The sequence below is a fragment of the Tamandua tetradactyla genome (assembly GCF_023851605.1).
Source record: "Tamandua tetradactyla isolate mTamTet1 chromosome 25 unlocalized genomic scaffold, mTamTet1.pri SUPER_25_unloc_3, whole genome shotgun sequence".
In the NCBI taxonomy this organism is placed as follows: domain Eukaryota; kingdom Metazoa; phylum Chordata; class Mammalia; order Pilosa; family Myrmecophagidae; genus Tamandua; species Tamandua tetradactyla.
In genome coordinates this window covers 126,536-198,624 of record NW_027518258.1, presented here as the reverse complement: position 1 = coordinate 198,624, position 72,089 = coordinate 126,536, and the positions used below count along the sequence as shown (strand labels likewise).

Genomic DNA, 72,089 nt, shown 5'->3' with positions numbered 1-72,089 from the left:
ACCTCTACACAGAAAACTACAAAACAATTCTAAAAGAAATCAAGGAAGACCTAAATAAATGGAAGGACATACTGTGTCCATAGATTAGAAGACCAAATATAGTTAAGATGTCAAGTCCACCCAAACTGATTTATAGATTCAATGCAATACCAATTAAAATCTTAACTAACTTTGCAAAAATAGAAAAAACAGTAATCAAATAAACCAAATTTATTTCAAAAGGCAGGATGTCCAAATTACTAAAAATATTTTCAGAAAGAAAAATATGGGAAGTCTCCAATTACTTGACTTTGAAGCATATTACAAAGCAACATTGGACAAAACAGCATGGTACTGGCATAAAGATAGATGTACTGACCAGTGGAATTGAATAGTGATTGCAGAAGTGGATCCTCTCATCTATAGCCAACTGATCTTTGATAAGGCTGTCAAGCCAGCTCAACTGGGACAGAGCAGCCACTTGAACAAATGATGCTTGGAGAACTCCATATTCAAGAAAATGAAAGAGGACTCCTCCCTCATATCTTATACAAATATTAACTCAAAATGAATGAAAGACATAAACATTAGTGCTAAGACCATAAAGCATTTAGAAGAAAATGTAGGGAGATATCTTAAAGCTCTTGCAATAGGAGGTGGTTTCCTAAGTATCCAAAGTACAAGCAATGAAAAAAGAAATAGATAAATGGACTTTCCTCAAATATAAACTTTTTTTGCATCAAAGGACTTCTATGAAAGTAAAAAGGTAGCCTAAGCAATGGGAGACAATATTTGGAAACCACATATCAGATAAGGTTTAATATCCAGAATATATAAAGGCATCCTACTTCTCAACAGCAACAACAACAAAAAAAAATGACCCAATTAAAAAATAGGCAAAGACATGGGCAACACTTTACCAAAAAAAGAAATACAAATGGCTCAAAAATATATTAAAAGATACTTGCAATTAGGGAAATGCAAATCAAAACTACAATGAAATTTCACTTCACACATACTAGAATGGCCATTATCAAAAAATGGAAAAAAACCCCAGAAAACTACAAGTGCTGGAGCAAAAGTAGAGAAATATGTACATTCATTCACTGCTGGTGTGAATGTAGAATGGTGCCACTATTCTGGAAGACAGTTTTGCAGTTCCTCAGGAAGCTAAACATAGAATTGCTGTATAATCTAGCAATCTCATTACTAGGTACATAATCTGATGACCTGAAAGCAGGGACACAAAAAGACATTTGCACACCAATATTTGTAGTGGCATCATTCATGACTTCCAAAAGATGGAAACAGCCTAAATGTCCATCAAAGGGAGTGGATAAACAAACTGTGATGTACTCATATGAAGGAATATTATACAGCAGTAAGACAAAATAAAGCCATGAAGTATGCAACAACGTGAATGAACCTTGAGGATATTATGCTGAGTGAAATAAGGCCAAAACAAAAGGATAAATACTATACGGTCTCCCTAATATCAACCAACTAATGAACACATTCTAAGAGCTAAAGTTGAGATCACAGGTTATCAGGAGATAGAAAGAGGGTAGAGTTTGGGGACTTGATGCTGAAGGAGTAGAGAACATTCAACAGGGTTGACTGTAAAGATCCAAAATGAATAGCACAATACTATGCAATGGGTGCACAATATTGCAAGTAGAGCACGACTATGGTTGGAAAAGGAAGACTAGAGGCATGAATGACATCAGAAAAAAAAATAGAGGACAAATACTAAGACTTCATAACATAGCAAAGCTTAGAGTGGACAATGATGGTGATTACATATACAAATAAAAGACAGTTTTTATTTTAGGGAGAACAACTGAAGGTCACCATTGTTAGGTGTTAAAAGGGGGATGGTATATGGAAAAAAATACAATTGATGCAAAATAGGGTGTATGGTTAATAGCAACATTGTAATGTTCTTTCATTAACTGTAACAAAGGCAATCTACCAAAGCTAAACATCAGTGGATATAATGGAAGAATATGGGATTCTTGTTGCTTCTCATTGTTCTTCTTTTACTTTTCTCCTCTTCTCTCTTTGTGGAAGAAATGGAAATAGTTTCATAAAGATCATGTTGGCAAGTGCACACCAATGTGATTATACTTTAGGGATAACTATCTAATTATACCATAGGGCAGTAAATGGTTCAGCCTCTCTGGAGGGAAGTGTGATGGTTCCATAGGAGACTAAATATAGCATTGACACATGATCCTGCAACCCCCATAGAAGACAAAGATTTGGAAGAACTGAAAGCAAGGAAATGAATAGACATTTGCATACTGGTGTTTATGGCAACATTCTTCATGATTTTCAAGGGATGGAGTGGCCTAATGGGTACACTGACTAATGAATGTAAGGGAACATGGTGATATATACATATGTAGAACAATGAGTAGCTGCAGGAAGGAATGAGGTTCGGTGACTTGCAACTAGGAGAATGAACTTTGACAAATAATGTATAGTCTCACTAATAAACTAACTATAATGTGCAAACCCTGCGAATTGAATTCGAGTGCATAAATTATCAGGGGATAGAAAGTGGGTAAAGATTGGCCAATCGATACAAGGAGTACAGAATGTTCAAATAAGGCTCATTGTAAAGGTTCCCAGATCAGAAGCTCTTACAGCAGTCACATCTATTCCTGAGTTTTAAGTGTTATTTCTAAACTCTGAGGTGCTGAACTCTTTGTATATAACCTGGTAATTCCTTGGAACATTGTGTATCTGTGGGACACCTGAGACTCATTGTCAGAGTTCTGCAGCTCTGAAAGTCAGCATTACTCCCTCCATATGGCAACTACTGTAGAAATTAAAAAAGAGTGCATACTCTAGTTAGAGATACGTATTGAATGGGTCTGGTTAGGACTAAGGTAAATCAGTACACAGGATAAAGGTTGATATTTGTCTGTATTTTAAGAGTTCAACCTCTGTGGGAAACCAAATGAAGAGACACTTAATTGGTCAAAAATTTAAATTTTCTGTAGCACACTATCTAAAATAACCTGTCTGGTTAGTTTATTTAAACAACCTAATTACATAGAATCTAGAATAGGGAATGAGATCTTATTATTCTGTACAGGTTAACATAATATTTGGATACATTCCAGAGTACTGGGGGCAGAAAAATAGAAAGTATTTGCAAAGTCCCCATGAGGGATGAGGGGAAAACATGGAACTTTTAAATTTCCCACCTGGGGAAATTTTCTTATTCTCTCAGGCATTAAGAACTTCCAATTTAATAAGCCAAGTCCTCGATGTTAAGGCTTGCCCTTATGAAACTTATTCCTGTAATGGTGAAGTTAGGCCTGCATGCCATTACACCTAAGAGTAACCCCCAGAGCCTCTTTTGTCACTCTGATGTGGTCTCTCTCTTTAAACCAACTCTGGAAATAAACTCACTACCCTCCCTCCTATATGTGACAGGACTTGTGGGGATTTAAATCTCCCTGGTAACATGGGGCATGACTCCCAGGGATGAGTCTGATCCTGGCATTATGGGACTGAGAATGACCAAAAGGGGGAAAAGAAATGGATTAAAATACAAACTCAGAGGGCTTCTGGGAAGATGGTCGACTAGAATAGCTTGAGATTAGCCCTACTCCATGGAAAAGTTAGAGAAGGGACTGGAGGGCAACTGAGGTGGCAATTCAGCAGTGCGGCTGACCTGGAAGAGCCTTCTACACCCATGCAGCAGCCCTGGTTGCAGAGGCTGAGGAACAGAGAGACAGAAAGCTGGAGCCTGGGCAGAGCCGCAGAGCTGGTGGGACTGCATGGATGGTAGCACGGGACTAGGAAGTAGGCTAGGCCATGTTTCTTGGGTGCACTACCCTCACCAGCACAGCCCCATGACCGGTGACTCACCCTACAACCCTTGCACCTGAACCCTATCACCTGGTCCCATTCCCCACACTCCAGGTGCCCCCACCCCACCAGAGCCCAGTACACGTACCTGCCGCACATCCCCACCCCAAGTGCAGCCCAATGCACCACTCCTGCACTAAGCTTCCAAGCACTAACTCCCCTTCCTTGATCCCTGCAGGCTGTTACCAGTGCATAATGGTTGTAGGCACTAACTTCCATACTTGGGCTACCCCCACCCCCACCCATAGTGTCACACAGCCTCACCCTGCCCTCCCTGATCTCAGTGCATCTCTTTACAGCACTCCCAGGCTCATGCATGTACACAGGACCCCAATCGGGTCATTCAGCTCTGAGAATGGCACTTTACAGCAGTCCTAGAACCATGCATACACACAGCCCTCACCCTTACTTCCCAACTCTGAGAAAGTGCTGACATGAACAGTCGGGTCACATCTGCCCCCAATCCATGAAGGCATAATGCCAACCTGCTGCCACAGCTCTACACATGTGCACAAAGGGCCCCATGTCTTAGTCCAGCACAGGCTGGGCATGTTATGCCCCCCAGGCTGGTACATCTGCACAGCTACATCCTCCCTGGCCACTGGGCAGCCATGTTCACAAGCATCAATGTAACATCCCTAACCTATGCCCACACCTGCCATGACAAATCACTGTACTGAGTTCTCCACCCCATGCCCTGCTCCCTCCTGTACAACCATCCCACAAACACAAGGCCTTAGATTACTGAAAGAAATCAACTCCCAAAGTAAATCAATCAAGATATTTACATGCAACAAAGACATCAGAAGATTACTAAGCGTATCCCAATGCAGACAGATATAGCCCTGCCTAATGACCAAATAAAAGTACCAGAGGAGACACAGACATTGGAACAGTTAATCAAAGATGTTCACACAACTCTACTTACTAAAATAAGTGGGATAGTAAATGACATAAAGGAGATTAAGAAGAAGTAGAAGAGCACAAAGAGGAATTTGAAAGAATAAACAGAAAAATTGTGGCAATCTCAGAGATTAAAAACTCCGTTGACCAAATGAAAACCATATTAGAGGCACACAACACCATATTTGAAGAGATGGAAGAAAGAATAAGTGATATAGAAAACAGGATAATTGACTTTGAAGACTCAAAACAGCAAATGGAAAAAAAGATAGAAAAAATTGAATGGGAACTCAGGAAAATGATATATAAAACAAAGCACACAAATATAAGAATCATGGGTGTCCCAGAAGATGAAGAGGAGTAAAGGGCTAGGAAGAGTAGTTGAAGATATAATCAGAGAAAACTTCCCAACCCTCGTAAAGGACATAAATATATAAGTCAAAGAAGCCAAAAAAACTCCAAACAGAATACATCCAAATAGGACTTCCTCCAGGCACATACTCATCAGTCTGAGAAATGTTGAAGAGAAGCAGAAACTCCTGAAAGCAGGAAGAGAAAAACAATCTACAGCATAGAAGGGAAATCAAATAAGACTGAGTTCAGACTATTCAACTAGCACCCTGAAGGCAAGAAGGCAGTGGTATGATATATTCAAGATGCTGAAAGAGAAAGACTTCCAACCAAGAATTCTGTGCCCTGCCAAATTATCCTTCAAAATTGAGGGAGAGATTAAAGTTTTCACAGACAAGGAAGTCCTGAAAGAATTTGTCAACAAGAGACCGCCCATACAAGAAATACTAAAAGGAGTTCTGCCAGTTGAAAAAAAAAAAAAGACAGGAGAGGGAGTTCTGGAGGAATGCACAGAATTGAAGAGTACCACTAAGGGTAACTTAAACAGTACTAAGAGAAAGAGGGAAAAGAATACATTGATCTGATAAATAAAATAAAAAAGATAAGATGGTGGAATCAAGAAATGCCTTTCAGTAATAACTTTGAATGTTAACAGACTAAACTTGTCAATTAAAAGATACAGATTGGCAGAATGGGTTAAAAAACATAATCCAGCTATATGCTGCTCTCAAGAGACTCATCTTAGACATAAGGATACAAATAGATTGAAGGTGAAAAGATGGAAAAAGATTTTCCATGCAAGTTGTAACCAAAAGAAAGCAGGAGTAGCTATACAAATATTGGACTTTAAATGTAGACCTCTTTAAAAAATAGACTTTAAATGTAAAGGCATCATAAGAGACAAAGAAGGACACTATATATTAATTAAAGGGTCAATTCATCAAGAAGATATAACAATCATAAATTTTTATGCTCCCAATCAAGGAGCTCTGAAATATATGAGACAGACATTGGCAAAGCTGAAGGGAGAGATAGATGTTTCAACAATAACAGCAGGACACTTCAATACACCACTTTCCTCTATAGATAAAAAAAACAGACAGAAGATCAACTTGGTAAATGAATTAGACCTAACAGATGAATGTGGGTCCAAGCACCCCAAAGGACATTCTTCTCTAGTACTCATGGAACATTCTTCAGGGTAGATCGTATACTGGGGCACAAAATAGGTCTTTATAAATTTGAAAATATTGAAATTATTCAAAGCACTTTGGTCACAATGGGATGAATCTGGATCTCAGTAACCACCACAAAAACAAGAACATTCACAAATATATGGAGATTAAATAACACACTCCTAAATAACCAGTGGGTCAAAGAAGAAATTGTGAAAAAAATCGGTAGCTATCTGGAGATGAATGAAAATGAGAATACAGCTTATCAGAACTTATGGGATGTGGCAAAGGCTGTGCTAAGAGAGAAATTTATTGCCCTAAATGCCTATATTAAAAAAAAGAAAGAGCAAAAATCGAGGACTTAACAGCAAACCTGGAGGAGCTTGAGAAAGAACAGCAAACTAACCCCAAAGCAAATAAAAGAAGAGAAATAACAGAGAGAGAACAAAGGAATAGAAAGAATCAATAAAACCAAAAGTTTTTTTTTGAGAAAATCAATAAAATTGATAGGTCACTAGCAAGACTGACAAATTAAAAAAAAAAGAGGATGCAAATAAACAAAATCAGAAATGAGATGGGTGCATTACCATAGAGCCTGAAGAAATAAAAGAAATCATATGAGGATACTATGAACAACTATATGCCAACAAACTAAACAACTTAGATGAAAAGGACAAATCCTTGGAGACACACAAACAAGCTACACTGACTCAGGAAGAAATAGAAAATCTCAACAAACCAATCACAAGTAAAGAGATTCAATCAGTCATAAAAAATCTTCCTACAAAGAAAAACCCAGGGCTGGATGGCTTCACAGGGGAATTTTACCAAACATTCCAGAAAGAACTAACACCAATCCTGCTCAAATTTTTCAAAAAAAATGAGGAAAAAGGAATTCTACCTAACTCATTTTATGAAGCTAACATCATTTTAATACCAAAACCAGGTAAAGATGCTACAAGAAAGAAAAACTATAGTCCGATCTCACTAAGGAACACAGATGCAAAAATTCTCAATAAAAATATTAGCAAATTGAATTCAACAGCACATTGAAAGAATTATACACTATGACCAGCACATGAAAGAATTATACATCATGACTGGTTTATACCAGGAACTCAAGGATGGTTCAACACAAGAAAATCAATTAATATAATGCAGCACATTAACAAATCAAAAGGGAAAAATTATATGATCATCTCGATTGATGCTGAAAAAGCATTCAACAAAATTTAGCATCCTTTTCTGATAAAAACACTCCAAAAGATAGGAATCAAAGGTAACTACCTCAATATGATAAAGGGAATATATGAAAAACCAATTGCCAGAGATTTCCTATTTGGCAAGGGTGTGTTTATTGGTTTTCTGTTTCTTGGGAATAATGAAATTATCTAAAATTGAGAATGCTGATGGACTGTGGACTTTGGGCCCTCTACAAGACTTATGCAGGTGGCTGAAGGATACACCAGCAGAGAAGTAGACTGGCAAACAATGGTGTATACTTATGGATGAAGGTTGTGCTGCTGTAAGAAGGAAAAATGTCATGAGGCATCCAATGATGTGAATGAACACGTGGGACATTTGGTAAGACAAAATAAGCCAGAAACAAAAAAGCAACAATGGTATGGTCACCTTTAGAAAATGCTTATAAGCAAAAAGGGGCCTAAATTGTAAGCTTTTAGAGCAAACACATTAAGTCCAGAGGGGTGATTATTATTTCTGGATTGTGAGAGGCTGTTTTAAATATATATATATATAACCTGATATTTAGAGATAAGAATGAAACCGAACAGGTTGGGGTTAAAGAACCCCATAGAACATAGGGGTAAGGAAGACAGTGTCTATATTTTAGAACCACACATACTCTTTGAGACCAATGGAATAAAAGTTTATTTGATCTGGAACTGAAGTTTTCTGTAGTGCATAATCTAATTCAACCTATCTGCATAGCTCATTGAAACACAGGAAACACAGAATAAGAGGGAGGTCCTTTGATGTGTTATAGATTATTGTAATGCCTGTAAACATCCTAGAGTATATCAAGCAGATAATCAAAAAGTATTTTCAAAGTCCCCCGAGGGAGGGAAGAAAGAATATGGAACTATTAAACTTTACCATTGGGAACCTCCTGATACTGTGTCAAACTTTAGGGATACCCAAATCAATAGGCCATGCCCTTGATCATGGTAGTTACTCTTGTAATACTTATGCAGGCAGGGAAGAAGCATAGACTACCTATAGGTATGCCTAAGAGTTACTTCTGGAGGACCTCCATTGTTGCTCAGAAGTGACCATCTCTTTCTAAGCCCAACTCAGCAAGTGAAATCATTGCCCTCCCCCACTACATGGGACCTGACATCCAGGGTGAAAGTCTCCCTGACAATGTGGGAGATGACTCCCAGGAATGAATCCAGACCTGGCACTGGGGGATCAACAATTGCGTCCTGACCAAAGGGGGAAAGGAAGTGTAATTAAAAGAAGAATCAGTGGCAGAGAGAGTTTCAAATACAGTCGAGAGGCTACTCTGGAGGTTGCTCTTAAACAAGCATCAGGTAGAACTTGCTACCTATCATAACCTGCTAACCCCCAACCAGGACCATTCCAGCCAATCCTGAAGAACACTTAGGGCAATATATAAGATTCTACAAAGGTTCCAGGCACTAGAGTAACTTCCCAGAAACTTACAATCTCCAGATGTGTCCCTGGTTCAAATAAGTCCTGAAACCTAGCCCAGCCTCTCCAGAAAACCAGATAGTTCCATCTCCCTACTCCACATTAGTGACAGACCCTTAGAATATAAAAAATTTTAAATTTCCATAGACCAAACAACCCCAAGAGAGGTATGGAAAGATCAAAGGTGATGGTGGAATCGTATATAGAAAATAGGACTTAAGAAATGAATATGAATGCTGAATCATTAAATTAATATCTCTTTTAGTCTCCAGTATTATAGAGCAGTGAGAAGTAAGAACCTAAAATTGTGAAATTGTAACCCACATCAAAGTCTGAAATATGTTCTACAACTAATTGTGGTGCTGTGCTTTGAAATTTATAGTTTTTTTTGTATATATGTTATTTCCACAAAAAAAGAAGGAAAAAAATAAATTGTATTGATAAAAAAGTATTTAAGCCCTCTACTATATTCTGGAGCAGCTTGAAGGAAAAATGTGAGAGGATCATGTGGTAGCCTATGACAAATTCTGGGATATGTCATGTACCCACTTGTTGAAGAGTGCTTTGAAAACTATTGCTTTTTTATTTCTTTGCTTTGTATATGTCATACTATACAATAAAAAAAAGTTGGAAAAAAATACAAACTCAGTGGCTAAGTGATTTAAAACAGAGTTGAGAGGTCATTCTGGAGGTTACTCTTCTGCAAGTTTTAGCCAGATATTTCAACACAGTATGCATGTCCCAACCAACAATATTCCTGAAAATCCTAGGAAGTGCCCAGGGCTCTATCTAAGTGTATATAAAGAATTTTTATTAGTTTTATTTTCTCAGAAACTTAAGGCCTTCAGATTCATCATAGGCCAGATAAGTCCTGTAACCCAGAGGTTCTAGTCCTCCCAAGAACAACTACCAGGTTCATTCCTCCATCCCAGAAGGTCAAAACCCATTGCCAGCACAAAGAAGTTAAAATGGTCATATCCCTGAATATTGAAAGTTCAAATGAAAGGAAGGAGGTATAATTGAGAAATTAGGAATTAATAAATGACTGTGACTATAGAGTCATTACATAGCTATTTCTTTTTAGAGTTTAGTGTTTTAGAATAGCCAGAAGAAAAATACCAGAATTTATTCAAGTGTAATCCAGTAGCCTTAATCTTTGATGTCTATAAAACTATATTGCAGAAAGAAAAAAATAATAGTCAGTTGCCCATATTTGTATGCATATACATACATATGTCTGTCAATACTACTCTGTCTTAGTTGACTTACCTCTTGTAAGTCTTAAAATTGGGTAGATAGCAATATTAGTGGGTGGGGAGTATGGGATGTTTGGGGTTTCCTTTTTATTTTTAATTTTGTTTTCTGTAGTGGTGCAAATGTTCTAGAGGTAGTTGTGATAAATGCACATCTCTGTGGTGAAATTGTGAACTGATCGTATACTATGGATTGATTGTATGGTGTGTGAAGATATCTTAATAAAAAGAAAAAAATTGCATCTACATGTACCTAAAGATTTTAACCCATATAGATTTGAAGTGTCTGATCCACACACCTAGAAAGTGTGTGGGTCTCATAAGGATTCACAGAAATGCTTTGTACACTGTTTTGATTTATTTAGTCACAGAACCACAAAGCACTGGACAGGTTCCTTTGACCTTTTCAGAATAGTCTTTTGCATTCTGTGACCAGGAAAATACCCAAGAAGCCCATTTCTAAAGGACATGTGGGAAAGAGTACACAGATTCAAATACCTTTTGGGGCCAAAAGGGTAGTTCAAATAAATGAACCTGCCTAGAGGTAAGACCAGAGGGAGAGGTCGGAACTGTGACCAGCTGAAGGCTGTGTCCTTTGTTAAAAAGAGTCAGTTGCAACTCAGCTTCAACCAGTTGTTGTTGGAGGCTGGGTTGTCAATAACTTTTCACTTTATAGGAAAAGCTGCATTTTTAATATAAAATGTCTACACTTTTAATCCAATTAAAAAAATTTTTCAAGCTAAACTAAACACAAATATGTTTTAAAATAATGTTAAAAACAAACAATATTTGGAGTACGCCAGCCCTTAGACCTCCAGTTTGCAAAGTCCTACTCCACTACCACTCAAAAGGGGTCCCAGATCCAAGACCTATATGTTAATTCAACAGTGAGATGAAAAGTCAAATAATAAATATAAATTTCAAAAAATGGATGAAATTCATAAGAATTATGTTGAGCAAAATAAAACCAAAAGACTGCATATTGTTTTATATATAAAGTTTATATTTACATAAATATTAAAAAGGCAGAAAACATATGTATGGTGTTTTAAAAATCAAGATCATGGTTCCCACTGAGCAGGCAGGAAAGAGGTAGGCTGGGTGCTTCTATAGAGCTCATAAGGATTGTTTCGCTTTTGTCATTCTGGGTAGATATTACATCAGCATATGTTTGCAGCATTAAATTCATTAAGCTGTACATTTCTTAGTTGTGCAATTTTCTGTATGGATGCTACATTTGAAAAATAAAATAATGTTAAAAACAAACAATATTCAGAGTATGCCCTGGTAAATAAGAAATATCTGTGAGCTGCCCTTTAAAAATATCAGCTAGTCACAAATAAGGTCATGATGTAATGCCTTGCCCAAGATTCACATTCTACCAACCTCAAAATTGAAACTTTCTCAGTAGTGTAGCCACATTCCACAGGAGGCTGAGAAATGAACACAGGTTCAGGAGCCCATACCAACAATTTAAACAATTAACACCATGTAGAAAAAAGTATTAGAGAAACCTATATAGAGTTAGCCTGTTGAATACTAATTTAGAATACCTGTGGCAGGCCACAATGAGACAATATAGAGAAAGTAATCTAATTGCAATGCTTTGCTTTGCAATGTAGCCAGTAGCTTGTATAAACATAGCAAAGTGCTTCCTTCTTATGAACTTTTGGAATGTTTTGCAAAGCAAAATGGCTGCATGTTTCTATTAATGGAAAAGTTCTTCCTGAATGAAAATGCATAATTTGGGTTTAATAAGACTTTTCAACATAAGCTGTTCATACAAATATGTATTTTTTCCTTTCATTGTGTTTACAGCATGAGATAAGCTGTAGACCAATTTTATATTGCTATTTTATATGCAAATAAGAGGTTATTTTTACATGTTTTCAGTTTTATAAGAGACAGGCAAGAGAATTTCAAATAAGGCACTTTTCCACTCTACTCAGAGAATTGACTTTGCTATTTAGCTCATTCAGCTTTCTGTGGGCATCTTTATCTCTTGACAGCTGATGAAAAATATTTAAGCATTAAGGGCTTGAGAAATCAATACAATTTATTAGCAATCTTATTATTCCAAAGTGAAATGTGCTCATTTTAGCTTTGTGAGCACAAGTTGAGAAGGTCAGTTCAACTTCATCCTCCATTAGATACAAGAAGCATCTTCCGTATAGATAATTCCCAGGCTCCCCACATGGACAGATACAAAAATGCTCCTATGATAATGAAAAGTCAGGACCATGATAGGACCCACTTCCATCCTCATGGGGTAGGGATGAAGAGTTTATGTACTGCTGGCATTAATGATCACAAAAGGGGTTGAGAAGATTCTCACATGAATAGACTGAGACCAGAGGCAGAACTTTGTTTTTGGCAAGGTGGGAAGATATGGAAGGGCCATAGGCCTGGCAGAGCTAATATAAGGAGAAGGCTATAGATCCAACAATGCCCCAGCAAGGACAAAATCTGTACTCAATGGTGACACACTGAAGGCTTTAGGCAGAGCCTTAAGTAAGCAGGTAAATTCTGTCAATGGCTGACCTACAATTGAGCAAAGCAGAGCACAGGGTAGAGGAGAAGGCAATAGGTTCACAAGAGGTAGAGGTTCAGGCAGGCAGTTTACAGGGACATGACATGGCAGCAGGTAGCTGAGATGATTGAACAAAAGGCAGTACCCAAAAATAGAGGCAATAAAGTTCTAAGCAGAAGCTTGTTCACCAAGGTTGGGTAAAAATCCCCTTACTAGAACTGTACTACTTACTAGAGCAATACCACTGTCAAATCTTAGCAAGCACTTCATACTCAGGGCTCTTCCAATCCTCTCTACTGATGATCAGGTCTGCTGAAGGACAGATAGACAAGGGGATTGCTGAAGGAACCCACCTGTGAGTTCTGTGGGATGATGAAGCAGGAAGCCAGGCATGATGCTTAGAGGAAGGAAGGATGGTAGAATAGAAAAGAACAGGTACTGTTAAACCTCAATAACTTTATCTGGAAAACAAAAGAATACCAACTCCTAGCATTTTAAAAAGATTGAAAATAAAGTGGCTGCCACATAGTTAGAACTCCACAGACAAATGCAAGTCATCCCTTTCAGTTACTCATGGAAACATGCAATGACTGAGAACATTCTCTAAACTTGGGTTTTTACAACAGGTTATGAATATTCACTGAGCACTTATTGTGGGCCAATCATTTTCATATATTCTTTTCATATATTATCCCATTTAAGCCTCTTAATCTAATGAGGTAGGTAGCAGTATTTAATTCATTTTACAGTTATGAAAACCAGGAACAGAAAACTTTGGTGAATTGCCCAAGGTTATACATAGTGTAAGTGACAGGATTTGAACACATACTAACAATTTAAACAATTAACACCATGTAGAAAAAAGTATTAGAGAAACCAATATAAAAGCAAGAGTTAGCCTGTTGAATACTAATTTAGAATACCTGTGGTAGGCCACAATAAGACAATATAGAGAAAATAATCAAATGGCAGCAGCCTATTTTTGATACATTTCTTTTGGCAATAAATTGTTTACCTGGCTGTGCTCCTGGCTTGGGAATTTTGTAGTCAAAACTTTTTATTAACTGGTGTAAACAATGGTAGTGTATGTCAGCTTCATTTCTGGGTTGTATCCTCCCTGATGCACAAATACAAGCAGCAGAGTCATCAATTTCACCTTTCTGTAAGATCCCAGATGGCTAGTCCATTGGGTTGTCTGTGATGAGCTATTATATTGTCCCATCTGTTGGCCTAGTCTGAGAATAAAGCCTATTCACAGAAATTTCAAAGATCAACTTATGCCCTCACGAATGTGGAAAGTTTAATATGGTTTCCAGAGGCATCCACTTGATAGGAATTTTGATGGTAATTCACCAAAAATAAAATGAAAATATGAATGTGAGCTTCCTATCAACTAAAAGGCAGTGTAACATGTTCCAGGGTGCGATTCCCCCATCAAAATCTATAAACAACTAGCAAAAACTGGCAAAGCCATATTCCTCAGAACTCTGGAAAATAGTTAAAGGGTTCCAATAACTGGATGTGAAATTTAACCCCCATGGTAACCACAAATATGTGAAAAATATATTCAGAAAGAAATGAGAAGGGAATCAAAGTGTCGCAATATGAATGTTAGAAAAACACAAACTACCTGCACAGACTCAAGAAGAAACAGAAGACCTCAACAGACTACTAGCAACTAAAAAGATTGATTCAGTAATCAAAAACCTCCTGACAATAAGAAGACCAGGAACAAATGGTTTCACTTGTGAATTTTATCAAATATTCCAAAAAGAATTAAAACCAATCCTATTCAAAGTGTTCCAAAACATCGAAGAGCAGGGAACATTTGCTAACTTGTTCTGAGGCCAAACTCACTCTAATAACAAAGCCACATAAAGATACCACAAGAAAAAATAACTATAGACATAATATGCCTCATGAATATAGATTGAAAAGTCCTCAACAAGGCAAGCAAACTAAATTCAACAGATCATTTAAAAAATAGCATGCCACAATCAACTGAGATCTATCCAAGGAATACAAAGATGGCTCAACATAAGAAAATCAACCAATGTAATATGCACCACTTTAATTGAATGCAGGGGGAAAAAAACATGATCATCCCAATAACACAGAAAAGGCATCTGAAAAAATCCAGTTACCTTTCATGATAAAAACACTTAAAAATCCAGGAATAGATGGATACTTCCTGAACATGGAATCTAACATCATACTCAGTGGTGAAAGACTACCCTAAGATTAGGAGTATGACAAGAATGCCATTTTCACCACTCTTATTCCAAGCTGTACTAGAAGTTTTAGCCAGAAAAATTAGGCAGGAAAATTAATAAAAATCATCCAAATTGGAAAGGAAGAAGCAAAACTTTCCCTATTTACAGATGTCATGATCCTTTATCTAGAAAATCCTGAAAAATCCACAACAAAGTTACAAGATCTAATAAATCCTGAAAAGTGGCAGGGTGTAAGATCAACGTACAAAATCAGTAGTGATTCTATATACCAATAATGAAAAATCTGTAGAGTAAATCAAGAAAAAATTCCATTTACAGTAGCTACTAAAAGAATCAAATACCTAGGAATAAATTGAGCCAAGGATGTTAAAAACTTATACTTGGAAAACTATAAAATATTGCTAAAATTAATCAAACAAGGTCAAAATAAATGGAAGGATATTCCATACTATGAATTTGAACAGTAACCTTTTAAAAAGCTTAATTCTACCCATAGCAATTCACAAATTAACACAATTCCAATTAAAATTCCATCAGCCTTCTTTGCAGAAAATGGAAAAACCAATCATCAAATTTATATGGAAGTGTGAGAGGCCCTAAATAGCCAAAACCATCGTGAGTAAGAACAAAGTTGGAGGACACAAATTTCCTATTTTAAACCTTATTACAAAGTGACAGCAATCAAAACAGAATGGTACTGACACAAGAACAGACACATAGACAAACAGAATCAAACTGAGAGTTCAGAAAACTCTCACATCTATAGCTGTGCCAATTTGAAAGGATTATGTACCCTAGAAATGCCATGTTTTAATCCTGATCCATCTTGTGGGGACACCCATTTCTTTCAATCGTTATTCAGTATAGTAGGTTTGAAACTTGGTTAGATTATTTCCATGGAGATACGATGCACCCAATTGTGGGTATTAGCCTTTGATTAGAGGGAGCTGTGACTCTACCCATTCCAGGTGGGTCTTGATTAGTTTACTGGAATCCTTTAAAAGAAGAAATATTTTGGAGAAAGCTACAGAGCCACAAGAACCATGAGAGCCCACACAGCCAGAGACCTTTAGAGATGAAGAAGGAAAACATCCCTGGAGGAGTGTCATGAAACAAGAAACCTGGAGAGAAAGCTAGCAGACATCACTATGTTTGCTACATGCCTTTCCAGTTGAGAGAGAAACCCTGAACCTCATCAGCAATCTTAAGCCAAGGTATCTTTCCCTGGATGCCTTAGATTGGACATTTCTATAGTCTTGTTTTAATTTTTTGGACATTTTTACAGCCTTAGAACTGTAAGCGTGCAACTTATTAAATTCCTCTTTTTAAAAGTTGTTCCATTTCTGGCATATCACATTCTGGAAGCTAGCAAACTAAAATAATGGCCAATTTATTTCTGACAAGGGTGCCAAGTCCACTCAATGGAGAAAGAATTGTCTCTTCAACAAATAATTCTAGGAAAACTGCATATTCAAATGCAAAAGAAAATGAAGGTAGGCCTCTATCTCACACCACATACAAAAACCAACTCAAAATGGATCAGAGATCTGAATATAAGAACTAAAACTATACAATGACTGGAAGAAAACACGGAGCAGCAATTTCAGGACCCTGTGTCAGGCAGTGGCTTCTTAGACTTTTTACCAAATATATGAGCACAAAGGAAAGAACTAGAAAAACAGGACTTTCTCAAATTAAAAACTTTGTGCATCAAAGTACCTTATCAAGGAAAAAGATAACCAGTGGAATTGGAGAAAAATATTTGGAAACCAAATACCCAATAAGGATTTAATATCTGGAATACTTAAAGAAATCCTACAACTCAAAAAACAAAAAGACAAACAAACCAAAAGACATGAATAGACATTTCTCTAAAGATGAAATATACAAGTGGCAAAAAACCACATGAAAAGATGTTCAATATCACTGGCCATTAGACAAATGCAAATCAAAACCATTTCGTACCACTAGAATGGCAATTATTTAAAAAAAATGGAAATAGTAAGTGTTGGACAGGATATGGTAAAATAAGATCACTTGCACATTGCTGTGGGAATGTAAAATGATGCAGCCACTGTGGAAAATAGTTTGGCAGTTTCTCATAAAGTCAGGTATAGAATTACCATATGACCCAGCAATCTAACTTGTAGATGTATACCCAAAAGAATTAAAAGCAATGACTCAGATATTTGCTTGCTAGTGCACATTGAGGAATTATTCACAACTGCCAAAAGATGGAAGCAACTCAGTTGTCCATCAAAAGACAAATGGATAAAAAAAATGTGGTATACACACAGTAGAATATTATTCATCCATAAAAAGGAATGAAAGTTCTGATACATGTGATAACATGGCTGAACACTGACAACATTATGTCGAGTGAAATAAGCCAAACCTAAACCCAAAAAGACAAATATTGTATGACCTCACTGAAATGAAATACAAATTCATAGAGTCAGAAACTAGAATTCAGTTTACCAAAGGCTGAGGTGGGGGTAAGGAATGGAGCTCTAACACTTAATTCATACAAAGTTTCTGTTTTAGGTGATGGAGAAGTTTTGGTAATGGCTGGTAGTAACATAACACAACATTGCAAATGTAATTAACACTGCTGACTTATATATTTGAACGTCATTAAAAGGGGAAATTTGAGGTTGATGTTACCAGAATAAAATTTTTTTAAATAAACAACATAGGACTGTATAACACAAACAATAAGCCATAATATAAACTATGGACTATAGCTAACAGTGTAATTAAAACTGTTTTGGCAATTGTAACAAATATACCACCCTAATGCAAAGTGATAATAATAGGGAAAACTGTGTGTAAGGAGGTTATTTGGGAAAACTGTATTTTCTGCATGATTTTTCTGTAAAATTAAAACTTCTTTTACAAGCAAACAAATAAATAAAATAATAATAGAAAGTGGGAGGGAGCAGCAGCCTGACACCCATGATATATTCACAGTGTGTTTAATACACTCTGATGTAATTCTCTTTGGCTTTAAATAATTCACGATCATTTTAGATGAATTAGAACAATACTTAAAAATCATCGAAGATATTACCAACTAGAGATGACCTTAATAAACACTTTGTTTACCTTTCCAGAATCTTAATCTATTCATTTAACTTTTGATAAAAATGTAAATATATTTGTCATAGTTTACACTCTTCCCTGTAACTGCCTTTCTCATTTAGTAATATTTAAATATCTTTTAATGTCAATGCAGAACTACAATTTTTTTGTCCACTGCTGAGGAGCTGATGCCAGAGCCTCAGAACTACATTTTTAATGATGATCTTTTATATTTTATGAATGTTTATTTTTTTATTTTTCAGCCCTGTATTATTGGTTATTTAGGTTATTCCCAATGTTCCTTATTATTTATAGGAACTCTTCTTACATTTAACATATTAACCTTTACCCTATTATGGAGAAATATTGTTATCCAGTTTCTAGGTTGCTTTTAACAATTTTTTATTGTTGCTTTGCATTCAGAAGTTTTTAATTTTTATGTAGCAGAATTTCATGAACATTTCAATTGTGAATTCTGCCTTTGGTGCCATGCTGAGAAAACCCTTTCAATAAGCCCTCAGAGTTATATAGATATTCATGGACATTTTCCTCCAATGATTTTATGGCTTCATTTTCCTTCATATAATATGTTTTTGAAAGAGTAGATGTTAATATAATTTTGGTAATTCACATATCCAAAACTGCCAGAGAGCTTACTTTCTAAAAGACTACTGAGATGAATTTGTTTTGCAGTAGAAGAAAGCCCTTGTATATTAGAAAAACTCAAAGTAGGACACACATTGGAGTTTCTTCTATAAAACAAAAGGTGTGGTGTGGGTCCCAGTGGCTCAGCAGGCAGAATTCTTGCCTGCCATGCCAGAGACCCAGATTTGATTCCTGGTGCCTCCCTATGTAAAAAAAGGTGTGGATTACAGTTTATAAAGGTTGATACAAGTGTGTTAACATAAAGACACAGAAACCGTATTTCTGGCATAGAGGTACTGGGCAACCTGTGACCAGAAGCATATCCATACCCCGCTCCTATTGTAAGGAAAGGATGCAATTCTCCAGTCTCTGTCCTGTGCCTCCCCATCTAGAATTTCTCTGAGGAGGATGCATCTTCCCACCAGATGATTCTTAGTCAGAATTAACTGTCTCCATAGCTTTACCTATTTCTTCAGAGGATGTGAGGGATATTGTTACATCAAAGAGTACATGGGTCCAAAAGAGAAAATAAATACCATGGTGGCTACTCCCAATAATAGGACTGCATTTTCAAACCATGTAGTTTGCCTACAGAGATTTTTTAAGAAGCAGCTAAAAAAAATCTGGTGCATAACATGGAAACGGCAAAGACATTAACATGATTATACATGCCTTCCCTATCACTTATTTCACTTTCAAAGCAATTTTGACATCATGATGTTGACCTCAAAATTGTGATCAAGGCCTTTACAATTAAACTTTAAAATCTTTTCACTGTCCCATGGCTACCTTTAAGATGTCAGTCCATGATATCACTAGCTTCCCAGTTTAAAATGTTTTTCCCCTTGGAAGCATCTGTTCATTACTGTAGTTAACAACCACTCAGTTAGCAAAGAGCCTTAAGACAATCCCAAGGACAAGTTAATGGTGTAACAAATCAGCCATTAAGCTAAATGGTCAGTTTGCACCATATAGTATTATTGCTTTATTGAACCCAACTTAAAGATTTACAGCAGTGACATTTTATTCCAGGTACAAGATGCACAAAGGAAATACTGAGGGGTGCAGTTTTGTTTTATGTTGCTTTCATTAAGAACACAATTGCATGGCAAAATCAGTTAGTATATATCTTGTTCCATGTGACAGCCAATTTTTCACTGAAATTGGAAACTCTTGGAGCTTTTTAATCCTTGATCTGACTCTGGGAGCACAAGAGATGGGAGTTATAGTATGTTTTTAAGTTGTTTAAAATAAAGCATTTGTAGTAACAAGCACTTATCCCTGGCTCCTGAACTATGAAACTTCTCTGGATAAATGATTCTAAGCCTCAACTCTACATTTACTTTGATGATGCAATCTGTCAGAGACATATTTATTGGAATAACATACTAAGGTATCTTTTTTCCAAGTGAATTTCTTTTTGTAGAAAATGCAATGTCATAAGCATACTTGTCACCAAGATAACGTGTGACACAGTTTGACCATCTAAAGGCCCAAAGCTGATCTCATCATGATTCATTTAATAAATAAATATAGCTCTTATTATATGCCAAGAACTTTTCAAGGACCTAGGGATATAGAAGGTACCAGTCCTTATGAAATTTACATTCTTGTGGAGAAAACATATTTCAACAATAAATAAATACTCTAAGCAAGATATGTTTTGCAAGTAATAAGTGCAATAAAGAAAAAAAATATTCTCAAGAAGAGTGGTTGGACAGATATCAGGAGTGGAAATTTGTTTTCTGGGGGACTGTAGAAATAAATTAATCAATCAAGAGCCCCACAAATGAAAAGAAAGATAAGTATTTCATTGAACACATGAAAAACATTCTTTCACTTACTGTCAAAGTGCTGTCTGCTGTAAACTTTCAGACCTGAAGAACTACAGCAAAAGATTAAAGTTTAGTTCAAGTTTAGGAATAGTGTGAGCTTAAGTTACAAGCCAGTGCCCAGCACTATGAGCAAAATGCTTTTCATATCAGTAAAAACAATGATGAGAAAGGTGGGAATAGCTGGGGTTTTGGAATAATTGCTTAGTTCAGATCCATAAAAAGCTTTTAAGTTAATCCTCCAGAGGATAATGTATTTTGTTATTGCTTTAAGGGCATAATGGCAGACATTCTGTAGTTCGCAAACTAATTCTAGACTTCTGCTTAATATCATTTAATATGTTTATTTTCTACAGCTCCAAAACCTCAAACTGACTTTAAAATTCCCTAGTAGTGCTGAAATACCACAGGATGAACTATTATTAGATCTTGATTATGGTATTAAATGACATGTGACAATCTTCACCTTCCAGACTAGGTCCTTACAAACTATCAATGAAGAAGAACAACTTTTCAGAGAGCCTGTGTTCAAAATTATACATATCTGAAATATTTTGAGAATGGACTATTTCAGTATTTAATTTATTTTCAGATTGTGGTTGGCAAGATAAGCCTGTGCTTTGACAATATAAAGACTATTTTTGTAAGACTTACTAGATCATATGTAGTTCAGATCATATGGCATCTTTGCATAAATGTAAATAGAATCCCTTTAAGATTCTTTTGTTTCTTGCTCCAGTAACACTTTTCCCAAATACAGAAGAAATGTTATGATACCATTTAATCCATTTATAAAACAGACACAATAAAACAAATCCCATTGCTCTTGTTCTCCTGGAACTCACTGAAAATTAAATGAGAACTCCCTGTCATTGTTATCATGGCCTTGACCTCAGCATGAAAGAGTACCAGCAGAGGGTAGGAAATGTATCAATCAGGATCCCAGCAGGAGACAAATGGCATACCCTAAAAGGTAATTTAAGAGAGCATAATGAATGGGATATCATATAAGTTAGGAGCAGGTTCAGGGAGACCTACTAAGAGTGCTAAAACATCCCAGGGCCTGCTAGCTACACCAGGGAACTATGTCAACTGGGCTTAAAAGGGCAAAAGGAGAATATTAGTTTCCTATTGCTGCTTTACCAAATTGCCATAAACTAAGCTGCTTAAGACAACAGATATTTATTAATCTCACAGTTTTGGAAGCCAAAGTCCAAAATAAATCTTATGAGTAAATAATAGAGGAGTATAGGGGGAACTACTATTGCATGCTATGGTATATATTTAACAGGAAGATATCAACAACACCAAAGCAATACTAGGGGTAAATAATTGTGCAGGAAGGACAAGAGTTAATGGGAAGTTTGGATTTTTCTATATGAGGAAGATATATTTATCAGTTATTCTCTTTGGAGCAATGAAAATTGTCTAAATTGAGAATGTTGATAATTGTACAACTAAGTAAGGATAATGTGAGACATGAATTGCTGACTGCGAACATTGTCCATGATATCCAATGGATAGAAGTGGCAGAAGAATACATTGAGTAGAATGACAAACTGGCAAATATATATAATAGAATATTGTGTGGCTACAAAAAGAAACAAAGTTATGAAGCATGCAACAAGGTGAATGAAACTTGGGGACATTATGTAGTACAAAATAAGCTTGAAATAAAAAAACAACTATTGCATGGTCTCTTTTAGAAAATATTTATAAGAAAATTGGGGTCTAGATTGTAAGCTTTTATAGCAGTCACATTTAGTCTGGAAATGTAAATGTTATTTCTAGATTTTGAGATGCTGTGCTATATATGTATAACCTGCTATCTCCCTAGAACTTGGCTGATTGTGTGATACCTGAGACTTGGAGTTCTGTAGCTCTGAAAGTCAACATTGCTACAGACAACTGTTAAAGAAACTTAAAAAGAGGTAAAGCTTCAATTAAAGATAAGAATGAAGCCAACAGCGTTGGGACTAAGGTAAATCAAAATACAGGAGTAAGGAGGACATTGTCGGTATTTTAGAACCTCACCTAATATATGAGGTGAGAAAGAGAGGTGTATGTTGTTGAAAACTTAAATTTTCTGTAGCACATAATTTAACTCAGCATGTCCCAACAGCTTATTTAAAGAATCCAAACATATGGAGCCCAGAAATAGGAACAAGGGCTTGTAATTCTGTTGAGTTTAATGTAATGCCCAGATACAACCGAGAGTATGTTTGGCAGATAATTTAAAAGTATTGACAAAGTCCTTTGAGGGGCAGTAGAAAAATTATGGAACTATTAAGCTTTATCACCAGGGAAAGCCTTTTCTGTTGCTCAGATATGGCCTCTAAGTCCAACTCATTAAAATCATTACCCTCCTCTCCATGTGGGCCATAACATCAAGGGGCCAAAGTCTTCCTGGCAACATGGGACATGACTCCCAGGGATGAGCATGGCCCTGGCACCATGGGATCAACAATTTCTTCCTGACTAAGGAGAGGGGGACAAGAAATGTAATAAAATAGGGTATCAGTGGCTAAGAGTTCAAATAGGTTCAAGAGGTTTCTGTTGGCTCCTCTTATGCTAGCTTCAGCTAGATATTGCTAATTACTAGCGTTTGCCAAACCCCAACCAAAACCATTCTTGTCAACCCTAAGAATGTCTGGGGCTTTATAAGAGAGTCTGCAAAAGTTTCAGGCACTAAGATTACTTTCCAGAACCCCAACAACCTCCAGATGGTTACTAGGCCAGATAAATCCTGAAATCCAGAGTGGCCAATCTTTCCAACTACTTTCATCCCTCTATCCCATATTATTGACACCACTTTCCAACATGAAAAAGTGCAAACACCCCCAGGATTGGGAGAAGGAACAAAGGAGAAGGAGGAATTATAACAGATAGGATTTAACAAATGAGTATGACTGCTGAATCCATATATTGATATTTCTTTCAGTCTCCAGTGTCTTGGAAGAGTTAAAAGGAAAAACCTAAAATTGTGGAACTGTAACCCATACCAAACTCTGAAATCTGCTCTATAGCTACTTGTTACAATGTACTTTGAAATTTATTCCTTTTTGTCTATATATTTCACAATTAAAAAAAAATGTTTAAAAAAATGAATCTTAGGGGGCTAAAATCAAGGTTTGGCAAGGCCACACTCCCCCCAAAGGCTCCAGAAGAGAATCCATTTCCTTGCCTTTTCCAGCATCAAGAGCTGCACTACTTACATTCTATGGATCTTAATCCCTTCCTCCTTCTTCAAAACCAGGGGCATAGCATCTTCTCTCTCTGACTCTGTTTCTCTTTGCTTCTGTCTCTTGGCCTTCTTCCCTTCTGTGTGTAGTCAAATCTCTACCTACCTCCTTCTTAGAGAATACTTGTGATTACACTTTGGGTCCACTGAGATAATCTAGGATAATCTCTCTATCACAAGATCATTAACTGAAGCACATCTGCAATGTCTCCAGTATCTTGGAGCAGCTAGAAGGAAAAATCTAAAATTGTGGAACTGTAACCCATAGCAAACTCTGAAATCTGTTCTATAACTAGTTTGGGAACCCTTTTTCCAAAAACATTTGGGAACCCTTTTCCCAAATAAGGACACATTCACAGCTTAGGAGACAGAAGGACACAAATATCACTGGGGGGTGTCACTATTCAGCCTACCACAAGGAGGGAGCTGGAGCTATTACTGGAACCCAGAAAGACAAGCAACAGTAGGAAAAGGCTGTGTGACAGGAATGGTAGCTTTGGGATTAGAATACTGCTACTGCCAAGAGATAGTTGAGAGACAAGAAAAGAGTCTGGGAAGTAAATATCCCAATCTCCATCTTTTACCACATTCCAATCACCTGCCTGTGTGTCCCACTGGCTAAACTTTACTGGAAACCAGAGGGAAGGCGAGGCCAGTTGATACAGTCTATAAACTTGGCCAACTCGAATAGAGAATAGGGCAGAGAGAACACAGAAGTGTGGATTTTGCAAATCAAATAGAAACTATCCAGAAAAGATAGAAACCAAGAGGAAGCTGATAATAGTTCTGAGGCCAAGCAGAGGAAATGAGGACTTTTAAGAATCTAAAAATGGACCCGATTTACTATGCCAAAAAAAAGCAAAGTCAAATAACCTGGATCCAGAGATGTGAGATTCAGGTCAGTATCCACAGTAAGGGATTAGCCTGGAGTCTGGAAAATTATTCTGGAATAAAGTAATAGCTCACTGAGCACCCAGGGATCTCAACCAGCCACTAACTCTGTAAGAACCATGCCAAGACTTGTGAACCTCAACCAGGATTTTTACTACAAGTTGGTATTTATAAAGGAAATAAAGAATGTATCAGTTTCATTCTTCTATAATAACCCAGTGCTTCTCACTGTGGTTTAGATTAGTATTGTCATAAAGTTCATTATTTTAACAGTGTTTGGAGCTTCCTCCTTTTTTTTTTAGAAACACTTTGAAATTGGGGAGGAAGGATTTAGGGAAAGGACAACTTGGTTCCATTTGGAGTAACACTGACTTTAGGGCCAAGCATTAACTTACCTATATCAGGGACTGAATTAGTGTCATCTCCAGGCTCTGCAGAGATCCAATGATGTTCCTAAAAGCTATGAAGTTCTGAGGACGATTGACCTCAGTGATTTGAATTTCACTGGCAACAACATTAAGACCCAGACTAAGGGTGCCAACTCTGAGTAAGGTGTGGAAATGCTATAATACAAAGGCATTCATTATAATATGTTAATTATTATAATAAATGAATTAAATATTAACCTTTTGAAGAATAAGAAGCATTGCCATTTATTATTCATAGTGGGAATCTGGAGCCACACCCTACTTTAGAAGTTAATAAAAATTACTTTGGGATAAAAAAGTGGAGAAATATGACAAAATTCTCCCAGAACAAAATGGATATAATCCAAATGATTTGGCCTATGGGTCCAAATGATCTGCTACTTAATCAGTGAAGTCCCAAATGACCTTGAATTTATTATTTCCAAGTTGATCACAGTATAACTTCTTACACAGAGACCCATAACCACAGTGAGACCCTCCTGACTCAAAGCCTGGCTGAAGAACAGTACCCCTATCACCTGCAGAGCCCCAACAGAACTGCAGATGGGGACTCAACGTTCAACTGGCCACAGAATAAACTCATTCCTCATCTTCTTCTGCTCATGTTTGCATTCCCTGTCACCCTTTTGTTCAGATGGGGGGCTTAGAAGCAATTACTAGTGGCTCAAGATCTTCCAATAGATAAAGAGCCAGCAGAAGCTTCAATGATTGAAAACAAGGATCTCAGTTGGGAAAAGATGAAGCCACAGATTTGGGAGGAGGAGGAAAAGATATATCTGATGAACCTGAAGCCTCACCAAGTGCAGACACAGCTTTCCTGCTTAAAAAGGAAGAAGGAGCAAACAGCATTGTGAGATTCCTGACAGGCTTTAAAAACAAAGGTACAGAAAATTCTCCTGTTAACTCCCTAGGTTACTCCTCATTCCATTATCCTTAAGATTACCAGTTTTATATCCAGAATATCACAACTCTTCCTTTAAACATGTAGTGCCACCTCGGAGGCAACTTCTGAGTCCCCCTTCTTTCCTCATTATGAGTGCATGGGTGTTTGCCCTTTTGATCTAGTCAAGAATCTGAATTTAAAGATTTGAATGGCAATACATTCTAAGATGCTATCTTCAATCAGTTACAATTAATGAAAGAGAGGAAGGGTTAGATGAAGAAACTATCTTTACATGCATACTTCATGCTAGTCTTCAGCTACTGGTGATTGTTGGACTTAATCAACTCCTAGAATGTAGACAGCAACAAAAAGACCCACAAAGAAAATGGAAATGGACATATCAGATTAGATTGATGTTGATATTAGATGGACTTCTCACAATGCTTTGAATCAGATTGATAAACCTTCACCCAGAAGACTGTCCAGAAAAGGGGCACAGTAGAGATCAGTGGGATTTGTTGGATACGTGGGATTTGGGGGCAACAATTCAGTATTTACTTAACTGCCTTAATATTTTTCAGTTTGAAAGGAATGAGCACAGAGAAGCCCTATGACCATAGACAGAAACTAGGACTGATGTGTAGCCTGAGCAATGGCCAATGGCAATAATATTGTTGAAAATGCACCACATTCTGTCAGGTAACAAATTTGCAGTTTTTAAATGACTAAAATCTGTGTATGTGTGTAACGTATGTAAGCAGTGGGTCTCATAAGAATCATTTCTGTATACCTGAAACATGTCCTTAGGATACTAAATATAGTGCCTTGTCTAGCTCCCTTATTGACAGTTTCTGTGTTTTTTCTCTTCCAAACACAATGTATATCTGCCCAACATGATGGTAGATTTCATGCCTAGACCTATAGGAAAGAAAGCAATTTACATCTCCCTCCAAATAGCTCCAAATATACATTGAGGGCTCAGAGCATTCCTTGGTCACAGTGGTAGTGTTTGTTCTACAGCTATTATTCTAAAGGTGCAAGCACAGTAGCTACTTTTCAGCAGTAGAAATTCTTATTGTTTTCTCCTGCTGTTACTAAAATATGTACATTGAGAAATCTTCCCAAGGGCTCAAGAAATTTGGGGACCCTTCTAGCAATAAAATTGTAAGGTATGAAATTTTCTGCTGACTTTGCTATATAAATCTCATCTTTTTTTTAACAAGGAGAAAACAGTAGTAAAATAACTCACACTTGGGACAAACTTTGGGCTAAATGGAAAACATTCAGGTAATAATTCATAAAAGGTCCATGATTACATAAAAATTCATGTACTTTTTTTTAAGTTCCAGAAAATATTTGTTGGTTTTCATAAATAAATGCTACTCATTTCACCCTCCCACCTCCCCCAAGTAGGACACAGGCATTGTCAGACTGCTTGCACAAGAATTCAGTTTGAAGACTCTGGGTCTATGATAGAGAATGAATCCATACATTTAACTCCATCATCCCCTTACAGATTCCAACTCAAACATCTCAAGAAATATAATAATCAGTAATATCACTGGAAATTAGGCAAGAGATACCATCCACAAACCAGAGTTCTAAGGAGTTTTATAAGGTATTAAGCAGACCGAGGCAAAGACCTATCAAATTACCACCTATGCCTCTACAGGTAATGAAAAAGGCCTCTGCAAGCAGTAAATAAAAGAATCCCCCCAATGTAAATTAACCATCTTCATCCCAACTCAAAACTGAACAGGTATGAATTGAAAGAACATTATCAATTCATAGAAGGCAGTAATAATTCAGTCACTCTAAAGCCTTAGCAAGTGGCCAGATTCCAGAATCTACAAAGATCCTGCTGAAGCATCTCTGGCTTCCACCTGGCATGTGCATGTGAAAATGGTGAGTTGACTCAGGAGGGGACACTACTGTTCCTATTGAGGGTGGATTTGCCTATTGAGGAAGGTAACTATCTTTGAGAGAAAAAGGAAGGAACTTCAGTCAGTTAAAGATGCAAAGAGAAATTTTTCCTTTGGGGATCTGCTTATTATTTAAATTTTCTGCCTAAATATCAACAGATTTCATATCTACCCTGAAAACTCAAAAATTTTATCAGTTTCATCTAAATACAGGTCATCTTTCGCCATTTTGCTTTATCCATGAGTCTTTACCATAGTGAATTGTTTTAAAATTTCTTTGACTATTTCTACTTCAGTTCCCCCATACACTCATTTAATTCTTATTATACATTTTAGACATATATCCTCTGTATCTTTTTTCTTGAATTTCCATATATTGTTTCTATGAATTTTTGAGGAATTTTTAAAATTTGTCTTTTAATAGGGCAATTTGTATTTTTAGTAGGATACAATCTAAACTTCACTGTTGTATTTTTAATTAGTCAATTCCATTAAAAATTTTTCCTGTCTTATGTTGCTGCCTTTTTATGTCACCAGCTATTGTTTTAGGAAAGCAATGTCTACCCTCTCTGAAAAATAAATGTATTAATTTTTATAACATGCATATTAATTAACATATAAATTAATTTAAATGATATTTTAACATTTATTTATAAATAGTATTAGCTTCCTAGAGGTGGCATAACAAAGTACCACAAAGTTTGTGAATTAAAACAGAAACTAATTGTTTCCCAGTTCTGGGGATTACAAGGCTGAAATTCAGGTGTTGGCAGGGCCATGCTCCTTCTGAAGGCCTAGGAAAGAATCCTTCCTTGCCTCTTCCTACTTTCTGGTGGTAGCAGTGTCACTCTAATCTCTGCCTCCACTGTCACATGGCTTTCTTCGCTGCATGTCCTCTGTATCATCATATGGCCTTTTTATAGGGACACCAGCCATTGGTTTTAGTGCCCATCCTTATCAAGCATGACCCCATCTTAACTTAATTAATTATATCTGCAAAAACCCTATTTCCAAATAAACACTCTTAGATTCCAGGTGGACGTGAATTTGGAGGAGACACTATTTAACTCAGTATATAAATGATCATTTATTCAAAATTTATCAGGTCTCACTGTTTTGAATTATAAAATCTGTATTTTGTCCACAGGTTCCCTCTGTTCGGTCATCCTTGCCAGACAATGAAAATGGGCAATGGGGTTCACTGACTTTTATCTTACCTAATACAGATTATGCTGTTTTTTATTATTATTAAATAAGAATGAAAATAAGAGAACAAATTATTTGCCTCAAAATTTTAGAAAAGAAAAGATAAAATAAACCTAAGAAAACTAGAATGATGTTAATAAAAGACAAAAGCTGAACTAAAATAATTAGAAAAGGAATTCAGTAAAATCAATTCAAGAACTGTTACTTTGAAGCAAAGAATAAAACAGAAAATTCTGGTAAGACTAAGGAAATCTAAAAATAGAAAAACAAATATATAACCAGAATTGCATTTGATTCTGTTTTTGAAAGAAGGTTATTTAAATTTAATCTAAAGAATAAAGAATCTTTTAGAAAAAATATGAATCACCACAGTGAACTCAAACATATAGTAATTCAGAATAGTGCCAATAATAATGAAAGACATCTAAAATGTTTTCAAAGACCTATCCCACCCCAATTTCATGCATCTAATCTGGATATTTTAATAGTTTAAGAATCTTTTCACTCTTGTACTATTTAAACTGTTCTGGAACATGGGCACAGGACATGGAGGAGGAGATGGCTTTCAATTAATTTTTTATTCCACTAGCTAAATGTACTACTGCAAACCAACAAACCAATCACAAAGCAAAAAGTACAGACCAAACTTACTTGTGAATATAGATCAAATGTCCCCAAATACAGTACTAGCAATTGATTATAACAGTAAGGTAATTATGTTGATTGAGAAATATGTTTATCATTAGTAGAAAATATATACATTCTCCTAGTAAAAACCAAACAACACAGAGAAGCAATAATCTTCTGAATTTCTATCACTAAGATACAATCACTATTAACATTTGGATCAACAGTCCTCCATTTTCTTTCTAGATATATATATATATATATATATATATATATAGTTAAATGTAAACAAATGTGTAAACTTAATTATATTGTGTATATATATATATAATATACATAGTTGAGAATGTTGCTCAACAATATGACATGGACATCCACTCATGTCAATAAATCTGCATCATTTGTAATAGTCACATATGATTCAACAGTATTTATGTACCATAATTTACATAACCAATTTAATGAATGTTTGGGTTGTTTCCAGTTTGGTATAATTATGCATAGCTCTAACATATATTCCTTGGACATAAATTTCTTTCCATTTTGTGACTGCTTTCTAAGTAGGGCTGCTAGATCATACAGCATATACCTTCTATATTTTTCTATTATTGTGCAGAAAAGTTATACCTATTTATAGTTCTACCAGCTATATTTGAGGGTGCAGTTGCCTCACACCTCACAAGCCTGACTGTTGTAAGCTATTTGGTGTTAGATAATGATTTGACAGGGAGAAAATACCAATTGCCTAGTAAATTTTTACATTTATCTGTTCAACAAACAATACCCTGCATGCCTATAGTGGCAAAAGCTGAGTTAAACATTGAGGATTTGGGGCCCAACAAGAGAAATGTAGCTGCTGCTCTAAAGAACCATTTTTTTCAGGGGAAAAGACACTAAATTAATAAATAAATGAATGAAATAATTACATATTGCAATTAGTGTCCACAGGATATGAAAATATTTTGAAAGTTAGAGAAGAAGGACCTACTTAAGATAGGGGAGTTAGAAATAGCATTTCTAAAGAAGTGACATTTTACTTGAGGTAAGAAATAAGCTGTATTCCAGGCAGAGAGAACAGTATGGGCAAAGACCCCAAGGCAAGGAAGACTGATAGTGTTCAAAAAAAGGGAGGATGTCAATGTAGCTAGTATAGCAGAACAAAAAGAGACCTAAGAGGCCAGCAGGGGCCAAACCATGCTCAGCCTTGAAGACCACCATGGGAATTCTAAATTTTCTTCCATATTCCAAGGAAAGACTTTTGATTGAGAAAATATTTTGAAAAGAAAAGAGGAACAACAGAATTTAAAGATAGAATTAAACTTAAAAGACCAGTTAAAAGACTGAGAAGGAACAGCCAATGCAAAGAAAAAAAACAAACTAGAGGGAGTAAGTATCTTAGTTTCCTAGGGCTGCTATAAGTACCGAATATTAGATGGCTTAAAACAACAGTAATGTATTGTTTCACAGCTCTGGAGGCTAGAAGTCCAAAATCTACCCAGGATAATCGTTCCTCTCTTCTTTCTAGATTCCAAGTGGTATGCCATAGACTTAAATCTCTGCTTCAGTCATCACATAGCATTCTCCCCTATGTCTGTCTCTTCTCCTCTTCTTATAAGGACACTAGTTACTTATATTGGTAAGGGGCCCACCAAGCTCCATTATGCCCTCATTTAATCTTAACTAATTCCATCTGAAATGACCCAATTTCTAATAAGGTCATATTCAAATGTACTGGAGGTTAGGACTTCACTGTTTTTTTTATGGGACACAATTCAACCAATAATGTTGGGGAAATACTTAGTGGGGTATCTAAAACTCAGATAGTAACCTCACCTTCCACCTGACAACCAGAGGTCAAGCAATAGGATCAGTGAAGCCCTTGCAATTGACAGCCTGGCCTCTGGACACATCCCAAGAAAATCCAACCCAAGAAATAAGAAGTTGACAACCACGCCAGGTAACACCAGTATTGTAAGGAAAGAACTTGTTCAAGGACATATTATTTTGGTATAGAAATCTGGAAGTAAGATCTAGAACTGATCTTCTAATAATGAAGATAAATATATATAACCTACTCAAAAAATTTAAGGTATATAAACTAGTTTGGCAAAGAATTGCACTAAGCAAATACTCAGTGACATTTTCCACACTAAAAAAAAAGCATAAATCACATGGTTATGTTGTTCTTCTTTTAAATTTTACAACTTTAAACTTTGGATGAATTGACACTGAGTCTTCTGGGGTTGCCTTGTGCCAAGAAGAGAGTGAGTATGCTGCCTATTCTCATGATATAGGCTGAACACCCCTCATCAGGAGGGAGGCTAATGTGGAGATGGAAAGAATCTGTGAATGGGCCCTGGAGGATGACAGTGATAGCAAATTACCCTCAATTTCCTCCTATCCCAGGAATGGCACATAAACATTCCATCTAACTGTGCCCCATAGCTCCAGGGGCATGAGAAGGAATCCATGATTCCCACTAAGAAACTGAGAACTTCCTGAGGAAGAAAATAAAGTGCTAGGCACCATAACACAGCATCTGGCCTTTTCACTCCTGAAGGACTGTTACAGAGAGCACAAGCAACTGGTAAACCATAGTCTTTCCTGATGCTAGGAAAGTTACTATTAATTGGCTTTTATTTCCTCATTGACATACAATTAGACAAGGAGAGCTCCAGGGGGTTCCTGATAAGAGGCATTCATCTGCATTATAAAAAGATGTAACTAGAGATGATGATACCTGTAGAAGCAACTCTAGACATTATAATGCAGCAAATTATACATTCTAGCCAAAATAACATTTAGATAATGATCAATTCCTGTTATTCTGGGTCAAATACAAGCCCCAAAGAATGGGAGATAAATTTATCTTTCAGTGGCTTGTGTAAATCCCTTGGATGAGGGAGGGGGAAGGGATGTGAAATATCACAAAAAAATCAATAGCATTATTGATTAATCAAGCCACTGTGATTTATTAGGCACTCATTCATTTATTTGTTGCAGTTATTTCATGCATTGTCTCTGGCTGTGATAAATGATCTTGCCTTCTCTTTGGGAAAGAAGTTTTTTAGCAACTGTTCTTGCAGCATGGACCCTACAGATGCCTGCATATTTGATTCCATGGCAAGTGAAAGCCTACAGATTCCTGCAAAGTTTGTCCTTGAAAATATCAGATTTGTCCGATTTGAGGACCCCAATAGCAGTGTGCACAGATATCATCTCTGGATTGTTAGAAAACAGAAGCACAGAAACCCAAAGCAAAAGCATGCTTGATATCCAGGGCAAAATGATACATACAGACATGGCTGGAAGTTACAGCTGCAGAATGGGCCTAGTGTTTTCTGTATGTGCAAGTTCTCATTAGGAGGCCAACAGCCCAATTCCCAAAGCTGCTATGTTTTACAAAGATTATGTAACTTGATTTTTGTTTCCCAAAGTTCCTTTGAACTTCATTCAGTGGGCATAACCCTCCTCTGTCCCTGGATGAAAACTCTGTCTGCTGCAAGGCTTTATTGCTTAATCTTGGGTAATAAACAAACTCGGGTTACTTTAAAAGGTTAACACAGTGACAAATTCACAAAAAGAATGTCCAGTCCCAGATATCAAAACGTCAGATGGAAGGGAAGCAAGCAGGACCCTTCTTTTCTGTAATTCCTGCTGAGAATTTCCACCACTAATTGACTTGATGCTGCTGTTTCCCTCCTGGTCAGAAATAAAGCAGGAAAAAGTTGGGATGGCCAGTTCTTCCTTGGTTGAATGGCTTCCCATGCTCTGGGCCTGCCAATGGTGAGAGCTGACATCCCCAGGTGATCCAACAAATTGCTAAAGACTTTTTCTCTGGAGTGTTTTCCTGGGATCTATAGAGATTCCCTGTGAAACCCAGCATGCCTACAGTTGCACTTGTCCAGGTTAAATCAATATCTATTCCAAGAAGCCACTTGGGCTCCTTCCTCAGTCCTTGGTGCACTTCAAAACACTTTTGACTAATATTCTCGATGCTGGGTAGTCCTAAGTGGACAGGACTCAAAAGGACCCCACACCTCTTCTCTCTGCCATGTGGCTCATAACTAGAGCACAGGAAACACATCTCCCTTCCCTGGCATAGGCTGGAAGTGTACACACCAATCCCATCACATAGATAGTGTAAACAATCATCCTCATTTCTCCAAGACCATCCCATTTTTATTACTCAAAATTCCACATGCTGGGAACACTCCTCAGTCCTGAGCAAACTGGGATAGTCTGTCACCCTTCCAGCAGCACTTTCTTGGCTGTATCTCTAACTCTTACCCTCCAGATTGCTTCAATCATACCAATCCAATGCTACAATCTACTTGAGTTTTCTCATGCATAAACCATGAACAAATTATCTGTGTCTACCAACCATAAGGGATGCCTTTCAAAGCTCATGCTGTGGTTATGATGAGAGCACAGCTGACATCATCCCCAATGGTGGAAGACTTAAAGCTTTCCTCCCAAAGTCAGAAATGAGACAAGAATGCCTACTTTCACCACTGCTATTTAATATTGTACTAGAAGTTCTTGTCAAATCAATTAAGCAAGAACAAGACAGAAAGCTATCCAAACTGAAAAGGCAGAAGTAAAACTATCTCTATTTGCAGATAGCATAATCTTATATAGAGAAAACCCAAAGAATCCACAAGAAAACTATTAGAGCTAAAAAAATCATTCAGCAGAATGACAGGACACAAGAACCAAACAAAACAAAACCAGAAAACATTTGTCTTCCTATACGCTGACAATGAACAACACAAAGAGGAAATAAAGAAAGCTATTCCATTCATGATAGCATAAAAAATAAATAAACTATTAGGAATAAATTTTAAAATACAAAAGACTTGCATATTGAAAACCTCAAAATACTGCTGAAAGAAATTATTGAAGACCTAAATAAATGGCAAGACATCCCATGTTTATGAATTGGAAAAATTAAGATTATTAGTACATTAATATTACCCTAAGCAGTGTACAAATTCAGTGCAATCCATATTAAAATTTCAGCAACTTTTTTGAAGAAATGGAAAAACTGATCCTCAATTTTATATGGAACTACAAGGATCCCTGAATAGCCAAAAATAATCCTGAAAGAGAAAAAAAAGTTGGAGGACTCAGAATTTCTGGTATCAAATTGTATTCTAAAGCAGAAGTAATCAAAACAATGTGACACTAACACAAAGACAAATAGATTAATGGAACAGAATTGAAATTCCATAAATAGACCCACACATCTACAGCCAATCAAGGATACTGTCATGGTCAGGTTCATGTGTCAACTTGGCCAGGTGGTGGTACCCATTTGTCTGGTTGGTCAAGTGCTAGCCTGTCTGTTGCTATGAGGACATTCATAGAATTAATTCATGGTCACATCAGCTGCATCCACAGTCAATTGCATTTGTAATCAGCCAAAGGAACTGTCTTCTGCAATGAGTGATGTTTAATCTAATCACTGGGAGGCTTTTAAGGAGGATTGAGAAGAGAACGGCTCTCTTCCTGCTTCAGCTGGTGAGTCTCTCCTGTGGAGTTATCCAGACCATTCATTGGAGTCCTCAGCTTCACAGCCTGCCCTATGAATTTCGGACTCTACATTCCCATGGTTACATGAGACACTTTTATAAATTTTATATCTACAGATATTTCCTGTTGATTCTGTTTCTCTAGAGACCCCTAGCTAATACAGCTTGGTACCAAGAGTGGGGTGCTGCTGCAGTTTACAAATACCAAACATGTTGGAACAGTTTTTTAAATGAATAAGGGGAAGATTTTGGAGGAGTTTTAAGGAGCTTGATAGAGAAGGCCTAGAATGCTTTGAAGAGACTACTGGTAGAAATGTGGACTCTAAAGATACTGTTAATAAGGCCTTAAAGAGAAATGAGGCACGTGTTATTGCAAACTGGAAGGAAGGTAATCCTTGTCTTAAAATAGCAAATAATCTGGCAAAATTGACTGGTGTTTTTGACTGGAAGGCAGATTTTAAAACCAATAAACTTGGATATTTAGCCAAAGAGATCTCCAAATTAAATGTGGAAAGCACAGCCTGGTTTCTTCTCACAGATTATAGTGAAATGTGACAGGAGACAGCTAAACTGAGAACTGAACTCTTGGGTATCAAGAAACCAGAAATTTATATTCTGGAAAATTCTAGGCTTCTAGGAAGGGGGACCCCCAGAGACTGCTACCCCATGTGAGGAGTTTGGCCAAATGTGAAACCAGTCAGCCATTTCAGAGAAAGCCAGGATTGGACATGGAGTTATCCAGGAAGGATTTGTGGAAACTCCTTATGTCTGATGGGCATGATCCAAGGCTACTGCATAGAAAGCCAACAAGAGTGTTGAGGGATCTGTATAAAGAGAATCACTACCATTTAGAACTAAGAGGGACAGAGAAAGGACACATTGGAGGAAAACTAACTTCAGAGGCCAAACCATGGAGGCTGGGGTCTGAAGTCAAGAAGCCTCGGGCCAGAAGAGCAGACCCACTGAAGCACATGGAGAGGATGAGTTTGCCCCAAAGGCAAGGGATGGGCCTTCCACCTGGTTGCAGTGGAATAGTCAGCTTGCTTCAGGCCATGGAGAGGGTGGAGCACACTCCTTGGGGTTTGGGGAGAGCCTGGCTGCCACCACATGGAGGGTTGAGAGTGTGCCTCAGAGATGGCTGAGAGCCTGGGTGCAGCCCCAATCCTTGGAGAGGGTGGAGCCGAGAAAAAGGTGGTCTCCCCAATGTCCCCCAAGGTTGCGTTCAGAGAAAGGCAGGCCTCTGCATAGACCCTTGGAAAGGGTGGGACTGCCGCTTTCTAAAGCCCCAAAGATAAATGACTCTCAGACTTTGAAATCTAATGGACTTTGTCCTGTAGGTTTCCAAGACTGTATGGGTCTGGTGACCCCAGTGTTCCTTCCTCCCTATGGAAATGGGTATTTGTATCCTATGACTGTTCCTCCTTCATATCTTGGCAGCAAATGACTTGTTCTGAGTTTCACAGGTGTAGAGCAGAGGATAATTTTGCCTTAGACCATACTTTAACCAACTTTGCTAGGAATTTGTACTGTTTCTAACTTTGTATTTCATTTGTATTGCTACTGAAATGACTTAAGAATTTCTGATATTATGATGGAGCTAGTGTATTTTGTATATGGGAAAAACATGTCTTTTTTTAGGGTTGAGGGTGGAATGTGCTCGTTTGAAATGATTTATGTACATGAGAAAAGTCATGTGTTAATCCTAATCCCATTTTATAAAGGTGGCTGTTTCTTTTAATCCCTATTCAGTACTGTTTGTTGGAAATTTTAGTTAGCTTATCTCCATGAAGACATGACTCAATCAGTGTGGCTATTAAACCTGACTAGGTAAAGATGTGTCGCCACCCATTCCAGGTGGGTCTTGATTACTTTACTGGAATTTTATAAAAGAGGAAACATTTTGAAGAAAGCAAGAGATTTGGAGAGAGCAGAGAAGGATGACAGAACACTGAAGAATTACTTAGTTATGAGAAACAGGGAGTCCACCAGTCAGCAACCTTTGGAGATGAAGAAGGAAAAATCTCCCAGGGAGCTTCATGAAGAGGAAGCCAGGAGAGAAAGCTAGCAGGTAACACTGTGTTCACAATGTGCCTTTTTTAGCAGATGAGAGAGAACCACTGACTGTGTTTTCCATGTGCCCTTTCACTTGAGAAAGAAACCATGAACTTCATCAGCCTTCTTGAATCAAGGTATCTTTCCCTGGATGCCTTGATTTGGACATTTCTATAGACTTGCTTTAATTGGGACATTTCCACAGTCTAATTCAACTTGCAATTTATTAAATTCTCCCTTTTTAAAAGCCATTCCATTCCTGGTATATTGCATTCCAGAAGCTGGCAAACTAGAGTAGATACTAAGTACATGCAGTGGGAAAATAATAGTCTTTTCAACAGAGGTTGTTGAGAAAACTGGATATCTACAAGCAGAAGATTGACATTAGACTGTTACCTCACACCGTATACAAAAAATCAACTTAAAATGGATCAAGGACCTAAATATAAGAGCTAAAACTATAAAACTCTAAGATAATGTAGGGGAAAACTTTCATGACCTGAAATTCAGCAGTGGATTCTTAGATATGATACCCAAGTCATGAGCAATAAAAGAATTGAGATAAATTTAATTAAATAAAAATTAAACACATTTGTGCAATAAAGGAAATTATCAGGAAAGTAAAAAGGCAATCTACAGAATGGGGGAAAATAGTTTCAAACCATATTCTAGATAAGGTTTTAATATTCAGAATATAGAAACAACTTTTACAATGCAACACACAAAGACAACCATTTAAAAATGGGCAAGGGATTTGAATAGGCATTTCTCCAAAGATATAAAATGACAAATAAACACATTAAATGATGATCAATGTCATTAGCCATTAAGGAAATGCAAATTAAAACCACAATGAGATACCACTTCACATCTACAAGGATGGCTGTTATTTTTTAAAAATGAAAATAAGTGTTGGAGGGGAATCAGAGAAATTAAAACTCTAATGCATTGTTGGTGGAAATGTAAATCAGGGCAGCCATGTAGAAAGCAAAATGCCTGTTCCTCAAACCTTAACTATACAATTACCATTTGACCTGGCAATCCTACTTCTAGATACACCAAAAAAAGAGTGAAAATAGAGTTGTAGATAGGTACTTGTATACCAATGCTTATAGCAGCATTATTCATAATAGCCAAAATATGGAAAAAACCCCTGTCCATCAACAATGAATTAATAAACAAAATATGATAGATACACAAGGCAATATTATTCAGCCATAAAAAATGAAGTTATAAAGCATACCACAACATGGAAAAACCTCAAAAATGTTATGTGCAGTGAAATAAGCAAGCCACATAATGACAAATATATAATATTACTTATAAGAGATGACTAGAAATAGCAAATTGGAAGAGACAGTATATTAGAGGTTATAGGAGGAGGTTGCATTAGGGCAAGAGGGGTGGGGATGTGTTTGTAAAAAGAAAAGAAAAAGCAAAAAGAAAAGAAATACAATTTTTTAATCTCATTTGGAAAAAAAAAAACTCCCCTCTTCTGTTGTCAGAGTTCTCTAGAGAAACCGAACCAACAGAAGAGAACTGTAAATGTCAGATTTATAGAGGTGTTTCACACAACTGTGGGAATGGAAGAGTCCAAAATTTGTGGGGCAGGCTGTAAAGCTGGTGGCACTGATGAAAGGTCTAGATGAACTCCACAGGAGAGGCTACCAGCTGAAGAAGCAGTAAGAAAATCTCTCTCCTCTCTTAAAAGCCTTCAACTGATTGGATTATTTCATTGTGGCAGGGCGTGTCTTAGTTGATCACAGATGTAATCAGTCATGGATGTAATCAACTGACTGATGATTTACTACACCAGCATTCTGGTTTTTCAACCAGCCAGGAAATACTCTTGCAGCAGCCATCAGGCCAGTGCTTGTCTGAACAGACAATTGTGCATAATTGCTTGGCTGAGTGGACAGCAGAATCTAACCATCACACCTCCCAACTCTCACTCATCCCCACCCCCACTCAAAAAAAAAAAGAAAATTCAATAAGGATCCATTTGAAGAATTATGCATTGGGTTTGTGAATAGAAGGTAGCATCCTCTACCACTCACCCAAGGAAAAACATTTCACACTCCCCTAAAAAGTGGCCACCATAAGCACAGAGAGCCAGTCTGATTTGCAAGATTACCCTGGGGGAAGGGTGAATTGATGTGTTAAAAAAAAACTGTTTCTAGGAATTTAATTCCATCTTAGTTCATTTAAATGGAAAAATTTCATCTTGTTTTATTTCTATGACAAAGGATAAAGATTCAGTCATTTACATTCAGGAAGACATTGTTCCCCTCCTGAAAAACTTATCTGCTCTCTGAAGTCATACTTTTTACTTTTCAGCTGTCTATCAATAGAAATGAACAGGTTTGAAGGTGTATCGCTAAGTCTCCAATCAAAGGTCCTCCTCATATGATACATGAGAATGACTCAACAGATGCCTGGTTTATCATGGCACCATGCTATCTACAATGGCCATGGCTAGTGGCTAGGCATGGAGCTTGAGAAGAAACATGGCCCCAGTAAAGGAAATTGTAGAAAACAATTTGTTGCCACCATCCAGAGTTTCATAAATAATTTCTCCTCCATAGACCAAGGATAAACAGCCTTTCACATTTCACAATGTTATCCAAGTTAGTTGAAGTAAAAAAGAAAAGGAAAATTTCCTTCAGCCACTCTTTTTCTCCAGTAGCAGGTAAAATAGCTCTTCTATAACCATGGTAACATTTGGGTCTGCTGAAGTAAGTTGCAAGTTCCCTTACCATCCCACTCTCAGGCAAAGGCTGAACTACTTCTTGCAATCATATTCATACTAGAGACATGAAGCCCTTTGCTCTGCCAGTCCTAGAGTCACACTAGAAATCCAGTCTGAAACTTCCCCTGTAACTGCTCAAACCCCCAACCACAACATATCCCAAACTTCTCTTATTCTGGGCTCATAGCCAACTTCTTACATTTCATGACTTTTCCTGCAATGATACACATCTGTTCCTGCTTTAAATTTTTTTTCCTAATGGGCTAATTGCCCAAATCCTTCCAATCAGGAATAACAGCTCTTGCTGATTCTTCCAAAATTATATTTGCTTCTTCAGAGGAAAAACCTCAAAGTTGGTTTCCACCTACCTACTTCAGCATCATTATCAAGAGCTCCCATTCACCTAAGATTATCACCTCCTCCCTCAGGAAGTCACCCCTCCAGACATTTTATCTGGCCACACAGCTCTTTCTGGGCAGCATTTACCAGAACAACAGAATATTTGCAATTAAAACACATTTTCAATTTTTCTGGTCCCAGTCCTATGAAGATTAACTTGATTTCACATATGAATTTATGATGGGTATAATATATAAAAGACCCTTTTTATGCCAGAGTTAATATGCATAGTGGACATAAAATGATTCATTTTCCTCCAACCATCATTAATACAAAGTGATGCCATACTAACTTGACAGGGTAGAGAACAGGATACTGTCAGTGCCATACACCACAATATGTGAAAAGATAAAGGAAAGTCCCTCTGGTAAGAGGCTTAAAGTTAAAACAGTGGTTTACAGAACTTGGGTGTAGATGGCACAGCTCATTGATGACCTCTGAGTGGAAACATCTCCAGTATATAAAAGAAAAGAGCGTGGACTGCAGCTGATAGGTAGGCCAGCATTTTTAGTCCAATTCTATATGCTCATTTCCCTATAGAGGGATTCCTTGACCATCCACCACCACTGGACTGTTCTTTATATGTTCTTCCTATATGTTCCTATAGCAACTCCTGTCATATTATAGGATCTATCACACTTTGTTACCATTGCTTGTTTAACACCAGATTACTCAACTCCAGTATGGCCTCTGAGAACAGGGACCATGTCTGCCTTGATTGTCACTACATTCTCCAGTGCTCTGCATGCTTCCTGACCAGAGGTGTGTGTACACTATTAGAGGGATGAATGAAAGAATGAATGAATGTATGAACTGGCTGATCCCTCTCACATGTGTTTAGGGTGCCTGAACCAAAGTTTTGCTTCACCATGATCATTTGATTTTGAGGGTTTATAAGTAAATGATATGTCATTGCATTTATCCCTCACATGTTAATTGTTTAAACTCACTTATATCAGGTAAAATAAATATAAAACACTAATCTAATTACTATACTTAATAAATGAATGCCAATACCTACATTTAGTTTGCAAATATTTATTTAATTCAATAGCTCCCTGAGAATCTAATAATTTGAAGTTAAATTTGGATGGGTGTAGCTCTCCTTAGACTAAAGTTTCCACCATATTTAATTTTTAAAATATGCACAAATAAGAGGCACAAGAAAGAACTAAGGTACAACTACTTATCATTTTCTTAATGAGTGTTTCCTTGAACATTTTATTTCATCTCTTCAAAATTTCAATTAGTAATGCTTTGTTTCCACAAATTCTGAAAAGCAAAAATTAATACCAGCAACTCTTTGAAAATAAAAACAAGAGATCCTTCCATAAAAGTTCAGAAATTTTTAGACTCACAACATGTTGCACTCACTGGCTGTGTGCTTCCAGTAAGACAGGTAGGCATCCTGGCCTTTATATCATCTCTGCCCACCTGAAAGGAACAGTTAAAGCCCATGCCCACTGCCAGAGTCATGCCACCTACAAACAGGATAAAAGTGCTTTCAGAGACTGAATATGCTTCAAAAGAGGTAAATGTACTTCGTTACCCCTTTTTAAAATCTTTTTCTACCCTTCTCTCTCCCCACTCTTTCAGAAGAGTTACAGAAAATGTATCCCTATGGCATTTGCATATCTGTTAATTTTAGACCCTGTTTTATACTCTCAAAGTGAAAAGAGCAACCAGCATTAATTTGAAGCCATCTTATGAAGATATATTTTCTCCCTGCTTTTGGTTTAGAAAGGCACTACTTTCCTTTAGTGGGTGGATGATGTGTTAAATGATCTACATCAGATGATTTAATAACATCAGCTACCCTTAAAGATTTCTGCATATGTTGAAAAAGTCATTCTAAAGAAATTTTTTTCTCCTAAATTGGGTCTAACCCAACTAAGGACTGGTAGTTTCCTTAAAACTCAAGTCAGTGGCTAATTTCTTCCCTCAGCCAACCAGAAAATCATCCTTGATTTAAATTAACACTGTATTTAAAGATTAAAAGGTATTACTCTTAACAGAAAGTTATTTACATTCACTTTTGTATTATATTCCCTCCTTCTGGTCTAAGAGTATTCTCAACATATTCCTCCCATGACACGTCTCATTCCCTAAGTATGTGCCTTAGAGAACCATACAGCTTACATCTGAAGATACTTTCAGTATGTGGCAGGCAGCTGCTAAATGATTTTCCACTCATCAAAGACATAGCTTAAGGTCATAAACCACCACAAGTATGTGTGACTTGGAGAACCATCTGGCACCCACAGACATGCCACCATTGGGATGGTAGAACTTATTTTTGTCACTAACTGTAATAATTATTTGTATGATAAAAATGTGAAATTAGTACAATTAAATTATGTTTAGCAGCAATCTCATGATTTAGTAGAGAGGGTCTTTTTAAAAATTCATTGCATTATTATGCTAAGAGCCAGAGGACTACCAGCCCAGAATCAGTGCATGTCTTACCAAACTCATTAAGTCTGCAGGATCCACTTTAGTCTCACTATCGCTCAAATGGGAAATGATGTTCTGTGGAACAGGATATTGTAAGTTAAAAGGGAGTCTGCATATTTAATGAAAATCTGCCCATCTCATAGACACAAAGTTTCCATTAGTAAAAGTCAAGACAGAGACCCAGAATTCAGAAAACCTCATTCCCCACCACTCACAGCCTGGCCACCATTAACTACCTGTGATCATCAAGATTAGTCACATCATGTCCATGCCACCTGGAAGCCCAGGATGCCCAGGTTATACCTTATCTCCAAAATCTAATCACCATTTGACTCTTTTCTACCTTGCCCTCTCCTCAAACTTCCCAAATCTTTCTGCCATTCTCATTCTTGGCAATGACCTTTCTTCTGATTTCATTGAGAATGTATGTCATCTAAAGAGAACACCACAAGCTCCCACCACCACATCTACCCACCCTTTGGCATTTGTGTCCATCTATTCTGCCTTTCCTCCTGCTCCTGTATTCTACCTATATCTTGAATGAAGGCTAATACCCACACTTCTGTACTAGATCTCATTCCCATTTATCCAAGATTATCATTCTAACAAATTTCCCCTTTCTTCCACATCAATTTATCACTCTCACTAATTTTTCCCATTAACATACAAGATACAGGTATTTCTCTCACTTTACTCTCCAGTTACTGCCCCCATTTCTTCCCTTCCCCTTACAACTGAACCCATCCAATTGGTGCCCAACTCATTATCTCTAATTCCTCTCCTCCTGTTGGCTCTTAGGTGTACTCAAATCAGGATTTTACCCCAACAACTTCACAAAAATTATGCTTATTAATTGTTCTATTGGATGGTCCAAATCTTTGGGAATCATCCTTACCAGTAAATAAGCCATTTGTGTGATTTTAAAAACACTGAAAGAAATCATTGCTCCCCTTCATAAATTGAAAATTACCTCTCTCGCACATTCCCTCTTCCTGTGATGAATGATTTTTCTACAACTGTAATTTCCTGCACAAGCATGTTACTCAGATTAACAGGTAAATAGATCAATAAACAAAAACAAAATTACTCCATCCCGTGCCTATTAGTGGCAATATACAATGAAAGATCTGGTGGGGCACATGAGTCAGCCTACATGTTGGCATGTAAAATTCTTCCTGCCATATGGGACAGTCATAAAAAAATGCAACATTAATTTATTTGAACAGATTTGCCCCATTGTCCCTCTTGCAAAAAGGGCCAGAAAAAAAGACCACTTTTGCCCAAAAATATCCACCTCACCTAGCCAGACTTGCAAATGACTGTTACACTAAGGATCTTTCCATAAGGATTAAAATATCCCTATCCAGGAGAGGCAATCAGTTACCTAGTCAATATTCTGACAAAGATTACTTAAGGTAATTAATAAGCTAATGTCACCCATTAATACATATCAGATCATGGGGTCAGAGGAAAGTAAAACAATTTGGGAGAAGGGAAGAACTCAATGGGATGAGACCATAATGTGTGTATGGCAGCATGGCAGGGTGACAGAATGCTTCCTGATGCAAGGATTTGAATGGCATGGCATTCATGGACACCATGAAGGGGTAATGAAGGAGAAATGTTGAAAGGAGTGGGAAAAAGGGTACCCAAAGTTCTCAACTTCCTTCACATATTTGCCCAAAGGTCATTCTGCTTTTAAGATGTTTGACCTTTCATTTTTGCCTTTAACAGTATTGTCACATTTTTGTCATCCAAAAATATTAAATTCTGATAGAAACTATATCCTCCAAAATACTCCATGGCATTTTGAAGAAAATAAAATGACAGGAAGGTAGGTTATACATGTTGACTCAAATTGGCTTCCAATCATTCTTTTTCCCTTTTAAATGTTTCTTGCTTAAATTTTAAATGTGCTATTTCCCGTCTTTGATCTGTTAGCTCCTTTCCATTTATTTTATAGTCTTTTTCTTCACATTTTGACCCAAATTCTCTACCCTTATCTTAGTCCTTCTCTCCATTGTTTGAAAATTTTCCATTCATTGACATATTTATTTTCCTAAATTATCTGTACTAACAAGTGTCTTTATAGGCCAATATAGTCTTAATTGTTGGTGTATTGACCACTCTCACCTCAGCTCTAATAGTAACTCCTGAAAGACTATGTACAGGTATTAGAGACAACCCTGAAACAAGGCAGGGATTAGCTTCTGAGAACTGCAGTTCTCTACCTGAATCCTAGTAGAAGAATTACAGCTGGGATCTTAGAATGTTAAAGGGGAAGGGAAGTTTAGAAATCACTATCATGGACTAAGTACTTCATCCTGCAGATTACACAATCCATGCGCAGAGATAGTGAATTTTTCCAAAAATTTAAAACTAATCCCTTACAAAATTGTTGCTAGGAATTTATTTTTCCATCAAAGACCCCAGAAGCAGATTCTGAGACAAGGATTCATATACAAATGACAGAGTTGTATCATTTGTCTGTGGAGAAGTTGGTGAGGTCATGACCTCAGTTCTTCCTTGGAGTGGCTCTCCCAGGCACTTCTGGCTCTCTGCATATACACAAAGGGGTGGGGCTGGATATTTTTCTAGTTTTTTACCTTCATATGGCTTTTATAATTACCCATGGTATTTAAAAGAAATACTTTAAAAAATCTTATTAAAATTCATTTAAATCAAATTATTTCTCCCCTGTGGCCCCCAGTTGCTTTAGAGATTCAAATCCACACTCTTCAGCCTGACATTCAAGGTCTATGAGAACATTATTCTATACACCATTTAAAATCAACCTTATGCAACTTTGAAAAATGCTATATTGGTTTGCTTGCCATCCTTTTCACAACTGACATCTTTCTACCTCCATGTTTGTATCATGCCAACCAACCTCCCAGCATTGTCCAATGTACCTCCATTAATCTAAATCCATGATTCAAAATCTCATTCAGATTTTCTATTTGGCACAATCCTTTCTGACCACTTTAGTCTAGACTTATACCTCCTTCCTCTTGAGTTCCCATTACAAATTTTGTTTCAACTATGCATTTGATAACACTACTTTGTGAAATATTTCCTATCATGCTTTTCAGCTATTTTTTTCTTTTTTCCCCCCAGCAATTTTTAAATCTCTCTCTACTGTTCAAAAATCCATGGTTTGTGTCTTGTTTCTCCATATAAACAATAAACTCATTATATCCCCATTAGTATTTATTTGAGTCCCATGTACACAGATCATAATAAAGTACTGATTTTATTTGTCTTTCTCCTTCCTTTAGGAAAATTATTAAAATACCTATATCTTGAAGAAAAGAATTGGCTTTTCAATAAGTCATATGTAGGTTGTTAAATATTAAGAAAAGTAATCCTAAAAAGAGAACCAACTGGGGGAAAAAACATAGTAATATATAAATAAATACACAAAAACCAACAGTTTTCTATATGCCAGAAATAAATTGATTTACAAATATTATGGAAAAAGAGATTGTGAATAATCTTCATAAGAAAGGTAAATATCTTAAGAAAATCATGATTATATTTTACTGAGAAATGAGAAAAAAATTTGAATAAATAACAAGTGGACCATGTTTCTGGATGGAGAGACTCAGCAATATAAATGCATCGATAATTCTCAAACTAATTTATGGCTTAATTTTTGGAACTTAGCAATATAGTTCATAAGTTTAACCTGAAAGAAAAATGGATATAATATTTTTAAAAGACTTTTAAAGAAAAATAAGGTATGTGTGGGGTGGGGATGGGGGGTGGATCTGTCCTGACAGGTATTAAAACATACTATGATAAGGTTAAAGAGCTTTTAAAATCTAAATTTACTATATGCATTTATGCCTTCTAAACGTGTCAAAAGCTATACTATAGAATTTTAAAACACAATAATAATAAAGGGAACTAATGGATAGACTAAGCAAAAGAAATAAAATCTAGAAAATGGGGAGAAAGTATCTTGAAATTAATAAAATATACTAATACTTACATTAATACTAGATGGAATGGCTAAAAAACCTGTTTATGAAGAGGGCCATTAAATATTTAATTTTAAAGTTTTTTAGCATTCTTATGAAAAAAATCAAAATAAGTCTTTCCAAATAATATGCTGCATAGAGCAGCAAATATTCCACAAGGAAAGAATTCCGAACACTTGAAAGAATAGGCAATCTATCAGCCATATTTCAGTGCAGGAACAGAAACCACTTAAGGTATTTCTAGCAGAAAGGGACTTAGAGGATATTAGGTTATCCTTTGGAATGGTTGGGGAAGTGGGACTCGGGAGCACATTTAGGTGTTTGCATTTAAGAGCATACCAGAGTGGGTGGACCACGGTGGCTCAGCAGGCAAGCATGCTCACCTGCCATGCCAGAGGACCCAGGTTCGATTCCTGGTGCCTGCCCATGTTAAAAAAAAAAAAGACCATACCAGAGCAAGGAATGATGCATATGCCCCATATCCATGAAGCTGGTGAATCAATAGTTGATTGCAGAATCCAGGCACTGCCAACATTCACACATGCTGGAGCCCATCAGCACCACCACAGAGTGATGGCATCAGCCCCCTTCCACATTTCAGAACTGAGCCAGAGGATCTAATTGGTACAACCCAATTCATATCCAGAGACAAAGGAAAATAAAGATTTGAGTTTCCCAACTGCTCAGTACAGAAGAAGGTAAAAATGCAGGTTTAAAGATTCTTTGAAAGCATAACCATTAACAAGATGGACAAGTTTCTGAAAAAGAAAAAAGTTCAATCCCACTTCTCATTAAAGAAACAAAATCAGAATAAATATAATTTCCTTCTGAGAATTTCTGAGAAGAGTACAGTAAGTTGAGAATTCTCATGAACCAAAGAGAATAAACAGAACTCATCTAAACAGCAAATTGGCAGTAAGTATCTAGTGCCTTAAATATGATTCTAACTTGAATGAGCATTGCCCATATACCCCTAAGGAATGGGAGAAAGATCAAAGGTGATGGTGGAGTTATACACAGAAGGTCAGGCTTAAAAAATGAGTATGAGTGCTGAATCATTATACTGATATTACTTTTAGCCTCCAGTACCTTAGAGCTGCTAGAAATAAAAACCTAAAATTGTGGAAATGTAAACATACCAAATTCTGAAATCTTTTCTACAAATAATTGTTGTGATGTACTTTAAAATTTATTGCTTTTATGTGTATATGTAATTTAAAGAAAAGGAGGAATATCACAGAGAGGATACGATTTAACAAATTAGTATGACTGTTGAATCATTATATTGATATTTCTGTTGGTGTCCAGTGACTTGGAACAGCTAAAAGAAAAAGTGAAAGATCATGGAACTATAACCCATACAAAACTTTAAAATCTGCTCTATAACTGCTTGTTAAAATATACTTGGAAATTTATTGCTTTTTTATATGCATGTTATATTTCACAATTTAAAAAATGTTAAAATAAAATAAATGATTCTAACTTGATAGAGTAATCTACTTCCAAGCATCTATCCCAAGGAAATAACATGATATCTAATTTATAATCAGTAATATTCACAATGGGAGAAAACAGGCAGCTTTATAAGTAAATGTGAAAAATTAGAAAATAACAAGTACCCAAAAGTAAGATAAATAAATGAGTTATATAACATTAATAATATAAGTTATTATATAGCTTTTTCTTTTTAACATGGGCAGGCACTGGGAATCGAACCCAGGTCCTCTGGCATGGCAGGCAAGCATTCTTACCTGCTGAGCCACCATGGCCCGCCCATTATATAGCTTTTTAACAATATTGGAACATGTTCACATTTTCCAGTGAAAATAAGTAGGACATAAAAATATTTACAACATATAAACCTAATTTTTTAACTACTCAAAAACTTAATGTAACAGAAGAGAAAGGATTGGCTAGAAACACATTAAACAGCTAACTTTTTAATGACTAAGAGGTGGGAGTGATTAAAGATAATCCTCATCTTCTTTTCAATGCTCTGTATTTTCCAAATATTCTACTCACAGACTACAGTTTCTTCAGGACTATTAAAAATAAAAGCTAAGAAAGCCTTAGACAGCTTCTCTCTCAGAGCCTTCAGGAGGAGCCAACCTTGCTGACATATCAATTTCAGATTCTAGCCTCCAGAACTCTGAGAGAATAAATCTCTGTTGTGGTTAGCCACCCAATTTGTGGTCATTTATTATGGCAGCCCTAGGAAACTAATATTTGGCACTATGCCTCTGTGGCCTTCATCTCAAAAAACCATAACCCCAGTCTAATTATGAAAAAAATAATAATACAAATTTGAATAGAGGACATCCTACAAAATGCCTGACAAGAACCCCTCAAAACTGTCAAGGTTATCAAAAACAAGGAAGTTTGAGGAACTAAGGAGAAATGCCTTAACACATAAGTATTATGGTATCCTGGAACCCAGTAAAAAGACAATGGGTAAAACTACAGAAATCTGAAATAAATGACAGGATTTAGTTAATGATGTATCAGAATTGGTTCATTAATTTTGACAAATGTACCATAATAAGTTAAGATATTACTAACAAGGAAACTAAATATGGGATAGATGGGAAATCTATGTACTATCTTTGTGATTTTTTTCCTAAACTGAAAATTACTCTGAAATAAAACTTATTTTAAAGTTTAAAAAAATTAATTAATTAATTAGTGCAAAATTATCATTGAAAAATGAAATTAGTCCTTTAAGAAGCTAACCTTCCCTCCATCCCTTTCTATTCAGTATGAAAATGTTTAAAGATTTCTTCATAAGTTAATGATTTCATCTCACTTTTCAATTGGGTCTTAAAATGCCCTTTTCCTGGAAACTGTACTTTGAAACATGTAGTCAGGAGGGAGAAGAAACTGAAGCTTGGCAAAAATACTGTATAAAGTTCACAGCTGTGGCACTGCCCAGCCATCAGTACTACTCTCAGTCACTTCTGTGTGTGGTTCTTGTCAAATAGCAAAAACTATGGCCAGAAAAACTGGCAGACACATTTCTTTTCACATCAACTTCACCAACAATGTTAAGAAACAGCCCAATTTAAGTTTCTACAAAACTGGGTGATTTTTTTTTCAAGAAAGAGAAAATAAGATTCCCCCACAATAAGATCACACTTTCTTCTTATAATTAAAACTCCCATGAAGTTATGAATCCTCAAGATGTCACATTTTGTTAAGTGATCTCATTAAGAAGAAAGTTCAAGAAAATGGTGACTGGTAATCCTTCCATCTTCAGAGACTATTTCACACGAACTGGGTGGAGGGAGGATGGTTGAATGAGAACAAAAAACAAAAGTGAATTAAAAAAGCACATTACTTTATGCAAGAAGCATGTCATCGCTAGAAACTACACAGCTAACCCCTGCTCATGGGGATTCAAAGCTATTTCCTTCTTCCTTGCAGGCTTTCCCACTCTTGGCATTGTGTGTTCACAGTGCCCTCTGCAGTTCCCTATTTCCCCTGTACTGCAAGAATGAGTAATTCCACATACTAAGGTCCTCAGTTCCTGGGATCCTCACAGGTGATCAGACAGTGTGCAGCTGGTTTTCTTCAGCCTTTCAAGTGCCTGCTATGGTGTAGGCTTCCAACCCATGGAATCTCAAGAAAACCTTTGTCTTCAGCCATATCTTCATCAAAGTCCAGGTCATGACTGAGCCTTTTCCAGGCCACTACTAGTTTTGGCCTCCTTTTGTTATTTACACACCAATTAATTCACATAACTAAAAGAAAGATAAGAATTTCATCCAATTCATTTCATTTCATTTTGCTGTTTCTTTTAAGAACTGCCCATGTGATACGTTTCAGAGACTCCTGTCTTTGGCTGAGGCAAGAGTCTAATACTAAACACACAAACTCAGTTACCAGCCTGGGAACAATATGGATAAATTTGCTCTCAACTTCAGTCCCGGCATCGGTCCAGAAGCTGTTCCTGCAGAGTCCAGGGAGTTTATGTAGTTTGGCTGACAATTTTGCTTTTCATAAAAGGCTGAGATGATTGTTTCTATGTACACTGTTACAAATGGAAGGATAAAATGCAGTTTTACAAAATTTCAGTCTTCTTATTTTCTAATATACTTTTGTATTAAACCATGATAGTTTATTGATCAAAACCATTCTGCCTACTTATGTACAATTTTAACTATATATTGCTATGCTAATGAAACTTAAAATCATGGTGTATTCTCATTGGAACAAAAGAAACTTTCTTTGTTGTGTGAATTTTACCTCAATAATAAGCCTCTGTGCACCAGATTGATTAGATTTCTTAAAAGAGTGGCTGCCATTGAAAATTCAAAATAATAGATGGTTGACATGTGACACTAATAGTAGCCAATAAAACAACTACAGAAAAAATCTTCCCAAATACTTTGTAAATTGATTATCTTTAATACCCTGTGATAAATTGACCCATAATGTCATTTGATGGCTATTTATTTAGGCAGAAATTCAGCCTGGGGAATTTAAGAAAAAAAATCCCAGCACTGCAATGATGATGGTAATATATTTCACAGTCTTCTACAATGGCAGATATTAGTATAGTTTAGTAAGCTCATTTTAACCCACCTGCCTTAAAACAAGACATTTACTAATACTAGTTCAGTCAAGAGATAAATCAATTCAGGGGAGAAATTTGATGGGCTCTCTAGCAGCACCTCAAACTCAACCAACTCCAAGTATCACTGCACACATACACATGTATCATTAGTAGAACCAACATGAGCCCAGGCTCCTAGGGTCAAAATGAGTTATCTTTGAGTTCTCCTTTTCAGTCAACTTGAAATTCAATTATCACCAAGACCAGTTCCTTCTTTCTTCTCATTGTGCCTTTCTTATACCCCTCTTATTGCACTCCCTTTTCCCAAAGATAATTCAAGCCATTATTCCCCATTCTCAATTCCTCATCCTCATATACTTGGCCTCTCTTCCTCTAGCCTTTCCCTCCATTTTCTCTGATTAGTCCCACATAAATTTTCTGTAAGTTCTACTTTTCTTTAGTGAGCCTCTATTGGCTAGAACAGTCATTTTCCAATTGTTTTTCCACCATGGCATTCATGTGTGATCCACTCTCATGAGATGTGTAGTCTAGTCCAGGTAACCTATTCTTTACTCTGTACTATTGTGTCCTCCCTGTGCCTCCTGCTATAATTGTTTCCTCTACCTTGTGCACCCTTCTTTTGTTTTACTTTCATGGTACCCATCACCTATATCTGTATGTTGATATTCAAGTATGTATTAGGATTGCAATTATTGCAAGGATTCAAAGGTGTGCCCACCAACAATTTCTGCTTCCTGGTATTCACACCCTTGTATAAAGATTGGACCTAGTGACTTGCTACTAATGAACAGAATACAGGAAAACAATGGAATGTCATTGGTAATTAGGTTATTAAAGACTGTGACTTCCATCTTGCTAGTAGTCTCTCTCTTACCTTCTTGGGTTGCATGTTTAATGAAGCAAGATGCCATTCTGAAGAAGCCCACATGGCAAGGAACTAAGAGTAGGCTCCAACTAAACACTAGCAAGGACAGAAGTCTTCAGTCTAACAACTCTCCAGAATTGAATTCTGCCAACAACCAAATGAGTGATCTTAAAACTGAATACTTCATCTAATTTAGCTTTCTGATAAGACAACTCTGCTGATACCTTGACTGCAGCCTTCTCAGAGAGACCTTGAAGCACAAGATTCAGCTAAACTATACTCTAATTACTGACCCACAGATACTGAAGATAATAAATGTGTGTTGTTGAAGGTGCTAAGTTTGGGGTATTTTATGCAAATAAATAAATAAAATACATTTATCTTACTTCACCTTGCTCAACTATAGCCTTTCAAGAGCAGAAACTCTAAATGATAAAATAATGCCCAGTGTAAATGCCAAAACACAATAAACACTAATTTTCATACAGCTTCGGTAAATGTCTTTACAAGCTAATTTTCCCAATTGTCCCAGAGAGTATATATCATTTAACTTTCTCTAAATGGATTAATTATATACAAAGATTACACTACCCTTTAATGTCAGACCCTGTGTTGTGATGCTTTCCTATTTCTCCAATCATTTGCCTTTCTTTTCTGTCTTAGTAGAAATGTGTTTATGTCATCTGATCTTGATATTTAACATAGCAGAGATAGCATTATACATTGGAATGTTAGTCCTTGTCTTAACTCTCACTTTGATTCTTCTCTTTTCTTAGCCCCAGATACCCACACAAATTTACTCACATAATAAACCTTTACCTAGTTGCATAATAATTTATCTCTTATCCAACACCCTAAAACAGTGGAATTTAAGTTTCTAAATATATTGCCAATCATATCTTATTAACAGGAGTTAAATAGTAACACCATTGCACAAAAGATGACATAAAAGTATCTAATTAGTCACAAAAGTGTGCTTCTATGGATTCAGTACTAGGAGCAGTTATTGTCATCTGGAGTGGTTTGGGATTACAATGAAAGACTTACACATGAGGGCAAAAACCATTATCTATCTACAAAAGTTGTCTACCTTTCAAAAATCTTATTTACTCAATAAGAATACAATTATTCAACTTTGCAACTAGAGTTGCAGTGGCATTGGTTCTTTCTGTTTGTTTGATTAGTCTTTCAGCTCTTATGGAATAATTTTATGGTTTTAAGATTAATTTGTTAAAGCACCATAGTAGTGGATCTATAAAAACCCATAAAGTTGTAATAAATTTTGAAACATTCTTCCCTAGGAAGGCTGGGTGATAGAAGAATTACTTTTCCTATGATTCCACATGCTCCTAATTGCTCAAGCTAGTAATTGTCAAAAAAAAAAAAATAGACTGGGCCTCCAGAAACCTATGTTCCAGCTGAGAGGCTTCTGGAATAGGAAGTATTCTCTAAGATAGATATGTAGCAGGGCTTATTAATTTGTCTAGCTGCCACATTGAGAGGCAGATCATTGCTTAAGAACATGGGATTTGGAATCAGAGCTAGATTTGAATCTCAGCCCCTCAACTTACTTGGAATATGTCCTAACCTCTCTCAGTCCAAATTTCCGCATCTTTAAAATGGGGATCATCAAACTGACCTTATGGGGTTGATGCAAAAGTTAAAGGAAATAATGTTGCCAAAACACATAACACAGCCATGAACATTGAATAACTCTGCTGTCATTACTATTTTAGCTGTTCTGTGAAACACTTCCCAACCACATCCCATCAACTGATCTCTTCCATTGTCTTCCAGGGCTGTGCTGTAGGATAAGCTTGGAAGCTAAGCTCCTATAGAGAATAGTGGGACTGATGCAATAGGTCCCAGGAGACCCATCACTCCTTTCCCCTACTTCACATTAGGTTCCAACAGATCACTTCTCTCTCCTACTGGCCAAGAAACTGAGGCAAGACAAACCTGGATCCCTGTTAACTGGTAATCACTATTAAACAAATTGTTCACATCTTTGCCTATTTATCCCTCTCCAGAGAGGGCCAATCTCCATTGTACTTCACTTACTGGCCCCCAGCACACTGGGATTTGCCTTTCCAACTGGGCTCTTTATCTTTCCCAACAGCTTCCACTCACTGACCATAGATGCAAAAAATGCAAATGTGCATTTGCCCTACCCTGTTCTCATTATGGAGCTAGCATAGCTGCAAACATTTTTAAACCTTAGCATATATTTAATTCTGTGGTTTCTTAAACTAAGTCAGTAATATCCTGTTTGAACAATGACTAAGACAAAAAGACAAAGGACCTGAAACAGCATTTATTTCTTTAGTTTTTCTTCAGATTTGCAATCGAGTTTTTTTAAGTGATGGTTGTCCTCTGGTGAATCACCTTTATTCAACTTTAAAAGATTCTAATCCATTCAAGCCCCCTCCTTGATTTAAAATTCAACCACTGAAATTGTTTTTACCCTACTACAGACATGGAGTTCTGAGCTTAGAACCTTCTTAGTAGGCTGTCAAGAACATTTAGCTCAGGCTTCAGAGCAGCTGTATAACATATCCCCAAACTGGCTATAAGGTAACAACATTTCCTGGTATACTTCTATTTCTGTTTTCTCTTTTTTTGTTCCAATAACCATCTCCTGATTATCTTTTTTTTTTTACAGATTGACTGGATCAAATGGCTCTGCAGAATGCTATTCTTTTTTTTTTTTTTTTCAGCTCTCTTTTTTTTAATTTTTTTTTATTAATTAAAAAAAGAATTAACAAAACAATTAGAAATCATTCCAATCTACATGTACAATCAGTAATTCTTAATAACATCACATAGTTGCATATTCATCATTTCTTAGTACATTTGCATCGATTTAGAAAAAGAAATAAAAAGACAACAGAATAAGAATTAAAACAATAATAGAAAGAAAAAAAAAACAAAAAAAACAAAAACAAAAAACCTATACCTCACATGCAGCTTCATTCAGTGTTTTAACATAATTGCATTACAATTGGGTAGTATTGTACTGTCCATTTCTGAGTTTTTATATCCAGTCCTGTTGTACAGTCTGTATCCCTTCATCTCCAATTATCCCTTCTCTTTTTTTTTTTTTTTAATTAACGGAAAAAAAGAAATTAACCCAAAATTTAGAGATCATACCATTCTACACATGCAATCATTAATTCTTAACATCATCACATAGATGCATGATCATCATTTCTTAGTACATTTGCATTGGTTTAGAAGAACTAGCAACATAACCGAAAAAGATATAGAATGTTAATATAGAGAAAAAAATAAAAGTAATAATAGCAAAATCAAAACAAAACAAAACAAAACAAAACAAAAACCTATAGCTCAGATGCAGCTTCATTCAGTGTTTTTTTTTTTTTTTTTTTATTAACGGAAAGAAAAAAAAGAAATTAACACAACATTTAGAAATCATACCATTCTACATATGCACTCAGTAATTCTTAACATCATCACATAGATGCATGATCATTGTTTCTTAGTACATTTGCATCAGTTTAGAGGAACTAGCAACACAACAGAAAAAGATATAAAATGTCAATATAAAGAAAAGAAATAAAAGTAGTAGTAATAGTAAAAAACAACAACAACAAACAAACCAACAAGCAAACAAAAACAAAAAAAAAACCCTATAGCTCAGATGCAGCTTCATTCAGTATTTTAACATGATTACTTTACAATTAGGTATTATTGTGCTGTCCATTTTTGAGTTTTTGTATCTAGTCCTGTTGCACAATCTGTATCCCTTCAGCTTCAATTACCCATTGTCTTACCCTGTTTCTAACTCCTGCTGAACTCTGTTACCAATGACATATTTCAAGTTTATTCTCGAATGTCCGTTCACAACAGTGGGACCATACAGTATTTGTCCTTTAGTTTTTGGCTGGATTCACTCAGCATAATATTCTCTAGGTCCATCCATGTTATTACATGGTTCACAAGTTTATCTTGTCTTAAAGCTGCATAATATTCCATCGTATGTATATACCACAGTTTGTTTAGCCACTCTTCTGTTGATGGAGATTTTGGCTGTTTCCATCTCTTTGCAATTGTAAATAACGCTGCTATAAACATTGGTGTGCAAATGTCCGTTTGTGTCTTTGCCCTTAAGTCCTTTGAGTAGATACCTAGCAATGGTATTGCTGGGTCGTATGGCAATTCTATATTCAGCTTTTTGAGGAACCGCCAAACTGCCTTCCACAGTGGTTGCACCCTTTGACATTCCCACCAACAGTGAATAAGTGTGCCTCTTTCTCCGCATCCTCTCCAGCATTTGTCATTTTCTGTTTTGTTGATAATGGCCATTCTGGTGGGTGTGAGATGATATCTCATTGTGGTTTTGATTTGCATTTCTCTAATGGCCAGGGACATTGAGCATCTCTTCATGTGCCTCTTGGCCATCCGTATTTCTTCTTCTGGTAGGTGTCTGTTTAAGTCTTTTTCCCATTTTGTAATTGGGTTGGCTGTCTTTTTGTTGTTGAGTTGAATAATCTCTTTATAAATTCTGGATACTAGACCCTTATCTGATATGTCATTTCCAAATATTGTCTCCCATTGTGTAGGCTGTCTTTCTACTTTCTTGATGAAGTTCTCTGATGCACAAAAGTGTTTAATTTTGAGAAGCTCCCATTTATTTATTTCCTTCTTCAGTGTTCTTGCTTTAGGTTTAAGGTCCATAAAACCACCTCCAGTTGTAAGATCCATAAGATATCTCCCAACATTTTCCTCTAACTGTTTTATGGTCTTAGACCTAATGTTTAGATCTTTGATCCATTTTGAGTTAACTTTTGTATAGGGTGTGAGAGATGGGTCTTCTTTCATTCTTTTGCATATGGATATCCAGTTCTCTAGGCACCATTTATTGAAGAGACTGTTCTGTCCCAGGTGAGTTGGCTTGACTGCCTTATCAAAGATCAAATGTCCATAGATGAGAGGGTCTATATCTGAGCACTCTATTCGATTCCATTGGTCGATATATCTATCTTTATGCCAATACCATGCTGTTTTGACCACTGTGGCTTCATAATATGCCTTAAAGTCAGGCAGCGCGAGACCTCCAGCTTCGTTTTTTTTCCTCAAGATGTTTTTAGCAATTCGGGGTACCCTGCCCTTCCAGATAAATTTGCTTATTGGTTTTTCTATTTCTGAAAAATATGTTGTTGGGATTTTGATTGGTATTGCATTGAATCTGTAAATCAATTTAGGTAGGATTGACATCTTAACTATATTTAGTCTTCCAATCCATGAACACGGTATGCACTTCCATCTATTTAGGTCTTCTGTGATTTCTTTTAACAGTTTTTTGTAGTTTTCTTTATATAGGTTTTTTGTCTCTTTGGTTAAATTTATTCCTAGGTATTTTATTCTTTTAGTTGCGATTGTAAATGGGATTCGTTTCTTGATTTCTACCTCAGCTTGTTCATTACTAGTGTATAGAAAAGCTACAGATTTTTGAATGTTGATCTTGTAGCCTGCTACTTTGCTGTACTCATTTATTAGCTCTAGTAATTTTGTTGTGGATTTTTCTGGGTTTTCTACATATAGTATCATATCGTCTGCAAACAGTGATAGTTTTACTTCTTCCTTTCCAATTTTGATGCCTTGTATTTCTTTTTCTTGCCTAATTGCTCTGGCTAGAACTTCCAACACAATGTTGAATAATAGTGGTGATAGTGGACATCCTTGTCTTGTTCCTGATCTTAGGGGGAAAGTTTTCAATTTTTCCCCATTGAGGATGATATTAGCTGTGGGTTTTTCATATATTCCCTCTATCATTTTAAGGAAGTTCCCTTGTATTCCTATCTTTTGAAGTGTTTTCAGCAGGAAAGGATGTTGAATCTTGTCAAATGCCTTCTCTGCATCAATTGAGATGATCATGTGATTTTTCTGCTTTGATTTGTTGATATGGTGTATTACATTAACTGATTTTCTTATGTTGAACCATCCTTGCATACCTGGGATGAATCCTACTTGGTCATGATGTATAATTCTTTTAATGTGTTGCTGGATACGATTTGCTAGAATTTTATTGAGGATTTTTGCATCTGTATTCATTAGAGAGATTGGTCTGTAGTTTTCTTTTTTTGTAATATCTTTGCCTGGTTTTGGTATGAGGGTGATGTTGGCTTCATAGAATGAATTAGGTAGTTTTCCCTCCACTTCGATTATGTTGAAGAGTTTGAGGAGAGTAGGTACTAATTCTTTCTGGAATGTTTGATAGAATTCACATGTGAAGCCGTCTGGTCCTGGACTTTTCTTTTTAGGGAGCTTTTGAATAACTAATTCAATCTCTTTACTTGTGATTGGTTTGTTGAGGTCGTCTATTTCTTCTTGAGTCAAAGTTGGTTGTTCATGTCTTTCCAGGAACCTGTCCATTTCTTCTAAATTGTTGTATTTATTAGCGTAAAGTTGTTCATAGTATCCTGTTATTACCTCCTTTATTTCTGTGAGGTCAGTAGTTATGTCTCCTCTTTCATTTCTAATCTTATTTATTTGCATCCTCTCTCTTCTTCTTTTTGTCAATCTTGCTAAGGGCCCATCAATCTTGTTGATTTTCTCATAGAACCAACTTCTGGTCTTATTGATTTTCTCTATTGTTTTCATGTTTTCAATTTCATTTATTTCTGCTCTAATCTTTGTTATTTCTTTCCTTTTGCTTGCTTTGGGATTAGTTTGCTGTTCTTTCTCCAGTTCTTCCAAGTGGACAGTTAATTCCTGCATTTTTGCCTTTTCTTCTTTTCTGATAAAGGCATTTAGGGCAATAAATTTCCCTCTTAGCACTGCCTTTGCTGCGTCCCATAAGTTTTGATATGTTGTGTCTTCATTTTCATTTGCCTCTAGGTATTTACTAATTTCTCTTGCAATTTCTTCTTTGACCCACTTGTTGTTTAAGAGTGTGTTGTTGAGCCTCCATGTATTTATGAATTTTCTGGCACTCCGCCTATTATTGATTTCCAACTTCATTCCTTTATGATCCGAGAAAGTGTTATGTATGATTTCAATCTTTTTAAATTTGTTAAGACTTGCTTTGTGACCCAGCATATGGTCTATCTTTGAGAATGATCCATGAGCACTTGAAAAAAAGGTGTATCCTGCTGTTGTGGGATGTAATGTCCTATAAATGTCTGTTAAGTCAAGTTCATTTATAGTAATATTCAGGTTCTCTATTTCTTTATTGATCCTCTGTGTAGATGTTCTGTCCATTGATGAGAGTGGTGAATTGAAGTCTCCAACTATTATGGTATATGTGTCTATTTCCCTTTTCAGTGTTTGCAGTGTATTCCTCACGTATTTTGGGGCATTCTGGTTCGGTGCGTAAATATTTATGATTGTTATGTCTTCTTGTTTAATTGTTCCTTTTATTAGTATATAGTGTCCTTCTTTGTCTCTTTTAACTGCTTTACATTTGAAGTCTAATTTGTTGGATATTAGTATAGCCACTCCTGCTCTTTTCTGGTTGTTGTTTGCATGAAATATCTTTTCCCAACCTTTCACTTTCAACCTATATTTATCTTTGGGTCTAAGATGTGTTTCCTGTAGACAGCATATAGAAGGATCCTGTTTTTTAATCCATTCTGCCAGTCTATGTCTTTTAATTGGGGAATTCAGTCCATTGACATTTAGAGTTATTACTGTTTGGATAATATTTTCCTCTACCATTTTGCCTTTTGTATTATATATATCATATCTGTCTTTCCTTCTTTCTACACTTTTCTCCATGTCTCTCTCTTCTGTCTTTTTGTATCTGACTCTAGTGCTTCCTTTAGTATTTCTTGCAAAGCTGGTCTCTTGGTCACAAATTCTCTTAGTGACTTTTTGTCTGAGAATGTTTTAAATTCTCCCTCATTTTTGAAGGACAATTTTGCTGGATATAGGAGTCTTGGCTGGCAGTTTTTCTCTTTTAGTAACTTAAATATATCATCCCACTGTCTTCTAGCTTCCATGGTTTCTGCTGAGAAATCTACACATAGTCTTATTGGGTTTCCCTTGTATGTGACGGATTGTTTTTCTCTCGCTGCCTTCAAGATCCTCTCTTTCTCTTTGACCTCTGACATTCTAACTAGTAAGTGTCTTGGGGAACGCCTATTTGTGTCTAATCTCTTTGGGGTGCGCTGCACTTCTTGGATCTGTAATTTTAGGTCTTTCATAAGAGTTGGGAAATTTTCAGTGATAATTTCTTCCATTAGTTTTTCTCCTCCTTTTCCCTTCTCTTCTCCTTCTGGGATACCCACTACACGTATATTTGTACGGTTCACATTGTCCTTGAGTTCCCTGATACCTTGTTCAAATTTTTCCATTCTTTTCCGGATAGTTTCTGTTTCTTTTTGGAGTTCAGATGTTTCATCCTCCAAATCACTAATTCTATCTTCTGTTTCTTTAAATCTGTCATTGTAGGTATCCATTGTTTTTTCCATCTTTTCTACTTTATCTTTCACTTCCATAAGTTCTGTGATTTGTTTTTTCAGTTTTTCTATTTCTTCTTTATGTTCAGCCCATGTCTTCTTCATGTCCTCCCTCAATTTATCGATTTCGTTTTTGAAGAGGTTTTCCATTTCTGTTCGTATATTCAGCATTAGTTGTTTCAGCTCCTGTATCTCATTTGAACTATTGGTTTCTTCGTTTGACTGGGCCATATGTTCAATTTTCTGAGCGTGATCCGTTATCTTCTGCTGGCGTCTGGGCATTTAGTCAGATTTCCCCGGGTGTTCGACCCCACAGGTTGAAAGATTTTTCTGCGCAGTCTCTGGGTTCTGTTCTTCCTATCCTGCCCAGTAGGTGGCACACGTGGCACACGCCTGTCTGTGGGTTCCACCAGCGAAAGTTGCTGTGGGTCCCTCAACTCTGGAAAACTCTCGCCGTAGGGGAGGTTCGGCAACCGAAGCGTCTTGGAAGAATGCCAGCCGGCCCGGGGTTCCAAACGCGGGGAGGGTCGCCGGCTGTCGCAGCACAGGAGAGCGTCCGGCCAAATTAGCTAGTCGGCCCGGGGCACCAAGCGTGGCGGGAGGGCGCCAGCTGTCGCAGCCCGGGAGAGTGCACTGCTCCCAGCCGATGGGGGAGTCACGTGTTTGGAAGGGATCCCCCGGTCACTGTTCTCCGCAGTCTGGGGATTTCCGACCCAACTATCTCAGTTGTTCCGGGGGGCCTCGTGTGGTGGGGGCACCAGCCGCCGCGGCCTAAGGGGACCGCCTGTCCAATTCTACCAGCTGGCCTGGGAAGGTGGAAGGGAGGGACTCCGGTCGCTTGCTGTCCCACCCAGGAAAGCCCGTGCCCCTTGGTGATCTCACCGGAGCTGGTTCTCCCAGATAGTCAGCCGTTCCAGGATGGGGTACGCTGTCCCTTTGATTTCCCTCGTGGCTCCGGGAGCTGCTCTGTATTATCTCCACTCCCCCAGTAGTTGTTCTGGAGGAGGAAAGGTGAGGGCGGCAAGGCTGTCGAGGCTGGTGGTGGAGGAGCACGGTGAAGGTGGGGGAAGAGGGCACCGTGTTGGTTGGAGAGCAGCCGGAGCAGGAGGGGGAGGAGGGGGGTAGAGAGGGGGTAGGGAGGTCGGGCGGCTCGGCTGCTGCGGGGCGTGTGCGCCGCGCGGCGGTCCGGCGGAGAGAGAGAGGGGGTAGGGAGGTCGGGCGGTTCGGCTGCTGCGGGGCGCGTGCGCCGCGCGGCGGTCCGGCGGAGAGAGAGAGGGGGTAGGGAGGTCGGGCGGCTCGGCTGCTGCGGGGCGCGTGCGCCGCGCGGCGGTCCGGCGGAGAGAGAGAGGGGGTAGGGAGGTCGGGCGGCTCGGCTGCTGCGGGGCGCGTGCGCCGCGCGGCGGTCCGGCGGAGAGAGAGAGGGGGTAGGGAGGTCGGGTGGCTCGGCTGCTGCGGGGCGCGTGCGCCGCGCGGCGGTCCGGCGGAGAGAGAGAGGGGGTAGGGAGGTCGGGCGGCTCGGCTGCTGCGGGGCGCGTGCGCCGCGCGGCGGTCCGGCGGAGAGAGAGAGGGGGTAGGGAGGTCGGGCGGCTCGGCTGCTGCGGGGCCTTCATTCAGTGTTTTAACATGATTACTTTACAATTAGGTATTATTGTGCTGTCCATTTTTGAGTTTTTGTATCTAGTCCTGTTGCACAGTCTGTATCCCTTCAGCTTCAATTACCCATTGTCTTACCCTGTTTCTAACTCCTGCTGAACTCTGTTACCAATGACATATTTCAAGTTTATTCTCGAATGTCCGTTCACATCAGTGGGACCATACAGTATTTGTCCTTTAGTTTTTGGCTGGATTCACTCAGCATAATATTCTCTAGGTCCATCCATGTTATTACATGGTTCATAAGTTTATCTTGTCTTAAAGCTGCATAATATTCCATCGTATGTATATACCACAGTTTGTTTAGCCACTCGTCTGTTGATGGACATTTTGGCTGTTTCCATCTCTTTGCAATTGTAAATAATGCTGCTATAAACATTGGTGTGCAAATGTCCGTTTGTGTCTTTGCCCTTAAGTCCTTTGAGTAGATACCTAGCAATGGTATTGCTGGGTCGTATGGCAATTCTATATTCAGCTTTTTGAGGAACCGCCAAACTGCCTTCCACAGTGGTTGCACCCTTTGACATTCCCACCAACAGTGGATAAGTGTGCCTCTTTCTCCGCATCCTCTCCAGCACTTGTCATTTTCTGTTTTGTTGATAATGGCCATTCTGGTGGGTGTGAGATGATATCTCATTGTGGTTTTGATTTGCATTTCTCTAATGGCCAGGGACATTGAGCATCTCTTCATGTGCCTCTTGGCCATCCGTATTTCCTCTTCTGAGAGGTGTCTGTTCAAGTCTTTTTCCCATTTTGTAATTGGGTTGGCTGTCTTTTTGTTGTTGAGATGAACAATCTCTTTATAAATTCTGGATACTAGACCTTTATCTGATATATCATTTCCAAATATTGTCTCCCATTGTGAAGGCTGTCTTTCTACTTTCTTGATGAAGTTCTTTGATGCACAAATGTGTTTAATTTTGAGGAGTTCCCATTTATTTATTTCCTTCTTCAGTGCTCTTGCTTTAGGTTTAAGGTCCATAAAACCACCTCCAGTTGTAAGATCCATAAGATATCTCCCAACATTTTCCTCTAACTGTTTTATGGTCTTAGACCTAATGTTTAGATCTTTGATCCATTTTGAGTTAACTTTTGTATAGGGTGTGAGAGATGGGTCTTCTTTCATTCTTTTGCATATGGATATCCAGTTCTCTAGGCACCATTTATTGAAGAGACTGCTCTGTCCCAGGTGAGTTGGCTTGACTGCCTTATCAAAGATCAAATGTCCATAGATGAGAGGGTCTATATCTGAGCACTCTATTCGATTCCATTGGTCGATATATCTATCTTTATGCCAATACCATGCTGTTTTGACCACTGTGGCTTCATAATATGCCTTAAAGTCAGGCAGCGCGAGACCTCCAGCTTCTTTTTTTTTCCTCAAGATGTTTTTAGCAATTCGGGGCACCCTGCCCTTCCAGATAAATTTGCTTATTGGTTTTTCTATTTCTGAAAAATAAGTTGTTGGGATTTTGATTGGTATTGCATTGCATCTGTAAATCAATTTAGGTAGGATTGACATCTTAACTATATTTAGTCTTCCAATCTATGAACACGGTATGCCCTTCCATCTGTTTAGGTCTTCTGTGATTTCTTTTAGCAGTTTTTTGTAGTTTTCTTTATATAGGTTTTTTGTCTCTTTAGTTAAATTTATTCCTAGGTATTTTATTCTTTTAGTTGCAATTGTAAATGGGATTCGTTTCTTGATTTCCCCCTCCGCTTGTTCATTACTAGTGTATAGAAATGCTACAGATTTTTGAATGTTGATCTTGTAACCTGCTACTTTACTGTACTCATTTATTAGCTCTAGTAGTTTTGTTGTGGATTTTTCCCGGTTTTCGACGTATAGTATCATATCGTCTGCAAACAGTGATAGTTTTACTTCTTCCTTTCCAATTTTGATGCCTTGTATTTCTTTTTCTTGTCTAATTGCTCTGGCTAGAACCTCCAACACGATGTTGAATAATAGTGGTGATAGTGGACATCCTTGTCTTGTTCCTGATCTTAGGGGGAAAGTTTTCAATTTTTCCCCATTGAGGATGATATTAGCTGTGGGTTTTTCATATATTCCCTCTATCATTTTAAGGGTGTTCCCTTGTATTCCTATCTTTTGAAGTGTTTTCAACAGGAAAGGATGTTGAATCTTGTCAAATGCCTTCTCTGCATCAATTGAGATGATCATGTGATTTTTCTGCTTTGATTTGTTGATATGGTGTATTACATTAATTGATTTTCTTATGTTGAACCATCCTTGCATACCTGGGATGAATCCTACTTGGTCATGATGTATAATTCTTTTAATGTGCTGTTGGATACGATTTGCTAGAATTTTATTGAGGATTTTTGCATCTGTATTCATTAGAGAGATTGGTCTGTAGTTTTCTTTTTTTGTAATATCTTTGCCTGGTTTTGGTATGAGGGTGATGTTGGCTTCATAGAATGAATTAGGTAGTTTTCCCTCCACTTCGATTTTTTTGAAGAGTTTGAAGAGAATTGGTACTAATTCTTTCTGGAACGTTTGGTAGAATTCACATGTGAAGCCATCTGGTCCTGGACTTTTCTTTTTAGGAAGCTTTTGAATGACTAATTCAATTTCTTTACTTGTGATTGGTTTGTTGAGGTCATCTATGTCTTCTTGTGTCAAAGTTGGTTGTTCATGTCTTTCCAGGAACCCGTCCATTTCCTCTAAATTGTTGTATTTATTAGCGTAAAGTTGTTCATAGTATCCTGTTATTACCTCCTTTATTTCTGTGAGGTCAGTAGTTATGTCTCCTCTTCCATTTCTGATCTTATTTATTTGCATCCTCTCTCTTCTTCTTTTTGTCAATCTTGCTAAGGGCCCATCAATCTTATTGATTTTCTCATAGAACCAACTTCTGATCTTATTGATTTTCTCTATTGTTTTCATGTTTTCAATTTCATTTATTGTCCGCAGCCGTCTCGTTCGACTTCTGATCCCCGGCCGGCGAAGGGAACAGGAGGGGAGAAAGAGACAGGCGCAGGCAAACCGACTCGAGTGACAAACACGGGTTCGAGGCACGCAACGGTTGTGAGCACAGACCTTTACTGGAGTTAAGCTTGCATTCTCTGTTACAGGTTCCACGCGGGCCTAGATACCCCGCGGGGGAACAACCTCTATGCGGCCGTCAGGTACGGCTCCCTGTGGGTCGTCTCCACCCACCCTGTCCGGGTAACCTCTTATATACTGTGCCCAAACCCAATAGGTTAGTGCCACGTATACAGAGGTGATTGGAAGATAGGGTTGGTGGGCGCGTACGTCATACGCGGAAACAGGATGCGGGCGCCATCTTGACTCACTCGATGGGCGGGGGGAACTCTAGAGCAGGCTGCAGCGCGACCACTAGGCCTGACCCGGGAGGCGGCTCTCCACAATTTATTTGTGCTCTAATCTTTGTTATTTCTTTCCTTTTGCTTGCTTTGGGGTTAGCTTGCTGTTCTTTCTCCAGTTCTTCCAAATGGATAGTTAATTCCTGAATTTTTGCCTTTTCTTCTTTTCTGATATAGGCATTTAGAGCAATAAATTTCCCTCTTAGCACTGCCTTTGCTGCGTCCCATAAGTTTTGATATGTTGTGTTTTCATTTTCATTCGCCTCGAGGTATTTGCTAATTTCTCTTGCAATTTCTTCTTTGACCCAGTCGTTGTTTAGGAGTGTGTTGTTGAGCCTCCACGTATTTGTGAATTTTCTGGCACTCTGCCTATTATTGATTTCCAACATCATTCCTTTATGGTCCGAGAAAGTGTTGTGTAAGATTTCAATCTTTTTAAATTTGTTAAGACTTGCTTTGTGACCCAGCATATGGTCTATCTTTGAGAATGATCCATGAGCACTTGAGAAAAAGGTGTATCCTGCTGTTGTGGGATGTAATGTCCTATAAATGTCTATTAAGTCTAGTTCATTTATAGTAATATTCAGATTCTCTATTTCTTTGTTGATCCTCTGTCTAGATGTTCTGTCCCTTGATGAGAGTGGTGAGTTGAAGTTCCAACTATTATGGTATATGAGTCTATTTCCCTTTTCAGTGTTTGCAGTATATTCCTCACGTATTTTGGGGCATTCTGATTCGGTGCGTAAATATTTATGATTGTTATGTCTTCTTGTTTAATTGTTCCTTTTATTAGTATATAGTGTCCTTCTTTGTCTCTTTTAACTGTTTACATTTGAAGTCTAATTTGTTGGATATTAGTATAGCCACTCCTGCTCTTTTCTGGTTGTTATTTGCATGGAATATCTTTTCCCAACCTTTCACTTTCAACCTATGTTTATCTTTGGGTCTAAGATGTGTTTCCTGTAGACAGCATATAGAAGGATCCTGTTTTTTAATCCATTCTGCCAATCTATGTTTTTTGATTGGGGAATTCAGTCCATTGACATTTAGTGTTATTACTGTTTGGATAATATTTTCCTCTAACATTTTGCCTTTTGTATTATATATATCATATCTGATTTTCCTTCTTTCTACACTCTTTTCCATATCTCTCTCTTCTGTCTTTTTGTATCTGACTCTAGTGCTCCCTTTAGTATTTCTTGCAGAGCTGGTCTCTTGGTCACAAATTCTTTCAGTGACTTTTTGTCTGAGAATGTTTTAATTTCTCCCTCATTTTTGAAGGATAATTTTGCTGGATATAGGAGTCTTGGTTGGCAGCTTTTCTCTTTTAGTATTTTAAATATATCATCCCACTGTCTTCTAGCTTCCATGGTTTCTGCTGAGAAATCTACACAAAGTCTTATTGGCTTTCCCTTGTATGTAATGGATTGTTTTTCTCTTGCTGCTTTCAAGATCTTCTCTTTCTCTTTGACCTCTGACATTCTAACTAGTAAGTGTCTTGGAGAACGCCTATTTGGGTCTAATCTCTTTGGGGTGCGCTGCACTTCTTGGATCTGTAATTTTAGGTCTTTCATAAGAGTTGGGAAATTTTCAGTGATAATTTCTTCCATTAGTTTTTCTCCTCCTTTTCCCTTCTCTTCTCCTTCTGGGACACCCACAACACGTATATTTGTGCGGTTCATATTGTCCTTGAGTTCCCTGATACCCTGTTCAAATTTTTCCATTCTTTTCCCGATAGTTTCTGTTTCTTTTTGGAATTCAGATGTTCCATCCTCCAAATCACTAATTCTATCTTCTGTCTCTTTAAATCTATCATTGTAGCTATCCATTATTTTTTCTATGTTTGCTACTTTATCCTTCACTTCCATAAGTTCTGCGATTTGTTTTTTCAGTTTTTCTATTTCTTCTTTATGTTCAGCCCATGTCCTCTTCATGTCCTCCCTCAATTTATCGATTTCATTTTTGAAGAGGTTTTCCATTTCTGTTCGTATATTCAGCATTAGTTGTCTCAGCTCTTGTGTCTCATTTGAGCTATTGGTTTGTTCCTTTGACTGAGCCATATTCTCAATCTTTTGAGCGTGGACAGTTATCTTCTGCTGCTGGCGTCTGGGCATTTATTCAGATTTCTCTTGGTGTTGGACCCAGCAAGGTTGTAATATTTTTCTGTGAAATCTCTGGGTTCTGTTTTTCTTATCCTGTCCAGTAGGTGGCGCTCGTGGCACACGTTTGTCTGCGGGTCCCACCAGTAAAAGGTGCTGTGGGACCTTAAACTTTGGAAAACTCTCGCCGTCCTGGGGGTTCGCTAGCCGAAGCGGCTTGAGCTGGCCCGGGGTCCGAATGCAGGGAGGGTTGCTGGTTGCCGCAGCCAGGGAAAGAGCCCGTCCGAATTTCCTAGTCAGCCCTGGGCAACAAGCGTGGCGGGAGGGCGCCAGCGGCAGCGGCCCGCCCGAGAGAGTGCACGTTCCCCGGGAGTCACGGGGTCACCGTTCTCCGCGGCCTGGGGGTTTCCGATCCAATTCTCTCAGTTGGTCCGGGGGCTGCGCGTGGTGTGGGCGCCAGTCACCTTGGTTTCAGGGGACCACCTCTCCAATTCTCCCAGCCGGCCCGGGAAGGGGGAAGGGAGTAACTCCGGCCGCTTGCCACCCCGCCCGGTAAGGCCCGCGCGCCTCGGCGATCTCACCCGAGCTGCTTCTCTCAGCCAGCCAGCCGTTCCAGGATGGGGTACGCTGTCTTTTTTTATCTCTGTTGTGGCTTTGGGCGCTTTCTGTATCGTTTCTACTCCCCTAGTAGGTGTCCTGGAGAAGAAACTAAGATCCGCGCGTCTTACTAAGCCGCCATCTTCCAGGAAGTCCTCCAGAATGCTCTGATTATCTTTTTATAATACACTATTAATATACTTGGGTTTGAAAGAATCATTGCCATCCATTTTCTAAAGTAATTTTGCTCATAAATACCAGAGTTATGATCACCCTGTTGGGATTCTACCTATTACTTCAATAATTATTTTTCTTGCCCTATAATATTGGATTAAAAGACTTAAAACATTTTTTAGGCATCATGCACTGACTCAGTAGGATAACACATATTCCAAGAATCACAACAGGAACATTAGTTAACATGAAAATTCTTGGATAATCTTTTGATGAAGAGCATAATGAAAAATTGAAAATCTGTGGTATTGATGAGACATGGAGGTTAACTTGGGTAAGAAGCACAGTGATGCTTCAGTCTTACTAAGTGGGTGAGATCTAACACCAATAGTTCTTGAAAATTTGATGAGATATTTTAAGAGAGTGAACTACAACTCAGATTACTAGTAACTCATACATGGTACCATTTAAGAATGAATAAAACAGATTTTGCAAAATTTATTTATATTGATTTTGAATGGATGTCTAGCTGGAAGATAAACAAAGCTTCTGAGGATGAGACTTTCTCCAGAAAAAAATTCCTTCTACCAGTCTTCATGGGAAGGATTTGATCATAGGATGAGAAATGAGAATTCAGTGGGGCTTGGACTGGAATTCTGTCCTCTTTTTTCTGGGCCTGTCAGTACAGCCGGTAACTCTAAGGTCTGAAAACAACTGGAGTACTTCTGCTGGAAGGAGCGGCAGATAGAGGTAGAATGCTGAGCGTCTACCACATGGATCCGGGTAGGAGTCAGCTAAAGAGAGAGGGTCTAAACCTATGTAATTGTAAGTTATTCTCTGTTTTGACTTTCCCTTTCCCTATCCCCACAACTTCAGAGGCTTCAATAAAGTTTAAGTCTGATCTATACTGGCAACCACAGGATGAGACAATTTAAATTTTGATGGTGCGTTCCCCCACACACACAAAGCAGAGTGGTTGTAGCAGCAATGATCCCAGAGAAGGAGCAGCAGTGAGGAAGAAAGCATGGAGGTTGAAGCAAAGTAATAACAGGTGCCCATTAGAGAATTTACATGAGCATATACAATTTAATGCTTATTTTGACCAAGTTAGTCAGATGACAATTTAGTCAACCTACAACTTTCATTTTCTCTTCCTATTAAAACTGACCAATTGTTTATTCAAGCTTATTGTAAAAAATTATCTCATTTTTTCTTTATGTAAACTTAGCCTGTGAAGATCAGGAAGTGTAAAGAAGAGATACACCTGAAGCTTCTTAATGTTAATCACACTTTCCAAGTTCCTCACACCTCAGGGAAAGACTTGTTTCTTTAAATCTTTCCACTGCCATACCTGTCTGTCATTACCTGATACCAATGTAAACAAAATTGGTGAAATGGTTATCTTTGAATTCCCAACAGGATTTCAGTGGGAGCTCTAAATATCTATCCAAGAAAACTGTACACCTGCCTTGGAACAACTGAAAGGTTACGCTACAAATCCACTCAAATTTTCCACCTTTATTAGCCTATTTTCCCTCTCAACATGAAACATACTTGAAAACACCAAAACAAAGCTATTGATCTTATGTTCCCATCTTATCTCAAAAAAATCTGTTAGGGAAGAATTAGAACTTTCTATAGTTTATAATTAAGCATAGTTTATTTTCAGAAAGAAGACACATATATCAGCTTGTTTAAGAACCTAATTTAGTTAAATAAAAGATTTTAGCCATCACAAGACATAGAAGGATGGAATTAAACACCTTACTTGCAATGGTTTATAAGTTGCATATATGTTTCATTTCATTTCTTGTACTTCCCAGTCCACAAAAGCTAAATAAAAATACATGGGCAAAATGTAATTTAATGTAAACCAAAGATTTCAGAGACAGATATTATTTCTCCATATGTGCATACATGGCTTATTCCTCAAACCATAATTATTTTACTATTCCAATAGATTGTGAAATAAAACTAAGTCAAGCATTGAAATACTAATGGGATTAGAAGGGAAATCCAATTCTGCATTATCAAAAATTAAATGGGATCAATTGTTCAGGTGTTTGGTGTAACTAAGAAGTTCACCCACCTTTAAATTGCTTCCTTCTTCCAGGGGCTATGTTTTCTCACTTCATTTTGTGTTTCCTGTCTAGAAGGAAAAGCCATTGAGAGATACCAAGCCTTTCTTTATGTTTTGCATAGAGCAACTGCATTCTCAGCACTCAATAAATAATTCCTCAGGAAAAATTTGGCAGTGAATGGCACCTGCAGGCTAAGACTCTTCATTGAAAGTTCAGTCCAGAGCTAAAATCATCTTAGATCTTAATATGGCAATATTTGTGTACTGCTAAAATTTCATTTTCTTAAATCTTAACATCAGGAGCAAATTCTTTCTTGCTGTCCTGGATAACAATCAGAGGAGACTCTCCTGTGTAATACACAAATTGGGTGTAAGTGCCTTGACAATCCAGCAGGTGAAAGAGAACTACCAAGGGATAGCATAAGTCTTTCCTTCTCTCATGTCTTAACCCTATATTCACATTGGAACTCAAAGTGAATTCTTGTTTTGGTGTAAATTATCATCTATTGTTTCTTTTGTTGCGAAGTGACCCTTTTCTATTTTGTATTTGTTACTATTTGAAATATTTATTAATGGCCTCCGTCATCCAAGAAGTGGTCTGAAAGCCTGGTATATGCCAAGCGTTGTAGTACAGGCCAGAGAAACCTGCTAATAGGGCTCACATTCCACAGAAGGGAAGACAGGCGGTAAACAAGTAAACAAATAGCGAAACTAATGTCAGGAAATGTTCAGTGCTATGCAGAACACAAAACAGTGCGGAAGCAAAGAAGGATTGAGGGAAGCGATTGAGGACCGGCCTCACAGAAGTCCTCTGAAAAGCTAAGACCTAAATGAGGAAAGAGCAGCACCGATCAAAATCCTGAGGAAGAGCAGCCCCCCAGGTAGCTGACAGAAAGGCCACAAAGTATGGTGCGGTGGTCAGCCAAAAAAAGGTGAGAGGAGGGCTAGAGTGCTTGGAACATGGCGGAAGGCTTTGAGGCTTATAAGAATCAGGAATTTATTGACTTACGGTTTTGATGCTAGGAGAAGTCCTAAAATCAAGGGAACAGCAAGGCAAGGCATTCTCCGCAAAATCTGTTAACATTTCGGTACTGGCTGCCGGGGAACTCTGGGTTTCTCTGGCTTGAATCCCGGCCCCCAGTTACAAGGCAGTGTCCTCTCCCTGCTATTCCAGGTTCTGCTGACTTCCGGTCTCAGCTCCTTCCCTTCACTTTCCCTTATTCTGGCTTCTGATTTCTGTCTCATTATAAAGCCTCCAGTAGCCTGAATTAAGACCCAACCTCATTCAGTTGGGCCGCACCTTAATTTAAATAACATCCTCAAGGAGAGCCCCATTTACAATGGGTTCACACTCATGGGAATGCTGA

At 37.5% G+C, this 72,089-nt stretch overlaps 2 pseudogenes; both read left to right on the top strand.

Annotated features, from left to right (window-relative positions):
- The first annotated feature begins 24,269 nt into the window (after positions 1-24,269).
- LOC143673045 (translocon-associated protein subunit alpha pseudogene) lies at positions 24,270-26,546 on the top strand (annotated as a pseudogene).
- Positions 26,547-69,397: 42,851 nt separating this feature from the next.
- LOC143673044 (DNA endonuclease RBBP8-like) overlaps positions 69,398-72,089 on the top strand; it is an 11,427-nt pseudogene continuing 8,735 nt past the window's right edge.